Below are 72,089 nucleotides of genomic sequence, written 5' to 3'. Positions count from 1 at the left end.
CTTATATCATCTCTCTTTTGTTAACTCCATCTAGGTGATACCGCAATTATCGTGTCCAGTTGCTTTGTTCACTTACTACAACCCAATTCTTAAGCGTGGCGTGGAGAAGTTCATGATTACCGTGAAAGAAGTTGGAGTACATGGTAACTTATAAGCTACATTTTACTTAATTTTTAATTCTATAATAAATCATATTTAAGAATGTGCGTGCGTGTGTGCGTTATTAGGACTTGTGGTGCCAGATGTCCCTCTGGAGGAAACCGAGCTCTTAAGACAGGAAGCTTCCAAGCATAACATTGAGTTGGTACGTTAACACCTTAACGAAATAATAAAAGATTTATTAATATCATATGCTATTTTTAATTTTTTATACACGACGTTACTAAATCTTGTTATTATTTCGTTAAGGTGCTATTAACAACGCCCACTACTCCAAGAGAACGAATGAAAGCGATTGTTGAAGCTACAGAGGGATTTTTGTACCTTGTAAGTTCCCTTAACTTTATTCAACCGATAGTCGAATTTTAATTATTTAATTTAATTCATGTCTTAAATATCCATTTAAGAGTGACAAAACTTTAAAAATATGTTACAGGTGAGTTCTATTGGAGTGACGGGAGCTCGTGCTTCAGTAAGCGGAAAAGTTCAGTCTCTCTTGCAGGAAATCAAAGCGGTTTGTTCTGTTGAGACTATCAACTGTTTTTTTTTTTTTTTTTTTTTTTTTTTTTTGTATTTAAATAAGATGGAAATTGATTTTTTAGGTGATTGAATAATGTTTTTAATATAATGTTTGCTTTCTCTTGCACAGGAATCGAGTAAACCCGTGGCTGTTGGCTTTGGCATTTCAAAGCCTGAGCATGTGAAACAGGCAAGTCTCTGTTATTGACCCGACATAAAGTTTAAAAAAATATAGTTGACCCGACATGAAGTTAAAAAAATGTGAACGTCTTAAATACCCTTTAATCGAGTAAACCCGATTATGTTGCGGGGTGAAGTACGGGTGGTAAATTCTAACACGGCATGAAAATAATCAGGTGATAGGTTGTCATGTCCGAAACGTTTATATACATTTTTTTTCGGGTTGACTAATTTAATCAACATAGTTGTGTTCAGGTTGACGTGTTTAACCCGTTTAATTAAACAAGTATAGCTATCAACCTGTTTACAACCCGGTTAATCCATTTATTGTAACCCACCAACCCGTTTAACATGTTTACAACTTGATAATGACTCCTTTAGATAAATGGGTTAAAAAAGATAAATGGGTTAAAATCGGAATATATAGGTTACCCGATTTACGTGGGTTTGGGTCCAGTGGTGGCAGAGCTTGAACGAAAACCTAGTGGGGGCCAGACTCTTAAAATCCAAGATTTTACACTAAAAAATTTCCGAAATTTTCGGTAAAATTAACACTACGAACGAAAAATCGGTGGGGGCCGAGCCCCTGTCCGGGTCAGGGTTGATGCTTTGACACTAATAAAGATACGGGTCATGTTCGGGTTGAACCCGACCCAATTAACACCCTAAAATTAGTGTCAAAATTATCATAAATAGCAACCGATTTGAAGTTCATTACTACCAATTCTACAACACGTAAAAAGGATGTCGTGCCACATCAGCAACGACATGGTATGTTTTTTGGTTTGAGCGTTTGGTTATTGCGTATGCAGGTGGCTGGATGGGGAGCGGATGGGGTGATTGTGGGGAGCGCTGTGGTGAAAATATTAGGTGAAGCAAAGTCCCCTGAGGAAGGCCTTCAAGAGCTAGCTGAATTCACCAAATCTTTAAAAGCTGCATTGATTTAATAACATAATTTCATATGTATTTTGTGTTATGTTTTTTTTTTTTTTTTTTTTTAAATCAGATGTGGTCTGATCTTGACTCATCTTTATACAATTTTGTTGGATATTTCTGTTATGGAAGTTGAAAATGGGTGGTTTTATAAATTATTAAAAAAACATATGTTAAGTAACTGGTTTTATAAAAGTTTGTTTGATTCAAATGTTAAATTATTTTTAGAGTTAATTACTGTTTTTGTTCATGTGGTTTATAACAAATCACTATTTCAGTCCATTAGTTTAAATATTGCGATTTCAGTCACTATGGTTTCATTTTCGTAACCATTTCAATCCATTTATTATGTTAGTATAGGGACTGAAATGCTTACGAGGTGGACTGAAATGGTTACGAAAGTGAAACCATAGGGACTGAAATCGCAATTTTTAAACTAATGGACTGAAATAGTGATTTTTTACAAACCACAGGGACGAAAACAGTAATTAACTCTTATTTTTAACATAAAGCATTTAAAAAAGTTTATTTATTCCAGTAATCCGCCGAGATCCACATCATCTTTGATCTGCATCTACCAAAACGTCGTCTCTTTGACGTCCTCGACCAATATTAATATCACTTACGCCGAGACCTCCCACCTTCTTGGATTTCAAAACGTTTTACTAGGCTACCCAGCCGAATTCTCCTTGTGTTAGACGAACCACCCCAAAGAAACCTTCTTTGAATGCCTTCTAAAAGCTTTATAACTCCATCTGGCGCTTTAAATTTAACTTGTGACATAAACAAGTTAAATGAGTGAACTCGCGAACCAGTTAGGTCAACCGGGTCATGACTTTTATAGCCAGCTAACGTGTTGGCGAATCTGACCTCAAATTGATCCGATTTGTTTAGAGTAAATTTATACCCATAAATTATGTGTTAGATTCGTGTATTGTCAAAAATCCTCATCCCTAAGACGCGATGGTCCATCAATTATTCTAGTCAAATATTACATGGAGTTAATTACTGTTTTCGTCCCTATGTTTTGTCAAAAATCACTATTTCAATCCGATAATTTAAAAATTGCGATCTCAGTCCCTGTACTTAACAGAATAATGGATTGAAATGGTTACGAAAGTGAAACCACAAGGACTGAAATGGTTACGGAAGTGAAACTATAGGGACTGAAATCGCAATTTTTAAATTAATGGACTGAAATAGTGATTTTTAACAAACCACAGGGACGAAAACAGTAATTAACTCTGTTACATGACATGGTATAATTTAAAAGTCTGGTATACCAAAAAGAACATTAGTAGTACTACTACATTTTGATATAGATTGAGCAGGCACAACTTCAACAAATATGGGTGCCTCTACAATCATACAAACAATTTGAATTTCTAAACTTACATATATCCATCCATCCTTCAACTCAAAATTCCTACATCTTCTCTCACTTTATATAAAATGTATAATATTATCCAATTCAGATCACAAAATTCACACCTTCTTTCCACATTTTTCAGAGTCGAAACGCTGCCATGCCCTCCCTATTCTGATCTATCCCGAACTTTTGAATTGTTTGCGTACAACGGTAACAAAGAGTGGGACCCGTGTTTCCTTCTTCTGAAACACCGCCAGTAAATTAACAATATTGATGCCATGAATCCGATTTGTATCGCCCATCTGTACCAACAAAACCCCAAATGCTAAAAAAAAAATTATCTAATTTTTTAAAACTTTTAGGAGATGATATAAACTTTTGAGCCAAAAAAAAGTATGTTTGACTACAAAAGTCAAACTTCTACCACATCTAGAACACAAACAAATAAAATAAAGAGTAAAGTACACGGATGGTCCTGTGGTTTACCAAGATTTTGGATTTAGTCCCCAGCTTTTTAAAAGTACACGGATGGTCCCTATAGTTTGCACTTTGTAACGCATTTAGTCCCCAGCTAACAAATCTAAAGGTTTCGGCAGGTCTAAGTTAGGGACTAAAGATGTTACAAAGTGCATACCACAGGGACCACCCATGTACTTTAAGACAAAGTTGGGGACTGGATGCGTTACAAAATGCAAACCATAGGGACCATCTGTGTACTTTTGGAAAGCTAGGGACCAAATCCAAAATTTTGGTAAACCTCAGGGACTATCCGTGTACTTTAAAATAAATCTTGGATGATCAAAGCAGGATCAATAGAGGGTTTCTAAATATTTAAAAATTAAGAAACAATTTTTTTAAAGAAATATCAATTCGGATACTGCGGTTTTAACTCAACATACTAATCATATTCAAAGATGGTCATTATCATAAGTTACTTAAAAAAATGCAGGAATTAGTAAACAATTTAAAATGAAAAAAAAATACTAATTTTGAACGTAAATTCATAAGTTACTTAAAAATGCAGGAATTAGTAAACAATTTAAAATGAAAAAAAAAAACTAATTTTGAACGTAAATGTCAGATCTTAATTTTACCTGTCTAAATCAAGAATCGGGCTGTAAACAAGTGTTTCCCATGTTGCTACAATGCCATGCCAAACGGGGTTGTAATAAAGAGACTCAGGTGACCAAAACATCCGCGTGTACGTCTCCAAAAATATAAAAAGTATCCAAGCTCCGATTTCAAGCAAAATGAACTTTATGACAAAACGGCCCACAATCACCATGACAAGCGAAAAGGCCACCAACCAGTTAAATAATTTGTGATTATATTCCTTTATAAACAAAGACTTTGACTTTTCCATCATCTGCACAAATCCCAAAAAAATATGGTTATCATTCTGCGGTTGCCCTTTCACATTTTGGAAGCCCGAAAGGTAAATAAAACTTGGGCCATTACTTTTTTTTAACTAGAGATGATGGATTTAAAACGTTCACTTATGAATGGGCCGATTTGGGTTGTGTTCATTAACTCCATCCATTTTTCTCCGTTAAGTCAGGGGGATTTTCGCCTTTTTACTTAAATTATTTTTGTTTTTTATTTAGTAAGGGCATTTTAAATGCTTGTACGTAAAGTGAAAAAGACCGAATTGCCCTTTAAGTTAACAAAAAGACGGAAATACCCCTGACTTAACGGAGAAAATGGATGGAGTTAATGAACTGGATGAAAATAGCAAGATTTCAAACCTTCTGGATCCAGATGCGCGGAAAACAGACCTTTGGAGTTTGGACAAAAGTCGCAAAACTAGCCAAACTTCACGGACGAAAATGGCATTTTATTCATAAATAAATAAAAAGGAGACAAAAAGGAGTTTGTGGGTCAACCAGTCCCGACCCATTTTGATCTCTACTATATAGTGCCCCATTTCAACGCAATCCTTTTCGCACTTTACACATCTCAACCCACCCGGCCCCCTCGTCTAACCACATCTACCTTAACATACATGTCTTTACAAACAACATCTAGTATATTAGTGACAATAACAAACTAAAGAAGAAATAAAGAATACGCTAACCTTCACCATTCGTTGCTCATATGTGGTTTTAGAAGGCCCGACGCACACTTTTTCAAAACTTTGGTTGCATTGAAGAAAACCGGCATTGAACTTAGCCATTGACGGTAGTCGGAGTACTTGAAGCTGGTCCATTTTGTCCTCACACAATGTATAAAGTTCCTCACACAATTTCGACGACTGATATTGGTTTGCCATAACAAAATTCTTAAACATCTGCCATAAAAAAAATTAAATATTAATGTACACTTACAAAATAGAGTAAACTTCCGTTTTGCTCCCTGTGGTTTGGTCACTTTAACGGTTTTGCCCCAAACTTTTAAAAAATAGCCATATTCCTCCAATAGTTTGCTATGATTTTTCCATTTTGCTCCCCGCAAATTTTGCTCCCTGCGGGGAGCAAAATGGAAAAACAGACAATTTGGATGGAGTTAGAGGCGGGGAGCAAAATGGAAAAATCATAGCAAACTATTGGAGGAAAATGGCTATTTTTAAAGGTTTGGGGCAAAACCGTTAAAGTGACCAAACCACAGGGAGCAAAACGGAAGTTTACTCTACAAAATATTACAAGTATCTTAATAAAGAGCGTGTGAACGAACTCACAAAATGTAAAAATTCTTACCTTTGCAATATCTTCATCAAGTGCTTCAACCGATTTTTTGGCATGGTGACGACCGAAATGTTGTTCATCGAAAGATTTCAAAGATTCGGTTCTAGAAGCTTCGTGGATGGATTGTAATGATTCTTCGGAAATCGGTAAAGTCACTTTTGTCATACTATCCTCGTATATCTTCAAACATTTCTCCAATATTTTTTTGTTAAATATCTCAACAAGAGACCCTGTCGATGGAATCTCACCCTTGTTTAAAGCTTCCAAAATCTGAACGAAAAAAACGAATACTTTTCCCGCGTTATTTAACAGAAAACACATAAATACGAGGGTTCTAAATGGACATTGTCACATTGAGTAAGAGCTTACATTTAATAAGTTAATTACATAATTACTTATAGAGTTAATTGCCCGGATGGTCCCCCTGTGGTTTTATGTTTTTTCACGTTTAGTCCCCACCTTTTGAAAATAGCAGGTATGCTCCCTATGGTTTGTCATTTTGTTACTCGGATAGTCCCCTGACATTTACTCAGGGGACTATCCAAGTAACAAAATGACAAACCATAGGGAGCATACCTGCTATTTCCAAACTAACTGACATCTAGTCAGGGGACTATCCGAGTAACAAAATAACAAACCATAGGGAGCATACCTGCTATTTTCAAAAGGTGGGGACTAAACGTGAAACCACAGGGACCATCCGGGCAATTAACTCTTACTTATATTATAGAAAGTGCACCTTTTCAAGAAAAGCTACAAACTCCTTCCCGTTAAGTGATTTGCCCTGTACAATCTTTGGACGAATAACAGATTTAACAACTTCTTTCAACTGTTCTCGCTTTCTAACGTAACTCTGATCGAGCTCCTCGTCTTTCAAGTCGCAAAGCTTTGTCCTTTGGAGATGTGGCTGCTCAAAACAAAGAATAAAAGTATTAAAAGATGTGGCAACCATCAAAAGAATACATGTTTTAGATTATGTATGATTGTACGTACTACGTAGAGTCGGTAGAGGTGCCATTTTTGACCCATTAATTATAGAGTAAGTTTAAAACACTACTTACAAGACCTCCTTATCGTGCGACGGTACGCGACCACAAACATAACATGCGTAATTATGCAAATAACGTGCGTAATTAAAGTTTAACCCAACCCATGCGTAATTATGCAAATAACGAGCGTAATTAGGGTTTAACCCAACCCATATGTAATTATGCAAATAACGTGCGTAATTATGTATATAACGTGGTTAATTATGCAAAGTTAATTACTATTGTGCCACCGCGTTCAATTGAAGGCCTAGATTAGATCAGATGTACGGTTGAGATCAGTGGCGAAGCTTGAATTTTTTTTACGGGGGGTCGAAAATGTATATACCCAAAAATTTCTATAGAACCGGGGGGTCGAAAACATATATACTCAAAAATTTCTATACGAAAACTACATATATAACACTACTGGCCGAAAAGTTCGGAGGGTCGAGCGCCCCTCCCGGCCCCTTCAAAGCATCGCCCCTGGTTGAGATGCCCGTGTAAGCATCGCATGATAAGGTGGTCTTGTACGTTAACGGGCCTCTTAATTATGAACGGGTCAACTCGGGTTATCTTTTCCTCTGGTGGGTCTAACCATATTTAATTTGCATAATCATATTTAACACATTAACCATTTATCGTACATAAAAAAGTGGACCGAGTGTTCTGGATCAAACCAGCTGACCACACCAAAAAATGACCCGTTTGACTCATCACCGAACCCACCCTATATTGACTCAATCAGATTAATGTTTGTAAAGACCGTACTTGTGGTAAGCTGAATGCTGTGCTATTGTCACCCATAATAGCTAGTGAGTCTCGAATCTGGTTAACCTATTTTAACAAAAAAAATATATATATAATTTAGGTATTAAATTATATAAGTCAGGCTTTGCATAAAGAAATTTCAATAAAGTTGGCACCTGATCAATATTTTTGTCACCTGAAAAACAAGCCAGTAAAAATTTGTAAAAAAAAAACGATTATTAAAATAAATGTCAATTTACAGAAATATTTGGCTGATAAAAAATACATATATTTTGATATATGAAAAAGAAGAAAACTAACCATTAGCGTTAGGAACATGTCGTAGAGCTTCATCCACCATTTCTTTTACCGACTTCCCCTCTGTAACAAGCCAAAAGTAATGTTAAACCTCAAGTCTATAACGCCAAAAAAAAAAAAAAATTAACTTACGTAAAAAGTCACGTTGTATAAGCCACAGTAGTTTTGCCGGTTCAAACGCCACATCTTGCCCCTATAATTTAAATAACGTTTAATAAGACACGAAGCAAAACGACACCTCACCGCAAGCTTTTTACCCTTGTATTACGGAAAGAAGAATATACACTCGAAGAAGATATCCAAGTTGGTCAAACTTTACCTCGACTCTGTTCATTGACAAGAAGTTATAAAAAAAAAAAAAGTTAGTTTCAGGATATATATACATATTTAAACGATAACGTGATCATCAAAGAGCATAGTGTCCACTTTGAATGAAAAAACTAACCTTCCGTAAAACTCTTCGGCAAGCTCAACGGCAAATGACAATCGCGATATATCAGCTTCGCGTATCTAAAAACATGAAGAAAAAAACACGCTATTTATAGTACAATTTAAAAAGAACTAAGGAATGCATCAATGTAAAAACTAGTGCTACTGATTTAAAAAAAAAAAAAAAGTGTTGTTAAAAATAAAAATAAGAGTAAAATGCCATTTTCGTCCCTGTAGTTTGGCCAGTTTTGCGACATTCGTCTAAAGGTTTGTTCTTTCGCATCTGGATCTAAAAGGTTTGTAATCTTGCCATTTTCATCCGGCTCGTTAACTCCATCCATTTTTCTCCGTTAAGCCAGGGGTATTTCCGTCTATTTTGTTAACTTAACAGGGCAATTTGGTCTTTTTAAGTTAACAAAAAGAGTTAAATGCCATTTTTTGCCCTGTGGTTTGGGCCATTTTCCAGTTTAGTCTAAAGGTTTGAAACGTTGCCATTTTAGTCCAAATAGTTTTAAACGTTGCCATTTTAGTCCACTGGGTTAACTCCATCCCTTTATTTTGTTAACTAGAAGGGCATTTCGGTCATTTTAAATGTAATTCTGTTAATTAGAAGGGCAATTCGACCATATAAAATGATCGAATTACCCTTCTAGCTAACATAAAAAATGGACGGAGTTAACCCAGTGGACTAAAATGGCAACGCTTGAAACTATTTGGACTAAAATGGCAATGATTCAAACCTTTGGACTAAACTAGCAAAATGGCCCAAACCACAGGGATTAAAATGGCATTTAACTCTAACAAAAAAGACAGAAATACCCTTGACTTAACAGAGAAAAATGGATGGAGTTAACGAGCCGGATGAATGTCGCAAATCTGGCCAAACCTAAGGGACGAAAATGATATTTTACTCTAAAACTAATAATTATAATAATAAGACAGAAAACATAACCTAACGACGTAACAAAGAGATAACTATATAACAAAGACAAACTTGGCTCTTTTTTTTTCATTTCAGAAAACAAAAACCTAACGGTGCTTTTCAAGTTTGAAAAAAAAAACTAATAAATAAATAGAAAAGAAAGGAAATTTAACCGTCTCAGGCAAGTTGTAGATAAGGACCGAGCTCAAAACTGTCGCAAGAGCAAATATTCTGGAAAAATAATCCACGGTTATAGATCACCAAAAAAAAGGACAATAACAAAACTTTTATAACACCTGTCATCGTAGACGTTTGATTTCCCTACGCTTTCAAATCCCTCGGTATCGAGATAAAATACAGACGTTTTCACCCCATTAATATCCATTTCAACTGGAGTTCCCCATACCCATATTCCTATAAACAATAAAACAAATTGTAAGCATTATGAAAGCATTTTTAACTAGAAAACTTGCAAAAGATTATCTTTATTTTTAATACCGTCAATGTGACCAAAATTATAAATTGCACTTTTTCAAAGGTACAAATATATTTTAAATAAATTCAATTTTAAGTGAAGACTTCAGAATTTAGATCATACTTTAGGTATTTTAATAATAATAATAATAATAATAATAACAATAATAATAATAATAATAATAATAATAATAATAATAATAATAATTACAGAAAACATACTCGATGTTTGCAAACCCTTGCAAGTTATGTCCTTTAGCCCTAACTCAGTTAACTTTTTGTGGTTAAATCTGACCAAATGGACCCCACATGAGGGTATTTTGGTCATTTTACTCTCATGTGGGGTCCATTTCGTTAGATTTAACCACAAAAATACCCTCATGTGGGGTCCATTTGGTCAGATTTAACCACAAAAAATAACTGAGTTACGGCTAAAGGACAAAACTTGCAAGGGTTTGCAAACATCGAGTACGTTTTCTGTAATTATTGAAGACAAAGTACACAGTTTGCAATAAGTGACATACATAAAGAACGATTTTTGTAATTTACTCATAATAAAATGAGCTCGACAATAGAAGATTCCGGTGAATACCTTTCGTTTTTGTGTCACGCATGTGGCCAACACCAAAACCTGCAAAGTGTCGCACACAAAAAAAAAAATTAAAAAAATCGAACTATGTGCGGTAAAATTGTAAAAATTAAAAAAGGACATACCTTCATAACAAGAAAGTGAGAGAAGTTGGTTAAGCGTAAAGGACTTTCCAGATCGATATGGACCAATCACCTATCAAGACAAACATATAAAAAAATGTACAAAAGTAAATAAAAATTTAAAAAGTTATGAAATATGAAAGTAGATAGATTATAAAGCTTACGGCAACGGCTGCAATAGGATTGGTTATTCTCCTAATAGCCTCCAGTCCTTCACTAGAAAGACGAAGTTTTGTATGACCAGGATCCGGTTCTACGATTGGAAATCTGTAAAAGCGTAAGAATAGTAATTGTACAACAAATTTTTATTCTTACAATGTCGGTTAAAATATGGAATTTGAAGTCAAGGATAATGCGTACATTGACCTAACAAGATGGTGAAGTTTATAATGCACATCCAAGACCCCCCCCCCCCCCAATATTTGTATCACTCTTATAACACCTATGCAGATATCGGTGATATATCGGTTATATCGGTCATATCGGTCCCTTAATAAAATATCGGTGTCAAATATCGGTCAAAATATCGGTACCGATATTATCGGCGATATTGACCGATATTTGACCGATATAACCAATATATCACTGATATTTGACCGATATAACCGATATATCACCGATATTTGACTGATATAACCGATATATCACTGATATATCACTGAATTATTGGTGTTAAATTGCTATATATATAAATTCTGCATTATATTAAAATTACCGATATCCCACCGATATCTCACCGAGATAACCTATATTTCAAATATCGGTCCTTTACCGATATCCGATATTTTACCGCATTAACTGCATAGTATAACACTATAAAAAAATTCCAAATTTTATCCCGAAGGCACTAAAATGGGAAAATCACAAGAATAGCCTTTGACTTTTCCGCATTTCACAAATAGCCATTGGAAGCCTCTCCATGAGCCTTTGACTTTTCCACATTTCACAAGAATAGCCTTTGACTTTTCCACATTTCATAAATAGCCATTGGAGAAGCCTCTCCATGAGCCTCCACACTGAAAACGAGGAGGTTGTAGCCCTTTTCAAAGCCGTTTCGCGAACGCGAATCAGAAGGCGACACGTGTAAAAATGGGTCGAAGCGGCTCTAAGTCGTTTCAGCCTCCTCTAGAGAGGCTTCAGCTTTTTTCATATATTTTCCACCATTCTCTAGATAACTTTAAAAAATTTACACCAAATTAAAGATAATTTTATCATCTTTAATTTGGTGTGTTTTTAAAAAAAAATATATTACCGTATGAAAAAGTTATACCCGTTTAAAAATCATGGTGGAATAAATATAAAAAAATGTTGAAGCCTCTCTAGAGAAGGCTGAAACGGCTTAGAGCCTTTAGAATACATGTGGCACAATGTGGCTGGTTAATGCTGAAAGGATTTTCAAAGCCACTACAGCAGCCTCGATTTCTGTGAGAAGGCTCATGGTGGGGTTTCAGCCGGCTATTTTGGAAAAGTGGACCAGTCATAGGCTAATTTCATTATTTTCCACACAAAAAAATTGTATTAATATTAAAGCGTTCGTGTGCATAACTTTTCGTTTGGTAGATAAACGAACCCCTAAAATGATATTCAAGTTTAAACCCCCCCCCCCCCCCCCCAGACAGCTAGACCTATGAAAAGAATATAGAAAACCTAGTATTTTCATTCTACAATCTTGTAACTAACTAAAGGGCCTTTATCATTATATCATCAATTCAATATTTAAATCCAAAAGCAAATCAACAGTATGCCAAACTGCCAAAATGTCATAACTCATAAGTTAAATACTTAATGCACTAAAAAGCCGATTTCTACATCTCATATAGATAATTAACATCATATACCAATCGAGCCGGGGGTCTCACTGGAAGCAGCTTCTATATTCCTACGGGGTAGAGGTAAGGTTGTCTACATCTTACCCTCCTCAGACCCTACCTTTGCTTTGCTTTGCTATTGGTGGGATTTACTGAGTATGATGATGATGATACAAACTATGCAACTCATATAGCTACTCATTAATTAATCAAAAAACAACTCAAACAAATAAAACAAAAACCTAACTCATTTAACCAAGTAGATATGCATAAGTAACATTTATATTTCAAATCATTCAATTCCAAAGAATAACACATTGCATACCAACAAATGTTCAAAACTATCAAAAACTACACTTTGACTTTGGATGTCAAACCTACAACCATTATGCTAACATAACCCAAAACAATACTCAAATCATTTAATGCCATAAAATCCAATTAAAATCCAAAGCCAAACTAAATCCAAAATACCATCCTGATACGAGTTCAAATTGTTCAGCTCAAGATTGTTATTACAATGGTTGAACTGGCTTAACGTTCAGAAGAACCAAATTATTAGGGTTCTTGAGAGTTGGTTAAGAAAGTTGTTAAGAAGAGTTAAGAGGAGAAAGTGTTATTATTTCAACTGATGCCTTTTACATTCTATAGACTCTGTATTTATACACTCACACTATACAATTGACTATTTGACTTAACTACTTAACAAACTACTAACAACTATTTAACTGCCACTTATTCCGTTAACTACACATCCATTGAGTACATATCAATACCCCCTGGTCAAGATGATCCTTGGCCCCAAGGATCAAATGTAGGAAATTTGTTGCATATCACCGTAGCATCTTCCCAGGTAGCATTTTCTGGTTCCTCATCTTTCCATTTAACCAACCACTGTACGATCATTCGATTGGAACGTTTATACACACGAGTAGTGATTACACTTTCTGGTTCCTTTTCAGATGGCAACAATGTAGAACCCATTGTAGGATTAGGTAAAGGTCCATAATGTTTCTTGAGCATCGAGACATGGACCGTAGGGTGAATAGTAGACCCCGTAGGCAATTGTAATGTATAAGCAACTTCACCAACTTTTGATAGGATCAAGTAAGGTCCAAAGTACTTTACAGCCAACTTCTGATTAGACCTATGAGACACCGAAGTTTGACGGTACGGCTGTAACTTCAAATAAACCCACTCTCCTATTTGAAAACTTCTTTCAGACCGATGACTATCCGCTAACTGTTTCATACGGACTTGAGCTTGCTGTAAATTGGTTTTAAGAATGTTAATGACCTCCTCCCTCATTATAAGGCTTCTATCCACAGCTTCATTATTGCTTTCCCCCGGTAAATACGGCAAATGAACAGGAGGTGGTTGTCCATATATTACTTCAAAAGGGGTGCACTTAATAGCCGACTGATACGTTGTATTATACCAAAATTCAGCCAAAGGCAACCACTTCACCCATTCCGTTGGTCTTTGAAAGCACATACATCGCAAGTAGCTTTCTAAACATCGATTGAGGACTTCCGTCTGCCCATCAGTCTGCGGATGGTATGAGCTAGACATCCGCTGATCAACTCCTTGCAATATTAACAACTCCTTCCAAAAATGGCTAACAAATACTTTGTCTCTATCAGAAGTAATGGTTCTTGGAGACCCATGCAATTTGTAAATTTGATCCAAATACACCTGGGCAATGTCAACTGCTGTAAAAGGATGTCGAAGTGCAATAAAGTGTGCGCCTTTACTAAGTCGATCAACCACTACCAATATAGCATCCTTATTACCAGACTTAGGCAAACCTTCTATAAAATCCATAGCAATATCTTCCCAAACACCCTTAGGTATAGGCAAAGGCTGAAGCAACCCAGGATAAGCTGCTGTATCAGTTTTACATTGTTGACACACTGCACATTGTTTGATATAAGCAGCCACATCCCTTCTTAACTTTGGCCAATAGAAGAGTCTAGCCACTCTGTTAATAGTAGCATGCACTCCTGAATGACCCCCTTGAGCCGAATCATGCATCCACTGTAATATTTGATTTTTAAGAGCTGCCACATTGCCGATGACCAATTTGCCCCTTCTTCGTAATTCACTATTAACCCAACTAAACTGACTATGGGAAGATGGATCAGATTGAATCTCCTGAATGACTTTGACCAATTCTGAATCCTGCTGCCAAGATCTTTTGATATCCTCCCACAAGGTCGTGTGAGAAGTAGAAACAGCTATTTGCAAAAGTTCCCCATGACTAACCCTGGACAATGCATCAGCAACTTTATTATCTACCCCTTTCTTGTACACAATATCAAAGCTGAAACCCATCAATTTGGACAACCACTTTTGCTGAAAAGGAGTAGTGATTTTACTATCCAATAGGTACTTTAAACTGTGCTGATCAGTCTTAATCAAAAAATGCTTATGGGCCAAATAAGGCTGCCACTTCTGAACAGCATGGATGATAGCTAATAGTTCTCTTTCATAGGTGGATAAAGCCATGTGCCTTGGTGATAAAGCCTTACTAATGTAGGCTATAGGATGGCCTTGTTGCATAAGAACAGCACCTATTCCGTATCCCGATGCATCTGTCTCTATTACAAAAGTGTCATTGAAGTTGGGAAGAGCCAAAACAGGAGGACTTATCATAGCTAGCTTCAAGCTTTCAAAAGCTGTATTAGCTTCTGTGGACCACTGAAAAGATTCTTTTTTTAAAAGTTGAGTCAAAGGTCTAGCAATACTTCCATAATTCTTCACAAATCGCCTGTAATACCCTGTAAGCCCTAAAAACCCTCTGAGCTCCTTCACGTTTCTAGGAACAGTCCAGTTTTGAATTGCCTTTACTTTAGAGGGATCAGTAGCCACACCCTGTTCAGAGATGATGTGACCTAAGTATTCCAATTCCTTAGCACCAAAAACACACTTACTCTTCTTGGCCACCAACTGATGTTGTCTAAGTAAAAGTAAAACTTCTTTCAAATGAATCAAATGATCCTGCCATGTAGAACTGTATACGAGGATATCATCAAAAAAAACTAGGACAAACTTCCTCAAAAAATGTTTGAACACATGATTCATTAAACCTTGAAAAGTTGAGGGTGCATTAGTCAACCCAAATGGCATCACTAAAAATTCAAAGTGACCATTGTGCGTTTTAAATGCAGTTTTGTCAACATCCTTAGCATCCATCCGAATTTGATAATATCCTATGTTGTCAAAGACGCAAGGCGCAGGCGAGGCGCATCGGCCTCGCCCGGAGCCTAGGCGCAAGGCGCAAAAAAAGTGTGGGCTTTTTTAAGAAAAGCGCACATAGAGAAAAAAAATATAAAAAATACGTTATGCTTTGAAAATAAATAAGATTCCGCATATAAAATTAAAAGAACTATTATATATGCCATTTAAGATCATGTAGCTAATAGTCGGTTTCATTTTTTCAGTTTTCCTGCTTATCCACTGCGCCTCAGCACCGTTTTTGCGCCTAGGCGCGCGCCTTTTTGCGCCTCAGCAGCGTTTTTTCAAAAAAACCCATTTTTGCGCCTAGGCTACCACCAGGCACTATAGGTGCGTCTCGCTGCGCCCGGGCGCCTAGGCGCGCGCTTTTTGCGCTTTTGACAACATAGATAATATCCCGACTTAAGATCCAACTTAGAAAAAAATTTAGTTCCAAACAATTCATCCATAAGATCTTCTACCAAAGGAATAGGAAATCGATCAGGAATAGTAGCTTGATTAAGTTTTCTATAATCAATGCACATCCTCCAACTGCCATCTTTCTTTTTTACCAACACTACTGGAGAAGCAAAAGAACTGTTGCTTGGTCTTATGATTCCCTGTTCTAACAACTCATTAGTCATTTTCTCAATCACGTCTTTTTGCAATACCGGATATCTGTACGGTCTCAAATTTATACCATCTGTACCATGCTTCAAGGGAATTCTATGGTCAAATTGATCCCTACAAGGTGGCAAAGTCTGCAGATCCATAAAAACATCTTTATAATCTTCCAAGACCTGCTGCAGCTCCCGAGTTTGAGTTGTTGTTTGATCCGCATCCTGCAGTATTATAGAAGTAGGTAGATCATGACCTTCAACAGCATAAACTTGTATCATAGACAGTTCCCCTCTTTGCTGTTTCATCTTCTTTAGACTGCCCTTAGAAAACTGGGCTAACTTCTTCCCTTGTTGACCTCTTAGAACCACTTTCTGTCCATTGAATTTAAAGCCCACTGTTCTATCTCTATAATTCATCTTAATACAACCCAACGTAGTAAACCATTGGACACCCAAAACTATATCACAACCCCCTAATGGCATAACATATACATCAGCCTCAAAGTCAATACCCTGCATTTTCCATTTAAACCCTTTAACCATCTTATCGCATATTTCTTCATGACCATTGGCTACCTTAACTAACATAGCAGGTCCTCTAATCAGCTTACAACCCAACTGTCTAGCCAAAACCACATCCAAAAAATTATGAGAACTACCAGTGTCCATTAACACTTGTAATTCATACTTCCCATAGTATCCAGTCACCCTTATAGACCTATACATGTCATTACCTTCCATAGCATTTACTGATATTTGAGCACACTCCAACTCTATCTGATTATCTTCTTCTTGTTCCAACATCTCATCCATCCATTCTATTTCTATATGATAGAGCTGAGGTCGTTTTCCCTTGCACACATGATCTTGAGAATATCTCTCATCACAATTAAAACACAATCCCTTCGATCTTCTTTCATCCATCTCACTTCTAGTCAATGTTCTCCTATTAATATTCTTTTTAGGTTCGGGAACACTTGGTTTTATATAAGGCACCATTGCTTTGCTAACATTCGGATTTGGAAGAATAGGTGTTTTATACCCAAACCTAGTTTTCTTAGCCTTAACCGTAGCTTCTTGTAATTTTGCTAAGCAAAATGCTTCTTGAATATTCTTTGGATTAAACATTCTAACCTGTAATTGTATTTCCTCTTCTAACCCCGCAAGAAAACAGCTCAATGCATAAGCAACAGGCAATTGTAATCTACTTATAATTGCATCAAAAGCATCATGATATTCTTGCACAGAAGTCGATTGTTTCAAATTCTTTAATTCAGTCATAGGGTCATCAAACAACTTACCAAATCTTGTTTTAAGAGCTTCCACCAATTCCGCCCAACTCAGAACTGTGCCCTCATCTCTTTGACTGTTAAAAGATTGATACCACTGCAACGCCTTATCTTCAAAGTGTATTGCAGCCAACCTCACCTTGGTAGCATCCGGAATTTTATCCAATTGAAAGAACTGCTCTGCTTTGAACAACCAAGAAGATAATTCCTCTCCTCTGAATTTTGGGAATTCAATTTTCGTAAGCCTGGCTGCGTAATTATACCCTTCACCTTCATTCTGTATTTCTTGCCTTTGGTAACCAACATTTCTCTGATTGTTGACTATTTGTGTCAATTGAATCGACAATCCTGTCATCATATTCCTCATTTCCTCCAAGGCTTTAGCATTCTCTTCTATTCTATTATTCATTTGAAGCTGTTGACTACTTTCAACTTCAACTTCATCGTGATTCCCCTGTCTTTTCGGCATTTTTAAGTTGGAATTGATCGAACGATGATCAATTACAGAATCGAAATGAATCGCACAAGAATTGAACGGAATTTGATCGAACGATTGACCAAATTCGAGAGTTTGAATCGAACAGCAATTAGCCCTAAATTGAACGAATTAGGGTATGAAATTGAGAGCGTCCAAGGATAGACAGCTCTGATACCAATGATACGAGTTCAAATTGTTCAGCTCAAGATTGTTATTACAATGGTTGAACTGGCTTAACGTTCAGAAGAACCAAATTATTAGGGTTCTTGAGAGTTGGTTAAGAAAGTTGTTAAGAAGAGTTAAGAGGAGAAAGTGTTATTATTTCAACTGATGCCTTTTACATTCTATAGACTCTGTATTTATACACTCACACTATACAATTGACTATTTGACTTAACTACTTAACAAACTACTAACAACTATTTAACTGCCACTTATTCCGTTAACTACACATCCATTGAGTACATATCACATCCCAATTTCATGCACTATCCCATCCCCAAATTCAAAAAAAAAAAAATAAATAAATAAAATAAAATAAAATAAAAAGATGAAGAAATCACTCACGCTTGTCTGAAATCATCAATAGCAAACACCCCACAAGGGGATGATAAGAAGTATAAGATAACAAAAACAAAACCGATCCACCGTAAATTCTTCGACATTGACCCGACCCGAATGAGCACGTTATCTTGCAAATGCCATAAAGGTAACTCAAGAAAAGGGATCTTGGAAATCTAATTTTGGAAAAAAGATTGCGAAAAGGGTGAAGTAAGATCTGGGTTTTCAATATGAAGATGGGGTTGTAGAAAAGATTGTGTTTTTATGAGAAACTGGGATTTCAGATGACAAAAAGGAGAAGAAGAGTGTGTTGTTGATGTGATGTGAAGAAGCTTGACTAATGTTTTGATTTTGAAGAAGAAATTGTGAACGTTTCAGACAGATTTCGTCTACCGGCATTTGAATCGCAAGATGTGGATCGTATGTTGGATATTACGTGCGGAGATCGATTTCGATCCCTTGAACTTTGAACTAAGCGGGTTTTACCTCATCGTACAGTCATGTCTTTGAGCGAGTGTTCACAGGCTAGGGCCCTAAGTGAGGGTTTTCCCCGGTTCGGATGTGAGTGTATCCCGATGTGGTAAATTTCGCCGGTAACTTTTTTTTTGAACGGCAAATTTGGATCACTAACGGACCACTGGAGCATCATCGTGCCACCAGCGAAACCACCCGATCATATCCATCTCCACTAGGCATAACGCCTATGATGCATGCAGGGTTACCCATGAGATTAAATTGGGGATTATTTTTCTTATCTATTATTTTTATTTCTTATTTTGTTTTTTATTTAGTTTCCTATTTAGCGTATGATTCCTATTCTATATAAAGGAATCTAGGGTTTATAGTTTTATGAGGTTTTGAGTTTGATTATTGTAAAGAAAACCTCTAAGGTTTCTTTGAACCATTCGGTTCCAAGTCTTTGAATGAATCATTGTGTTTGAGTCATTTGATTGCACGCGAAACTGCATCAGGTGGTATCAGAGCTTTGGTTTTCAAATGGCTCGACGTGAAGGTGAATACTTGTTTGCTCGTAGAGTCGCCGACAGAGGCAACGGCATGAGTGCTTTCTATTCACGTGCTCGTGGAGAAGATCGACTTCCTACTCGTAGATTCGCCGACCGAGGCAGCGATGGAGTCTATCCCAACCCACGGGATCTAAAGATCAAACGGCTCCGACAACGAGTCCGAGATCTTGAAGAGATCAGACGGCTTCGTCAACGAGTCCGATATCTTGAGTTACAACGGGAGATGCGCGTTAAGGAAAACGAATCGGGAACCATTGTCTGGAACGATGTGAACGAGGAAGAGGAGCATCCTTTCTGCCATCCCCACCCCCGGTTCTTCGAACCTTTCTATCAATAGAGTTTGACGGATGACGAACCCTATTCGAGTGACGTAATTTGGGACGAAAGTGAAGATGAAGAGGAGCCACTACTATCTTTTGATAAATTTCTTATAGTTGCAAAGGTAGAAAAAGATGGTGTTATGGTGGCTAATGGTGGTGTCATAGCGGTGGGAACTGGTGATCCGGTGGTAGAAGTTCCTATCATAGTGCCGGCAATCTTGGAGGATCTTAATTCAAAATTTCAAAATGGAGAGAAGATTATGGTTGCTAAAATGGTGGGCAAACATGCCAATAATAATGATAATAATTCGAAAATTCCAAATGCAGCCGTTAGTAAAAAGGATAAAAATATTGACTCCTCACGTGGCATGCATGAGGAAGTTTCAAAATTAATTAGTGAAAAAGTTATTGTTGATGATAAGTATGAGGCGGTTGAAAATACAAGTGGACAACAACGTATTAACTCACGTGGTGAGATTGGTTGTAGCATGCCTTTGTTTGCTTTGGATAAACTATCAAATGTCATTGAAGTAAAAAATGGAGGTAGTCGACATGGGTTATCTAACAATGCGACTCGGCCCTTGCCTAAGCCCAATGGGGTCAAGTCGACAGTGAAAAGGATATGGTTCGGTGTTCCATTCGACCCAGGTGGTACAGGTTCAAAGTCTGGCGAGATGGTTTATGAAGTTGGACTGTTAAGGCAGGTCGTGATGATAATAAGGAATCGAGTTGATGTTCCTTTTGATCCAGGTGGCTTTGATTCGAAGACAAAACTCGAGGACGAGTTTTTTTCGAATACGGGGAGTATGATGCAGGGTTACCCATGAGATTAAATTGGGGATTATTTTTATTATCTATTATTTTTATTTCTTATTTTTGTAACACCCCGAAAGTGGGTTTGGTGATCAAACCACATTAGCACTAAGAGACGGGTAAAATACCGTTAGTGGTAAAACTTACCCGGTAAATATTAGGATTTAAATAATTAATCCTAATATTAAATAAGAAGTGAATAAAAGCTTTTAAGGAATAAGATGGATAAAGGCCCGAGTTAACGGGACCTAAAATAAACTTAGTCATAAATATTCCCGAACCCGCTAAGTTAACTAGGAATATTAAACCTAGTTAATAAGTGGGAATATTATTGAAAATAATTAGGTTGTGACCTAATTAATAACTAACCAAAACACGAGGGACCAAAGCCGGGTAACTTGAAAATGGAATTATAAACTTAAAAATAAAACATAACACACACACACAAGAGTGTGCGTGTGTGCGTGAGATGAAGCAGGAGACAAGCTCCATGGGAGCTAACCCTAGAATCAACAAATTCACCAAATTGAAGCTCGAATCAAGATCCAAATCAATGCATGAACGTGTAGAAACGATCACCAAGTCAAGGGGATCGTGAGGTATGTTGAATTTCTAACATTCGTGAAGTTGTAAAAATTTGATAATCATCCTAATCGCGAATTAGGCATGAATTAGAGAAGCTATGGCTAGATTAGTGATGAATACTTGCTTAGGAACGAAACCCTAAGTGAAAATCATACATATGATGCTATGACTTGAATGATTTGGTGATTACCTACATGTGTGTTAAATGGGTTTATTGACAATATGAAGAACACTTGAATTAGAGTGTTAATTTGATGAATATTGATTGTTTTGAAATAAGTTCTTGATATAGTCCATGAACACTAGACATAGAGGTTTGATTTTTGATGTAAATCTTGGTAAAGATAACTAGTTATGGACTAGTTAGTAAATATGTAAAATCATGCACATTAGGTGTTTATTAAAATGCCTAAATGAGAATTAAGTGTTGATAATGTGCCTAATTGAGTCTTGTGAACTTGATAGTGCAATCATAAGTGTTAATTGGTGAATTGACTTTTGAATAGTCAAACCGACCATTAATAAGATCGAATGATAATTGTGATAGAAAATATGTAAGATGGAATAGTCATAATTAATGATGACTAATATAACCGTCTTACGAATTATGATGATAGTTTGACGCTTGACAAGCTAGGTGGAGGCTTGGAAAGGAAGCGGGTCAAACGAAGCAAGAATGGCGGAAAAGCATAATTCGGATGCAAGGTAAGTATGACTTACACTAGTCTTAAATTGTGGAATGATTTCTTATCATATAAATTATGAATGAGGTGTCTAAACAATTGAAATATGATGTTCCGTCGTGTAATCGAACGGAACAAGAAAATCAAGATAAATGGTCAATTCGGCCAAACGGGTCAAAAGGTGTGGATAACACCTTTTGACTGTATAGACTAATGATTCTTTTGTCGAGGCATATGCTTACAGGAATAGATATCCAATGGATATTCGCACCGTTCTTAATTAGCGAATATAAAGCAAGGTATTAAGATCGGGTCTATTTGTTGACCCGAGTCAGGTACGCTTATTTATGATGTAAGTAAAAATACTAATTTGGTCGAATAATTGGTGATAGCCCTTCATTGTAAAAGAAGGACCAAAATCGACCAAAATGCCCTTGTAGGCTAAATTGAACAAACAACCTTTAAAGATTGTTTGGAAACGAGTTTTTGCGATAAGATAAATACTTAGAATAAGTATAGAAGTTGAAGGAGCTATTGTTTTTAGTCAAACGGCACTATTGAGTTTTGCCGTAAAATATTGATTTTAGAGGTAAAATTTGGGTTATATAAGATCACCATAATAAACTCACCTTAATTGTAGTCGAGGTGGGGTATTATAGGGTAAGAAATGTGGTGATGGAATACTAGAAGAAATCGAAAGCGTTTTTAGGCTGGAAAATGCTTAAATACCCTTAACGGGTCAAAATAAACATCCGAGTAAAAATGGGTTTAATTTGAGTAATTAAACCGACGATTAAAATCTAATATGATAGGCAACATTAAGTCGAAGAAATGTATGTGATATAAGGGCCAAATAAACATGTTTAATGGTGAAATCACATACGGGTCAAAATTGGCAAAAAGGGGAAATAAGCCGAAGACTTAGAAGTCTTAAAATTTGTTAAGTCGAATGTCGGATTTTAACCTCATAAGATGGAGGACTAAATTACGGACGCGTGGGAAAAGGAATCGGGTAAAACGGATCAATAACGAAGAAGTTATGGCCGTTTCCGTAAAAATTGGCATAGCTGAACTAAGCTGCAGACCTGCTGATGCAGGGGCCACCGTAAATTACGGTGTCCACCGTAATTTACGGTGGAGATGAAAAATGCTACGGTGGATCCCTCCTGGTTTACGGTAGGGGCCTGTACTACCAGTGGCCACCGTAAATTACGGTGCCACCGTAATTTACGGTGGAGGTCAGGTTGAAAACTTTGTTTTTGTTATCAATTGTTTCTCGAACTCGTTTAGACGCGTTTTATGTCCTGTATGACTAAAGCATTTCATGTTTATGAAATGTAGGTACATTTTGGATGCCGGAAGACGATCAAGCATCATCGAAGAACCGAACACTATAAAGATTCACGCTTCCGCACATTGTAAATCGATATTTTTAAACGACGAATTTTGTCACATTAGGCGGTGTACTTGGAAATTGTGAAAGTATTAATTAACTCGAATTTTTCTAAGGTTACTTAACACTAAATACATGTCTGTTTTCGTAATTTATACGAAAACCTTTAATATAATAACTAGAGTGTTACAAGTTGGTAATCAGAGCTCATGGTTAAAGAGTAAGGTGTGTTCGGTTCGAGGCTTGATCGCAAATCCGGTAAGTGTATGTATGTTAATTGTTAGCGTATTAAAGTGTTGTAAACGACACATAGGGTTATCGTGAAATACACGTTACCCCAAATTAAATGATAGATATGGTTAACAACATTTCGTGCGTTGACACATATAGTACAAAAGCCTTGTAATATGATACGAGCATTTAGTAAAGTTGACATTACTAACTTTGTGAATGTCTTGACTGAAGGACACTTACATTTAAAGATGGCAAAGGTTAAACGAATGCAAGATGTGATAGAGGAACAGTCCGAGGCATGACAAGAGGAACATGCCCATCAAGGACTAAATCGCGTAACGACCGCGAACAAGGCTAAGGGCAAGGGAAGCCCGTTAGGGCAAGCATTATCAGGTGCACGTTTTAAATCATTGCATAAATAGTAATATGCAACAGATATGTAGAGATTGAAAGTTGCATATGTAGATTGAAAACTTGGAAAGACCTGAATAGAAAACCTATCCGGGATATTGTTTCCAAGAAAAACAGATAGAGGAATTACTTACATAGGGCGTGATGTGAAAACTGTAAAAAGGTCATGCGTGTCATGTGTTAATCGCTTACTCTGGCCAAGTAAGTAGCGGCATATGATACCATGAACTTCTTATGGCGGACACGTTTACATCCGATGTAGTAAGGGCAGGGTGAATGGGACTAATTAAAAAGTACCCAAATGAATCAGATAAGCAAAATATTTGATAATAATGTAAACGCACAACCAAGTGACGGGAGCGTAGTACATAAGGATAATGAGCCCGGGTGAAGGGACAAACAAGCATGTAAAATGATCTAGACGAGTATTGGGAGGGAGTGTACTTACACTCGAACCCAGAAAACATCAAGCATGTAAAATGATCTAGACAAGTATTGGGAGGGAGTGTACTTACACTCGAACCCAGAAAACATCAAGCATGTAAAATGATTTAGACGAGTATTGGGAGGAAGTGTACTTACACTCGAACCCATAAAACATCAAGCATGTAAAATGATTTAGACAAGTATTGGGAGGGAGTGTACTTACACTCGAACCCAGAAAACATCAAGCATGTAAAATGATTTAGACGAGTATTGGGAGGGAGTGTACTTACACTCGAACCCAGAAAACATCAAGCATGTAAAATGATTTAGACAAGTATTGGGAGGAAGTGTACTTACACTCGAACCCAGAAAACATCAAGCATGTAAAACGATTTAGACAAATATTGGGAGGGAGTGATACTTACACTCGAACCCGGAGAATGTAAACATGTAAGATGAGTTAGATATGCATTGGGAGGGGGTGTACTTACACTCGAACCCGGAAAATGCAAATATGTTCCTTAACGGGTCATTTTTGTAAAACGTTGAACTTAAAGATAAAGTTAGAATATAAAAACCGAAGCGAGGTTTTAATGCATACCGGGAGGGTTGCAATAATAATAATTTCGGTAAAACACCCGGTGGATGGGTAAGAATTAAACACATGCGTAAACCAAGAGACGTGAACGCGGGCTGAAAGATCAAAGTAACGTGGATTACGAGTTATGACTATAAAATCTCGTATATAGAAATTGTGAGTAAATATGTTCAACTATTCGAAGTCGAATGGGTCGAATAAAGAATAAAGTTGATTGTTTATAAGTGATGGATTTCGCATTAATAGGTCAAACAAGTTGAATACAATATAACGCCGAATGGCACAAATGAGCACTAGCCAGATAAAGGTAGTGTTAAATGCAAGAGAATAATGAGCCCAGCAATGGGACATAATCAAACACGAATGTATGTAAACTGGATAATGGTGAGCATAAGATAAACCGACGCATAAATGACGTGAGAAATCATAAAGTCGGAAAATGTGCCCGAAAAGAAACGAATGTAGCCTTAGACTACGGTCAAGGTCAAAGATAATATCAAAACGATAATAAAGGATGTTAAGCAAAAACATGGTGCCTTAACGCCGTATGCGTATATAAATGTATACACATTCGAAGGAAGACTCGAATAAAAGATGATCTACGGGACCATCATAACCTACGAGGTATTAATTAGAGCAAAAGGTCTACGGGGCCAAAACGACCCACGGGTCATGATTGGAAAGAAGTTATAAGGACTTCGCCTTAAAGAGGTGAATGTCTAATAAAAAATATATATATATATAGCCCATAAGGCTAAGTGATAAACCTACGGGTTAGATGGAATAAAGCAAGGAAATCAGTTAAGAATCCCCGCATAAAAACTAAGACTGTAAAGGATTAAATTACGGACTGTCAATATCCCGGTATGGATGATTGACACAAGATAAAGAAAAGATCCTAAAACTAAAACTTCGGTTTTAGTAAGAAATAATGTTCTTACAAACATAAATTCTGATAGGAATTTAAATAGTAAGCATGAAAGATACAAGTCTTGACACTGATAGACGCAAGATGATATATTCGAAAGGTGATATTCTCAAAAATGGAAGGTTGATATAAATTAAACATGATGTAACACAATCACGGTCATGAAATGTAATGTGAAGTAGAATCACATCATAACCAAGCAAGCGGTAAAAAGTAACTGGACTAATAAGTCTAGTTAGCGAGACCGGTTAAGGTCATTTAAGTAATTTGGTTGCTTGTAAGCGGTAGATTCGGTATAACTGAACCGAATAAATGAATTTTGAAAACAGAAGAAATTGTCGCTAAGAGTGAAAGATTTCACTAAAGACCTTTAAACGGGTCAATGTAACGGATTCACCAAGAGTTCGATAATAGATAAAAGCGATGGAAATCGCTAAGTTAACTAAACTAGTGAAAATAACGGAATTACGTTATTTCAAGCCACATTATGTCGTATGAGGTACGTAGAGGTTCTGATACCATAATTTTTCTGGTAATACTAACACTTGGTTAAAGTATGAGTAATGCTTAAGAGATTACTCAAGTCAAACGCATTGAGTTTAGAACTCAATGAACTATGTAAGTCAGGTTTCGAGGACGAAACCTCTTTAAGGGGGGTAGACTTGTAACACCCCGAAAGTGGGTTTGGTGATCAAACCACATTAGCACTAAGAGACGGGTAAAATACCGTTAGTGGTAAAACTTACCCGGTAAATATTAGGATTTAAATAATTAATCCTAATATTAAATAAGAAGTGAATAAAAGCTTTTAAGGAATAAGATGGATAAAGGCCCGAGTTAACGGGACCTAAAATAAACTTAGTCATAAATATTCCCGAACCCGCTAAGTTAACTAGGAATATTAAACCTAGTTAATAAGTGGGAATATTATTGAAAATAATTAGGTTGTGACCTAATTAATAACTAACCAAAACACGAGGGACCAAAGCCGGGTAACTTGAAAATGGAATTATAAACTTAAAAATAAAACATAACACACACACAAGAGTGTGTGTGTGTGCGTGAGATGAAGCAGGAGACAAGCTCCATGGGAGCTAACCCTAGAATCAACAAATTCACCAAATTGAAGCTCGAATCAAGATCCAAATCAATGCATGAATGTGTAGAAACGATCACCAAGTCAAGGGGATCGTGAGGTATGTTGAATTTCTAACATTCGTGAAGTTGTAAGAATTTGATAATCATCCTAATCGCGAATTAGGCATGAATTAGAGAAGCTATGGCTAGATTAGTGATGAATACTTGCTTAGGAACGAAACCCTAAGTGAAAATCATACATATGATGCTATGACTTGAATGATTTGGCGATTACCTACATGTGTGTTAAATGGGTTTATTGACAATATGAAGAACACTTGAATTAGAGTGTTAATTTGATGAATATTGATTGTTTTGAAATAAGTTCTTGATATAGTCCATGAACACTAGACATAGAGGTTTGATTTTTGATGTAAATCTTGGTAAAGATAACTAGTTATGGACTAGTTAGTAAATATGTAAAATCATGCACATTAGGTGTTTGTTAAAATGCCTAAATGAGAATTAAGTGTTGATAATGTGCCTAATTAAGTCTTGTGAACTTGATAGTGCAATCATAAGTGTTAATTGGTGAATTGACTTTTGAATAGTCAAACCGACCATTAATAAGATCGAATGATAATTGTGATAGAAAATATGTAAGATGGAATAGTCATAATTAATGATGACTAATATAACCGTCTTACGAATTATGATGATAGTTTGACGCTTGACAAGCTAGGTGGAGGCTTGGAAAGGAAGCGGGTCAAACGAAGCAAGAATGGCGGAAAAGCATAATTCGGATGCAAGGTAAGTATGACTTACACTAGTCTTAAATTGTGGAATGATTTCTTATCATATAAATTATGAATGAGGTGTCTAAACAATTGAAATATGATGTTCCGTCGTGTAATCGAACGGAACAAGAAAATCAAGATAAATGGTCAATTCGGCCAAACGGGTCAAAAGGTGTGGATAACACCTTTTGACTGTATAGACTAATGATTCTTTTGTCGAGGCATATGCTTACAGGAATAGATATCCAATGGATATTCGCACCGTTCTTAATTAGCGAATATAAAGCAAGGTATTAAGATCGGGTCTATTTGTTGACCCGAGTCAGGTACGCTTATTTATGATATAAGTAAAAATACTAATTTGGTCGAATAATTGGTGATAGCCCTTCATTGTAAAAGAAGGACCAAAATCGACCAAAATGCCCTTGTAGGCTAAATTGAACAAACAACCTTTAAAGATTGTTTGGAAACGAGTTTTTGCGATAAATACTTAGAATAAGTATAGAAGTTGAAGGAGCTATTGTTTTTAGTCAAACGACACTATTGAGTTTTGCCGTAAAATATTGATTTTAGAGGTAAAATTTGGGTTATATAAGATCACCATAATAAACTCACCTTAATTGTAGTCGAGGTGGGGTATTATAGGGTAAGAAATGTGGTGATGGAATACTAGAAGAAATCGAAAGCGTTTTTAGGCTGGAAAATGCTTAAATACCCTTAACGGGTCAAAATAAACATCCGAGTAAAAATGGGTTTAATTTGAGTAATTAAACCGGCGATTAAAATCTAATATGATAGGCAACATTAAGTCGAAGAAATGTATGTGATATAAGGGCCAAATAAACATGTTTGATGGTGAAATCACATACGGGTCAAAATTGGCAAAAAGGGGAAATAAGCCGAAGACTTAGAAGTCTTAAAATTTGTTAAGTCGAATGTCGGATTTTAACCTCATAAGACGGAGGACTAAATTACGGACGCGTAGGAAAAGGAATCGGGTAAAACGGATCAATAACGAAGAAGTTATGGCCGTTTCCGTAAAAACTGGCATAGCTGAACTAAGCTGCAGACCTGCTGATGCAGGGGCCACCGTAAATTACGGTGTCCACCGTAATTTACGGTGGAAATGAAAAATGCTACGGTGGATCCATCCTGGTTTACGGTAGGGGCCTGTACTACCAGTGGCCACCGTAAATTACGGTGCCACCGTAATTTACGGTGGAGGTCAGGTTGAAAACTTTGTTTTTGTTATCAATTGTTTCTCGAACTCGTTTAGACGCGTTTTATGTCCTGTATGACTAAAGCATTTCATGTTTATGAAATATAGGTACATTTTGGATGCCGGAAGACGATCAAGCATCATCGAAGAACCGAACACTATAAAGATTCACGCTTCCGCACATTGTAAATCGATATTTTTAAACGACGAATTTTGTCACATTAGGCGGTGTACTTGGAAATTGTGAAAGTATTAATTAACTCGAATTTTTCTAAGGTTACTTAACACTAAATACATGTCTGTTTTCGTAATTTATACGAAAACCTTTAATATAATAACTAGAGTGTTACAATTTTGTTTTTTATTTAGTTTCCTATTTAGCGTATGATTCCTATTCTATGTAAAGGGATCTAGGGTTTATAGTTTTATGAGGTTTTGAGTTTGATTATTGTAAAGAAAACCTCTAAGGTTTCTTTGAACCATTCGGTTCCAAGTCTTTGAATGAATCATTGTGTTTGAGTCATTTGATTGCACGCGAAACTGCATCAGCCTATACACTAATTCAGCAGGAAACCCAATAAATATGGAAAAACCCCCTTGTAGGAATCGAACCCAGGACCTATTGATCCCAAAGTCTTATCTCACCCCCAATCTGCCACTAGGCTATAAAGCCATGGACATTTCGCCAGTAACCTATTTGAAGAATTCGTTCGCCGTTCAAAAAAATTAAAGATTATGATTTAATTTTTTTTTACTCACATATGTGAATATCGAGTTTTATTAAGTTCACGAAAGTTTTTTTTTTGAATGACAGCCTTTTTGTGTGTTAGGCCACTATACTCTTTAAATTTGGAGAGATGATGCAAAAAACATAGCCTTAGTATGACAAAAACGTATTGACACGTTGCGGCAGTGTGATGCACTACATGACGGACTTTTGGACGGTATCAGTTTTGTACTTTTGTTCGAAATAGTACTTGTATGTTGTCGGCACTTGGTATAGCAATTGGCATGTGTTTTACATTGATCAAAAACCATAGAAACGAATACCATTAGTGATGTTGTTCGGACGGTATTAGTTCAGTTCGTCACGATACAGGTAGGGGGTTGGCACTTGATAATACTATATTAAGAATCCAACTTCGTTTTGAGTGAAATTAATACCGAAACATCGAGAAAACCATTAAAATGAATGTTGGTAGCGGTACCGATGTTGTGTGGATGATATTGTTTTTGTTCATCATGGTAAAGAAAAAAATCACTTATATTTGACTCGTTCAAACAAAACTTTTATAGAAACGTGGATAAAAATAAACATGTCACAAAGGTATAATCAGAATTTTTTAACACGTTATATTATATTATTAGAATGACGAAAAAGGTAAATGACGTTGCTTTATAAAAAAAAACCCAAACCATGTGACGGTTTTGATGGCATGTACATTGTGCTTCGATTACTTGTACAGTATTATTCACAACTTGGTTTTGAACAAAGTTAATATCAAGATATAGATTAAAAAAATAAGCATGTCATAATACGGGTGAGCAGAAAACCAAAAAGAATCGCACAAAAAACCGAAAAAACCGAACCAAAATTATCAGTTCGGATTCAGCTTTGCATTTTATGAAAACCAAAAAAACCGAACCGCAACGAATAACCAAAAAAACATTTTTTAATGTTTTTATATACTGATTTAAAAAGTATGAGTTTTATTCTTGAATGGTAAGTATTTATAATAAGAACATTGGCATGTTTATTTATCTTTTAAATAATTTACCATGGAGGAAACCCAATATCTATTGCCCATCACAATTTACCATGAATGCGCAATTTTGAACCGTTTGGGACGTATAGAAACTCATGTTATTTTGGAGAAGAAAATGAAGAACGAGAGCTACCACTACGTCATGATGTTAATGAAGATGAGGGTGATGAAGAACACGTCCAAGAAACGCAATTTGATCCTAATTTGAAATAAATACAAGTTGGAAGTGAAGAGCGTGTAGAAGATATTGTGGAAAACACTAAAGGCAAGAAAAAGGGAAAATTCGCTAACCAGACCAACTGAACGGAAAGGAGTCCCGAGGAGCAAGAAATGTTGGCTAAAGCGGTGGACCAGTTAAAAGGAAACCATCAAAGAAGAGACGGGTTGTGGAAAGCGGTCCACAAACACTTCGTCGAGCTTGGGGGTAGTGCCGACCAAATGCACGATCAACTAAACTCAAACTGGGGTCCAATGTTGATAAAAATTAATTGGTTCAACGACCTTTACATTCAAGCGGTAAAAATTATAGTTTATTTTAATTAACTTTATCTTTTTATAGTTTTATAATTGAATTCGTATATTATCATTGTTTTTTAAACATATAGGATCGCATTCTTAAAAGCAGGTGCAATGATTTACAACTTTTGGAAAAGGCACAAGAAGATTTTCTAAAACAACATAGACAAGCGTTTAAGCATGGTCTTGCGTGGAACGTTATTAAAGAGGCGCCCAAATGGTATAAGGCCCAGACCATTAAAGATCAAAGGTTAAGCCCAAAACATGTTTCTTTTCTTTCTATTTTCCAACAACAACAACAACCATACCTAGTATATCCCACAAATAGCAGAGCTATTTATAGGGTCTGGGGAGGGTGGGATGTAGACAGACCTTGCCTCTATCCATAGGGATAGAGAGGCTGCTTCCAGCGAGACCCTCGGCTCGAAAACGAATTTCTTTCTATTTTCCAATACGAGTAATATTACTTTTTGAGGCCCGTCTAATCATTACTCATATTTCTTTTTGAGGCCCGTCTAATCATTACTCGTATTTCTTTCTATTTTCCATGGATTGTTTCATGGGCTTCACGAAAAATATTACTTTTTGAGGCCCGTCTAATCATTACTCGTATTTCTTTCTATTTTCCAATACGAGTAATGATTAGACGTGCCTCAAAAAGTAATATTTTCGTGAAGCCCATGAAACAATCCACTACCAAGCACAGATGTTGTTTTAATTGTAGTTACAAGTCACGATTACAATGATTTCTACAAAATTGGTGTTTGATTGGACTTGCAATTACAATGATTTCACTAAGAATACGATTCTTTTAAATAAATGACTTTTTTTTTAATTTCACAAGAACACTATGTAAAGTTACCACATACGGGGTTGAAAGTTACATAGAGTTTATTTTAATAACGTTGACAATGATGTCAAATTGACATACTTGAATACTTAAACCGATGAAGCCGAATACGACCTCATGTATTTATACGTGTCAAAACATCAACACTAATACGATCACACATAAAACCATGTAACACAAGCATGATATGTGTAACCCGTTTATCTAAACGAGCCAAACATGGTATGTTTTCCAAATGCATAGATGGAACAACCTAAAACCTGATCATATTTAAGTTAAACTTCGTGTTAAAAATTGTCACCCTAATTTTCAATGCTTACAATAAAAGGTAAAAAAAAATAGAAAAAAAGGTGTAAGCAAATACCACCATTTAACTATTAGAGCACGATCCACTTCGAACCGTATTAGAACATGACCCGTTACACAACTTCTAACCCGCTCATATTGTCACCTCGACATTACAAGGTTGTTGAAGCAACTTTACTAATTTTGGGACCACCTAAAAAATAACTAAATATGCACACAATCACACATTAATATATTTAACAAGTACAAGATACAAAGAATTGAGAAACCATCCCCAACTCATGAGTATATCTATCAATTTCACTATACACAAATGAACCCCTATTAAAGAATTATAGGCCCATGACCTAACAACTTACTGGACCGGGCCCAGTTACTTAATATTTTTCTATAAAACACAATGTCAAGAACATATAATATCAGCCCATAGGTGATCACCTTCCCTACATTACCACATAGTTGTAAAACCAAAATCAACATTTGCACATGGAGAATCACAAGATCATTCCATCTATTTGTTTAAAGATTTTAATGATCACACAAAAAATGGTATGAAAATGGAAATCAGTTTGCATAATCTCGTCATACAATCTCAGATGTGTATAACTCACATTGTCATGTCTATGATAAGCAAGTAAACCACAATAAATAGATACGAGAAAGACCATATGTATTCATACCCCTTTTTCTATTTGCCATAATTAACCACACACAAATTAAGGTTATGCGATATGGGGACCGGCCTAGGGCCGGCGGGCTCCGGCGCCGGGCCAGCACACCGCCCCCTAGAGCTGGCCTCGTCGTCTCCGTCATGCCTCCGACGCCCAAGGGGGGCCTGCTCTCTCTCTCTCTTTTTTCTTTATACACACACACACATATATATATATATAGGGAGAAGATCATGCGAGAACCATCTCTTATTGCGAGAACCAATGTGAACACAACAAAAAATGCCTAAAAATAGCTAAAAATCACACAATTTTTTTTATATTTTTTATATAAAAATCGCTACTTTTCGAAGCAAAAAAAAATTAAATTTTTTTTGGGCCACTAAAAGTAGCGATTTGAGCATAAAAAATATTAAAAAAAAATTTAGATTTTTTTTTTATTTTTTAGGTTTTTTTGGGGTTTAGTTTTTAGCATTTTAGCTTTGGGTTGGGGGGGGGGGTTAGGTTTTTTTTTTTTAGGGGGGGGGGGGGAGGGTTAGGTTTTTTAGCTATTTTAGGTTGTGTTCACATTGGTTCTCGCAATAAATGGAGTTCTCGCATGAGCCCCTCCCTATATATATATATATATATATATGTATATATGGAGGCCCATCCTCCACACCGTAGGTCCATCCCCTTTAGGCTCATCCTCACACCCGTTTATGTGGACGCCTACGTAGTGGAGCATCCTTTAAGGACTACCCTCCTCTACATCCCATAGTCTAAGTGACACGCCACTCACAGACCTACAAACAAGGATCCGATGTCACGTGAGACCGATTTTTTTGTGTGTGTTATATAGTATCCGAACCTCTTTTTATGTGTAGTATCATTTCTGACCCTCGAGTGACACCGATTCATCATACATGTTCGAATAATGATACTCGAAAAAATCATAGGTCCACCACTAGAATGACCTATCTTCACAATATAGTAGTGTATTAGGAAAATTAACTAAATAGTCACGTTGACCAAACTTTTTTACATTATAGACATGTAAACTTTTTTACGTTGACCAAAAGGCACGTGCTAAGACTAGTCGCCAACAAAATGTGAGAGCTAAGCTTCCAAAAGCGCAAACTTAGTTGGCGCTTTCGGCAAAAGCGCATGCTTAGCCATCTCAACCACCTCACAAAAAGTTGTAGGCTAAATCATAGCCATCTTAGTCGGCAAAGCTAATGTGTCAACATTCTAAGTGGTGAAAATGAGGCTGACTAGTTTGGTGAAAATGGGCGGATCCAATGGTGTTTTGGGGGTTCTTGAGAACCCTCTCGGTTTGGAGAAAATGGAAAACTTTAGTGAAAACCTTGTATGATTTGGAAAATATGAGTAAAAATTAGTGAAATAAGGAATCCGATGGAACAAATTTATGAATCCGCCACTGTTGATGAATGCTAAATTTCCATGTCTATATCGGAAAACAAAATATGGTCAACATGACTAACTATTTTATAATTTTGTACCTAAAAGAAATTGGTGTTTCTTCAAGCGCCACATTGATCACAATTATGCATGCATGCATGATGACAAATGATACTAGCAACCTTCCCTAGCTAAGATGTATAATATTTTTCTTACATATGTGACAAATAAATGGGTTACACAGTTTGGGTAACAAAATAAGAAAACTTTAGTTACATGTTTAGATTTACACGAAACACTTTTTGTTAATTTTTTTAAAACTTTTTTCTATATATAACTAGTACATTGATGTCAAATGTGTACTGTATGACATGTTCCATTTCTTTAAGGTGTATGCAATAATGAAAGAGAATGACATAGAGATGTAACATTGTATATGCATCACTATCACAGTGAAAATAAATAACATTGCTACACACACTACTCATTATAAGAACCATGATCCCGATATCATCGTTTCATTAGTAAACGCATTGCGGTTTAAATCATTTCTTGGTCACCCTAAGTTTCAAACATCATGCCCATCATCAACTTCACTTTGAACAATTCCATCTTCGATTTCGAAGCAAAACTTATGTTATCAACCTTACTGATCATATGTCTTCTTCTATCAGGTATCTACATCATCAAAACAACTTCAACTAGAGTTTACTTGGTAGACTTTGCATGTTACAAGCCGCCGGATACTCAAAAGCGCACACGAGAGTGGATGATCAACAAGGCCCAACACAGTGGATATTTCTCAGAAAATATAATGGAGTTTATGAAGAAGGTGTTTGGAAAGTCAGGAATAGGCGACTCGACGTATTTATCTGAGGTTTATCTGAAACAAATTGCTAACCCATGCATTGATGAATCAAGAAGGGAGATGGAGATGTCGGTTTTTGGGTCCATCGACATGTTGCTAGCGAAAACAGGTGTAAGATGTGAGGACATTGGGATATTGATTGTGAATTGTTGTATTTATAACACTATGCCATCTCTTTCTAGCATGATTGTGAACAAATATAAGCTTAAAGATTGTATCCTCAGCTACAATCTTGTTGGGATGGGTTGTAGTGCTGGACTCATGGCTATTGGCCTTGCACAACAGCTCCTACAGGTATTTAGTGAGTGTTCTTTGCACTACTAGAAAAGTGGTTGGGTTTCCATAGATGTGCAAACGAGTTGAGCCCAACCCAAGCTCGACTGGGCTCGAGTTTTTATTAACTTATGAGAGCTCGAGCTCTTTTAATTAACTTATGAGAGCTCAATCTTGGCACGGTTAGAGCTTTGTTTATAATCTCGAGCTCGGCTTGTAGGTAGTTTTTCAAGCTTGAACATGGATCGTTTATTATTTATTAATTAGTTTATATTAAATATAATAACTATTTTTATAACTTTTATATAATACATAAAATTTAGTTATTTTATCATAATTTTGTATATAATAATTACTATAAACAAATACATATTTAATATACGAAATAAAAACTATATAAAGAATAGGCTCGTTAAGACTCACAACCTGGCTGGAGCTTGGTAAGTGAAACTCAGGCTCATTTACAAAAGAAACTTATTTTTAGGCTTGGGCTCGAGCTCGTTTAAGCTCGACTCATTTCGAGCTTGAGCTCGGCGTGTTTGCACCCCTAGTAATTAAATGCAAAATTTGTCGAAAATGTGTAAGAAAAACTTTTAATGACGCTTTTCCAACAAAACTGATTTCGCTGGGAAAACTGTCCTACGAATGGTAATATTAATAAAAGTTCACTACTAGAAAACTATAGTGTTTCCAACCTTAAATTTGGTCGGAAACATCTAATTTTAACGAATTTCCGACCAAAATTATTTCATCTAGAAAAAACTAGTGGGAAAATATTTCCGACAAATTAAATAATGATAAAAACACTAAAAATATATAAAGTTAATGACTAAAAATATATAAAGTTAATAACTAAAAAAAATATTTTGTCGGAAATGGAGTTGAAACTTTTGACACATTTCTAGTGAATGTTAAAAAAAGTTATGTATTACTTACTATGTTTGGAAAAGGGTCGGACACATTACCTAGGGCTTTTAGTTTTGTTCTTAGGGTGCTCGGTGTGGGTGTCGGGGAGGGCTCGGTGAAGCCCAACCCCGTCCAGAAACACCGGCTACCCGGAGAACGGGGACCGCTCACCGATTGTCGGGGAACTTGGGAGCTTTTTTTTTCTTTTCTTTTGTGTGTGTATTTTAGAGGTATGCCGTATGTGCGTGTATTTTGTTAGGGTTTAATTGCATGTGACAAGAGGAAGAAGGAGCGCCCTTTTTCTTTTGTTTGAATTTGCAAAAAAGTTCTTCATGTTTGTTTTAATGTTAAATGATACACCTCAAAATTTGGCTTTAATTTTAATAAACCTTAGTTTGGTTTAATTTTAAAAGGGACCTAATATTTAAGTTGGTTTAATAAACCTTTATGTTTACAAAATATAGAGAAAAATGCAATTTACGTTCCTGTGGTATGTGAGTGTGAAACATCAACTTGAGCCCCTAAATTCATTTTTTTGGTTTTTTGAGCCCCTGAGCTTATAAATTCATAACAGTTTGAGTCCCTCCATCACACTTCCGTCTGTTTGAGCCAGGGGTAAGACCGTCTTTTGGCATATATTCATAACACTTTGCGTCTCTGTGGTATGAGTGAAACATCAACTTGAGCCCCTAAATTCTTTTTTTTTTTTGCTTTTTTGACATTATTTATATATTTAACATTATTTAAGGATCCTTCTATCATTTATTATATGTATTTTTATGATTACATATATGAAAAACCAAATTGTTTATGTATAATAACTAATTTACATATGTGTAAAGTAAATAATTTACATTTACATATCTAAACTATATAATAAAAGAAACTAATAAGTGGACACATGTCATTCGTTGGAGCTATCTATTTTTTAGTTTTCTCATCCCTATCTCCTACTTAATTATAATTAATATTAATAAAAAGATAATTATAAAATAAAATTTAATATAAATTTAAACAATTCCTATAGGAGATAATATAGTCTTTCGAAATATTTATTAGATTTCAAAATTATTTATCTTGAAATTAACAACAGACATACAATAAATATAAATTTATATAATATAAAGAGTTAAATGTCATTTTAATCCCTGTGGTTTAAGCCATTTTGTTGATTTAGTTCAAAGGTTTTATAATACACAGGGTTTATAAAGATATAACAAGATATAGCTTTTTATTGATTGGTATATAAAATTACATGTGCTCAACCCATACAATATATGAGGTTCTTAAAAATGCAATTTTTTTCATTATTTAATATATAAAATTAAATTTACTCAACTCATACAATACACGAGGTTCTTAAAGATATAACTTTTTTATTATTTAATATATAAAATTACATTTATTCAACCAAATAATATACCAAATCTGGTTTATTACATGGGAAGTGGTATTTCTGCTGTTGTTTGATTTAATCTGCAATGCCCCCTCCACCCAACTTATATTGTGAGAAATGTAACTAGATTAAGTGTATGTGTACGTGCATGGAAATTAAGATTTTTTTCATATCAAAATTCAAAAATAAATTAAATGCATCTTTTGACTACTAAATATGTGTTTCTTGTCCCATGAAATGATATTATTAGTCTTACAATATATTGGATAAAATAAAAAGAACGTAAAACATTTGTAAGTCTTGTATCAAGTATCAAATGAAATAAACATACTTTGAGACATAGTTATTAGACATACATATGACTACTTTTTTTAACATGTTTTTTTATAAATTCAAAATTAGTTGGTGTAAAAGAATTGCATTACTAATGTAGCATATATAAAATGGAATATTTCCATATTATAAATTAACAACATGTATGTGCTTTATGTTGTTGTACCCTAGGTTTAGGGGGTATTTCAAAAAAGTTTTTAATATTTTTCACTTCTAACCCAAAACATCTTATCTTTGCAATTTAACCCCTTTGTTTTTTTTTACTTTTTAACACAAAGCTTTTCATTTTTTGCAATTTAACCCTAATACTTTTTTACTTTTAACTTTGGCCACATAGTTTTCATCTTTCGAAAGTTTTTTGTTTTACGTTTCGTTCAAAATTTTGCGAGTTAACACGCTACAACGTGCGTGTGGGGTTCAAAGTTTTTCATCTATTTTTTCCCATTTGAGAAGTTCGTCGTAACGTACGGGTCCTAGATCGACTTGGGTATTTTTCTATGTTTTATGTTTCAACCTAAATTTTTCGCATTAACACGTCGCAATGGGTGTGCGTGGTTCAACGATTTTACATCTGCTCTTCCTTCATTTGGTTTTATTTTCTCCTTTTCTATTTATTTTGTTTTTATGAGTTTTTCGGCGTTGATCGTTGGTAGTAGTGTGACATTGGTGCTACTTTGCATGGTTTTATGTCCCCTGCCGCAACGCGGGGGCCTTAATACTAGTTTGTTATATATTCCATTTATATGATACAAAATGAAACCATTTAATTATTAGATTGCATTAATTTAAAGAGTAGTTAATTGAATTGTTAAATTAATGATTTCTTAACAAGTATATAAGTTTATATTAATTATACAATTGAACTGTTTGAAAAATGAATGCAATTAATACAAATGTTGAAATAAAATTATTTATAAAATTGAATAATGTTTTATATATTCCATTTATGTGATACAAAATGAAACCATTTAATTATTAGATTGTATTTATTTAAAAAGAGTTAATTTGAATTATTAAATCAATGATTTCTTAACAAAAAAGCAAGAAAAGAATTTAAGGGCTCAGGTTGATGTTTCACTCATACCACAGGGACGCAAAGTGTTATGAATATATGCCAAAAGACGGTCTTACCCCTCGCTCAAACAGACGGAAGTGTGACGGAGGGACTCAAAGTATTATAAATTCATAAGCTCAGGGGCTCAAAAAACCAAAAAATGAATTTAGGGGCTCATGTTGATGTTTCACACAAACCACATGGACGCAAATTGCATTTTTCTCTAAAATATATTTCTTTTAATTATGTAACTTTTATTTTAGTTAAAATCTTGTATTTGAAAAGTTAAAATTAAAAATATTTAAGTTTTGGGGAAATCTGGGACGACAACACGCAATCTGAGAAAACTTAGAAAAAGCTGATGTGACGCTAATATGTCACATGGGGAATTCTAGAGAAAACAGGACGACACCACATAGTTTTGTGGATATAGTATCGCTAAATTAGGGTTTTTTTTTGTCACAGGTGCACAACGATTCATACGCGTTGGTAGTGAGTGCAGAAAGCATCACCGAGAACTGCTACCTAGGAGATGATCGATCCAAATTCCTCACCAACTGTCTCTTCCGCGTAGGCGGAGCAGCGATCCTCCTCTCAAATCGTCCTTCCGACCGTCGTGCCTGCAAATACGAACTCCTCCACACTGTACACACAAATGAAGCACACTCCGACCTTTCGTACAACTGCATCATCCAGGAAGAAGACACCGCCGGAATAGTCGGCATCACCGTCACCAGAAACCTCTTCAAAGCTGCATCCAGCGTCGTAACGTCAAATGTTAGCGCCCTTAGTAACCTAATCCTTCCGATACCGGAAAAACTCAAATATTTAGCAAATAACATCGGCCTGAAACTCCGACCGACGGCGAACATGCTGCCATACGTACCAAACTACAACATCGCCGTCGACCACTTCCTGCCGCATGTCGGAGGGAAGCCGGTGCTAGATGAATTGCAGAAGACGTTAGGGTTTGATGAATCGGCAATGGAATCTTCTAGAATGACGTTATATAGGTTTGGTAATACGTCTAGTAGCTCCGTTTGGTATGAGCTGGCGTATGCGGAGGCTAAGGGTCGGGTTAAGAAAGGGAACCGGGTTTGGCAGATGGCGTTCGGGTCGGGTTTTAAGTGTAGTAGTGTGGTGTGGCGTGCGTTGAGGGACGTTGGATATGACGAGGTGAATCCTTGGACGGCTGAGATTGATGATTTCCCGGTTCATGTGGATTATGATGATGGGCCATTGCCTTTTTTCGAAAGTTCTAAATAAATTAAAGAGATGTGATATGATATGATATGATGATTGTTAATTTGTTACATATACTATTATGATTTCGTGTTATATTAAAAAGTTGTATTGGTATTGTTGAGGCTATGTTATAAAATTGAATAAATAAAGGTTAAATAGTTATTGTCTATCGGTATAACAACTTCTTGCTAAAGTATATAGTGTTCCACCAACTTATCATATGTTTTGTATTTCTTATTGTTTATATACACATATTCATATATTGTAAACATGCAATACATAAATAACTAGGTTAGAACCTCGTATGGTACAACTAACAAAAAATTATGACATTAATTATACGTATTACACATTTGAAAATAATAATTGGACACAATCTTGCCAAACATACAAAATCAGAAGTGAAATTGGAACACACTGTCAACTTCAAATAGGCTACTAAGTAAAAGAACATACTTAATTCTTTAAATTACAAACCCAAAGCTAAAAGTGAGCAAAAGGTGCTAAAAATGCTTAAAAATTGATTTAAAGGGCTATTTGGGTAAAAATAGGAAATCTGAGTTTTTGATCAGTTTATAACGTTCAAAATATTATATTTATCATATAAAATCATTAGCAAAAAGTTTGGCATTAAAATGTTATGTAAAACTCATTTTATGTATGAAAAGGGTAAAACCGACAATAACCGAAAGTAGGCTATAATCCTATGTTATGCTCAGCCTATAAGTAAATAAAAATCTTCAAAAATCCCAAAATATTATTTATCATCAGTAAGTAAAATGTTTGGTATCAAAAATCGGGTTTAGATAGGTCTTATGCTAATTACGCCTTTTAATTACTAAAAAGTTTCTTAATTACGCTATTGAGCATAACTCCTATTCTAGACCTCAAACTGATGTCAAATTAAGTTGGACCATCTTACCAATTGGAATAATGGTAGACTTCAACTTTTTGCAAAATACTTGTAACCTATAGGGCAATATTTGCTAATGTTCAAGATTTCCCGAATTTGATATTGTGTGCTTTAATCAATCCCATTTGTTGCTAACTCCTCTTTTGTTACTTGTTACAAACCAACATCAAAATCATATATATATATACTACTCTCTCTCTCTCTATATATATATAGAGTAGGGTTCCTGCGGAAAGTGTGTTTTTCCTAGAAAGTCTAGGAAGCAATAAGAGCGCGACATGTGGCATTGAAGGATTTTAACTAAAAGGGCAATTGTGTAATTTGAATATTATTTTAATTATGGATTATTTTATTAGGATAACTAACTAACTAACTAACTAGAAAATTATGGAAACGAAATATTCCATTTAAATCAAATTGACAGTTTCAATTTAAATCATACAAGACGCTGTGTTTCTTGACAATGTGTTTTAACAGCAAGCAGATTTCTTGACGCTGTGTTTTAACAGCAAGCAGATTTCTTGACGCTGTGTTTTAACAGCAAGTAGATTGCTGGAGGATTCTTGACACTATATTTTAACAGCAAGCAGATTGCTGGAGGATTCTTGACACTGTGTTTTAACAGCAAGCTGATTTCTTGACATTGTGTTTTAACAGCAAGCAGATTTCCTTGACACTGTGTTTTAACAGCAAGCAGATTTCTTGACGCTGTGTTTTAACAGCAAGCAGATTGCTGGAGGATTCTTGACACTGTGTTTTAACAGCAAGCATATTTCTTGACATTGTGTTTTAACAGCAAGCAGATTGCTGGACACACTGTCAGTATCTTCGTCTTCAACACAACCCAGTGTCTTCGTCTTCAACACACTGTCATCATCAACATTAAAATGGTAAAACACATATTTCTTGTGTTTTAACAGCAAGCAGATTTCCTTGACACTGTGTTTTAACAGCAAGCAGATTTCTTGACGCTGTGTTTTAACAGCAAGCAGATTGCTGGACATTGTGTTTTAACAGCAAGCAGATTTCCTTGACACTGTGTTTTAACAGCAAGCATATTTCTTGACGCTGTGTTTTAACAGCAAGCAGATTGCTGGAGGATTCTTGAAACTGTGTTTTAACAGCAAGCAGATTGCTGGAGGATTCTTGACACTGTGTTTTAACAGCAAGCATATTTCTTGACATTGTGTTTTAACAGCAAGCAGATTGCTGGACACACTGTCAGTGTCTTCGTCTTCAACACACTGTCATCATCAACATTAAAATGGTAAAACACATAAACCTTAAAACACACTGCCATCATCAACATATTCAGATGTCATTTTAAAACACAATTACATCTATAGGTACTGCCATCAAGACATCTGTAGGTAACCCCAATTACATCTAGAGCCCACTCTAAAATGTCAAGCATTGAGGTCCATTGACTAAAAATAAGAACCCGATTCAATGATAGATAAAAAAATTGAAACAAGTATGAAAAACAACAACCGATAGGGAAACATCACTGGCCGACCAACGATTCCGACTACTGTTTGATCGGCTTATACCTCGAAGGAACCGATATATGACCAATCGGAGAAGAATATTTGCAGGAAATATGGCTGGTTCTTCTTTGGTTGCGGTTAGGGAGAGAGAGAGAGAGAGAGAGAGAGAGAGAGAAAGAGGGGAAATCCCATGATTTTAGGGATTGGTTATTGTTATGGCAGTTTCTTGATTGATTTAAAATACTTCCAATTACCAAAATACCCTCACTATATTAAAAGTCTCTAATTATATAACTCAGATGTTACGAAAATGCCATCCATTTGATCTAAGCCATTAAAAACACCAATCGGAGGGCCCAGATCGCTTCCTAGACTTTCTAGGAAAAACACACTTTCCGCAGAACTCCTACTTTATATATATATATATATATATATATATATATATATATATATATATAGGCCGGTTAACGTACAATACCTCTTATCCTACATTATGTACGCGATGCCCTCAGCCGTACGATCTTCAATCGATCAAACGCGAGCGAAACTAATTTAAATGATTAAGTTAATCATTTTAATATATCTAAATCATACCAGGAAGGTTAAACGTCATTGCGAGGTCATAAATCTCTGTAATTGACCGATGATAGTTCAAATCAAACCCTAAATCAAATTCAAAAACCTGAAAATCTTCTTCCCCAACCTCCCTTCGTTCCTTTTAGTGCGATATCGATAATAAGAACTACTAATTTGGGAGTTGTAAGGGTCAAACGGAAGAAGACTGACAATGATCGACCAACAATCGAAGAAGATGAACAGTAACACACACACAGATTTTTCACATGCGATATTCAATTTTCCACATGCGATTCTACACACCCCATGCCATTTTTCACATTACCCCATGCTAGCCATTTTTTCACATGCGATATTCAATTTTCCACATGCGATTCTACACACCCCATGCCATTTTTCACATTACCCCATGCCATTTTTTCACATGCGATATTCAATTTTCCACATGCGATTCTACACACCCCATGCCATTTTTCACATTACCCCATGCCATTTTTTCACATGCGATATTCAATTTTCCACATGCGATTCTACACACCCCATGCTATTTTTCACATTACCTCATGCTAGCCATTTTTTCACATGCGATATTCAATCTTCCATATGCGATTCTACACACCCCATGCCATTTTTCACATTACCCCATGCCATTTTTTCACATGCGATATTCAAATCTTCCACATGCGATTTTGTCCATCTACACACCTCATGCCATTTTTCACACTTCCCCATGCTACCATTTTTTCACATGCGATATGTATTGAATTCGCACCAGATCTGCACCTGATCGAACGGCTGGGATGATCGCGTACGTATCGTACGATAAGCGCATTTGTATTTTACTCTTTACCTATATATATATATATTGAAAAATATGGTTAGGATCAATTTGGGTTTTGTTTTCTCTTAAGGTCAAATGGGTTGCAAATCAATAATTTTAGCTAAAAGAGGAACATGTTGAAGAAATCATGTCTTCCAAAGTCTATTTTTAATGCAAACCTACCTTCTAAATCATTTTTATCTAAAGATAAAATTATTATCGAAATACCATGTTCTTATAATGGGCAAAATGCAAGAAAATGCAATGTGATATTCATTGTTTACCAATATGTGCAAGGAACTTTCTTACAAAGTTACCACATACTACATTTTCGTATTTTACCCTTAATTAACTAATCACTAAATCTTGCAACTTTACCAAGTTAACTGGCACCTTAAATGTATTAAGGGTGAATCAACATTCATAACATAACATATCTTAATTTTTTAACAACATTGGGTTCCAACTTCAAGTTACATTACTTTAGGTCCTTATATTTGACCATTAGAAAAAATGCACCAAATTAGTAAAATAAAAAAAGATAATCACCTCATTCACTTGAACATTATATATGTGAATTCCAAAATTCTCCATGCCAATAGCTATAATCTTGTTATCTTGGGGATGAAGTGTTAGGAAAGTTGAAATAGTTGCAAGTGGCATGAATTTATGCAGACGCTAAATATAAGCATCAAATTAGCTAAACTTTGAATTCATATTTAAAAAAATGATACAAGGTTCACATAAGAATCATTCTTTGTGAGTCTTATGCATGGAAGTGCCTCCTCAAGGTTGAGACCTATCATATCATTAGTTATAAGAAGACCAATGTTTGGTAGCCATTGTTAATATATAAATAATGATAAAAACACTAAAAATAATAAAGTTAATAACTTAAAAAAATGTTTTGTCAGAAAATTTTTTTGAACGATCCTTTTTTGTCAGAAATTAGTTGGAACTTTTGACACATTTCCAGTGAAGGGTCAGATTTTTTAATTTGTTATAATAAAACGTTAAAAGATCATTTTGCCATTCATTAAAACGGAGGAAAAAGACAAAAACTGGATAATAACTGAAAAATCTGACCAGATTTTGATTTTGGATGAAAAATAGCAACAAAATTCAAAACCACATGGACCTATATTCAAAAGATTTGAGTTTTAGACTAAAATGAAAAAAATAACCAAACCTTAGGCACCATTTTGACAGTTTACTCATTTGAAAATTTTGAAAGCAAAATTATTTCCCACCTCTAGATTTTACCGCCAAAATCCACTCGAAACTCATAAATCTTGAAAGAAAGTCAATCACCATTTCACGCACATCTTTCTTCCGTCATCAATCTCCTCAGGTCTGTGTTTCAACAATTTTACTTTAAGTTGGACCCGTCTTGTCAACAATTTTAATGTTTCAGAAGACGATAAAAGCCACATTACGATAACTGAAAAGAACTTTACTTTATGATCATAAAAGTTATATCGATCTATGATAATCTCTACTTTTAAATAAAACAGTACATGCCCTAAAAGACATTTTGGGGGACAAACCAACCCAATCGACCTGTTCTTAAATTAATGAATCAAAATTGGCTGCCTACAAAATATCGAAGGGACACAAAAAAATGAACCATGATGCAAGTAAGAACTCGAAAAAAACATCATTTACTTAAAAAGACATTACTTACTCTTGGTTGAGATGTGTTTATTCTCATCAGCACATCATCGTCGTCGATATCTAATTTCCTTCCCTTGTTAGCAACAATGTTCCCCACCTCTTCCCCTTGTGGTTCCTTTTTTCCTAACCTTATATTGTTGCATGCTCTGGTTATTATCCTTCAACAAATCAAAGGTTTAAAATTTACACTTACAAAAACAAATACAAAAACCATAAACAAAAAAAATATTAAAATAATGATGTAGTTTACCTTGAAAGAAGGTCCACCAGCTAAGAAACCATCAATATCTTGTTGCCCTCCAAATTCCGTGGAGTTGGAACCATTTCATAGATCGAGCAAACATATATATTATAATTTAAATATAAATATAAACTTTCAAGATAGAAAATTTATGAATAAATTGACAAACCTCCAAAGATAATTTAGGTTGAAGTTGCCACATCAACCTTGGAGAAAGCATGTATGCAGCTTAGTCTCCTACAAACTATAAACTATTTCACTAACAAATGGATATGAAACTTTCATATATTAAACATAGTGCTTCATTAAATCTCCGTGTCACCGTAAATTAACTTTGATATGTGGGACCCGTTTACTAATATTATAATTTTGAATCATTCACTAAAAAGTCATGAGTTTAACCTATTTATTAGAGTAGCTCACAGTTCTAGTTCTCTTCATAACATGAAAACTTTGTCATGGAGTTAACATTCAATGTTATCTCCAGATAATAGATTTTTGTAAATTATATTACATAACATAACTTATCTTGAAGCTTGTTTGTTGGGTCCTGAAGTTACTCAATTCATTGAACCCCTTATCTCAACCTGGTTGAGGTAAGCTAAAAGATACCATAGAAAAATGTATCATGATAAAAAGATGTCAGGGAATGCAAAACAACATATAAAGTTATGACAACAAAAAAAAAACATACCTCTTGTTCAAGTACTTTTGCTCAAGATGCTCAGTTATCATCCCGATAAAAGCAGCAAGCTGGTCCACAAACCAACTGTTAAAGCTAATTAATGTAATTCCAATTAAAGGATTTTGCTATAAATGACTCAAAAAAATGAATCAAGAAAACAACTAAATCCATAAAAATGTTAACTGAATTACCAATTTACCATTATGTGCTTTACAATGTAGATGTTCTTTACACCATATTCCAAATTTGTTGAAGGTTGTTTCTATGAAAAGCCACCCAAACTTCTCCAAATCCTCCTTGATCAAGTCTTTTTTTAGTATGTATCTGTAAAAAGTTAAATAAAAAATTATCAACCACATAATGTTAAAACGATTAGATTGTTAATAAAAATAAACCTTGTATTAGGATTAGTGCCCTCAAAAGAATCTAGCCTCTCTTTGACTTTAGGAATAATGCACTGGTTTCTATCCCCACCACGGTGCTTAGTTACCGGTCCACCTAAATTTATAGAATAAATTATAATTATAAAGTGAGTATAGAATCCATACTTATCGTTTAAGTTGCATGATGCACATTTGCAGCCATTAACTGACATGCGTAATCATAGTTATGGTTAGTTGGATTACTCAACATTATTCAAGTTATTTCTAGTTCTTTAACTGTGTTTGCACCGTAGTTGGTATCATTGCATACATGGTTACAAAAGTTTTTACAATAGTAATATAATCTTTGAATTTAGAATCAAAGGAGATTGTTGTAAGCATCAAATCTGGACTCTGGGTGACTCCCAACGTGTTCCTCTTTGAGCTATTTATAAGTAAACCATAGCCCTTATCAGTAGCGAAGCTTAACACGAATGATGGGGGGGGGGTCGAAAACGTATATACCAAAAAATTTCAATAGAACCGGGGGGTCAAAAACGTATATACCCAAAAATTTCTACACGAAAACTACATATATAACACTACTGAGCGAAAAGTTCGGGGGGTCGGGCGCCCCTCCCCGTCCCATCTATACTTCGCCACTGGCCCTTATTGACCCATTTATAAGTAAATGAGTAAGGTCTGCGCAAAGCGGGAACTAAGTCAAGCAACGGCCCCTTATGAAAGTAAATGGGTCAATCGTTGAAGCTTTGAACTAATGAAAATACTATAAAGGCTAATAGAAAAAACGACCTGAAAAAGCAAGAAACTTATAAACAAATAGCTAAAAATGATCCCAGTTCATTATTTCTCATGCTTAGTTTATATCTTTATTGAATTTGGTTTGACACAAAATGAATATTAACCACAGCAACCCATCCTTTAATCAAACTGACGGTTATTTATTTGGCTCATAGATTCATGGGTTGGTTATATTTAAATGCACATAGATATTTAATGATTTATTCTATTAATCCTTACTTCAAGTTGCTAAATTGTATATGTGTGCATATAAGAACAATGTCTAAATGTTTACATCATCAAAATCCTTTATAATTATATATATGTTAGAACTTTAAACTAAAAATGCTATTAAACTTTAGTGTTTGATGAATAGCTTGGTTAAGAGCATAGTATAATTAATTGATAAATTAGAGCATATACTACACGTAGCAGTTAGTAAGTTATGTTGGAGAAGCAATAGGTGCAAATTTTGATTCCTAAAACCTAAAATTAACGAATACTACGTACATGTATGAGATTTGTATCATAAATGTTATCCAGACCATTCTATGGTGTTAAATACTTGTACTATTAATGAATTTTCTAATTTGAATGGATCAACAAAAATAGGTAATACTAACCTTAAGAGCAGAAGACTCCCAACACAAAGTAGTGATACGTCCGTGAGTGCAGTTCCTGAAGGCAGTCTTTTATCCAAAAAAACAACCCAAATCAAAAGTACATCTAAAATCAATCACATAAAACTGAGATGAATCTGAACAAACAGGAAATTCATGGTTATGTACTGGTCAAATGTTGATTTTTTTTTTAAATGCATGATTCCTAAAACATACGGGTATTCCATCAGCCATTTTAAAACATCTACATATTAAGCCATTTAGAACACACAAAGATCCATCACGTGGTTCATACATATTGCTCAATTATCGACCACAATATCTGCGTCAACCAGCAAACTAATTAAGAAAAAAAAAGTCACAAATATTTAAAGAAGTGTAACGCCCTAACACGTTTTAACCTAAGGTTTGCAGCGGAAACTACATATAAAAAAAATTCCTTCAAGATATTCTTTCTTTCATTTAAATACATTAATCTCTTTTTATAAATTAATCCAAAAACTAACATACATGTCTCAATTATGTGACTACATACACACCCACATACAATCCGTGTCTTGACTCGATCTCCAACCGCGTACACTTCTAGATGAAACATCCAAACATGTATAGCCTGCAGTCACCACATTCAAACACATTATTAGCAACCGGTGACATAATACAAAAATCTTAACACAAGCATAATAGCGCGTCAACATATCATGCTTTTTCTTATACTAGCCCCTTTATCCATCCATCCATTCGGTTACTCGCATCGGATTGTGGAGTCAACCTTCACTTCCTCTGTTAACATGCCTACACTTCATATTAATTCTCAATAGAAAAACGATTAGTACATTAGCTTCCATTTATATGAATATGTCCTAAAATACACATAACTCATCTTATTCATTCAAACATAAATTTCATTATGTAAGTCCCCTTTCTTACCCAAACTTAATCGAATCTCTTTCTTAACCACTTCCAACCCATTCCATTAATACTTAACTTAGTAATAGCATCGATCCATATCTTCTTACATTGCACTCAACAATTAACATATATCATAAATACATTACCAAACTAAAGGGTAAGTTCGGAGTTCACTTACCTTGCGCGTCCGTATTCTCGTTCGCTTACTTGATTGAGTCCTCTTAGCCCGTTAGCCTTCAAAGCTCCCATCCATCTTGACATGATTCCTATATACTCATGTCATTACATTCACATTCTTATTAGCATATATGCTCATACGTATGAACAACCATATCAAATTCACATCTAACATACGACCCACTTGAAGCATACTCCACATCATTAATTCATTTAAACAAGCATAAGGTATACTCGACATCATCCCTAGATAATCTTCACATGAATTATATATATTTACCCATTACTTGCATACAATTTCACTTGTTATTGTCTTTTAGACATTTCATCAAACACTTGGTGTGCGTACTACTTCCTAAGCATAATGTACAAGCATTTCATGTTTTTCTTCCTAGTTATCACTTCCATTCATCAATACAAGTAAACATCATATAAATTATATACCATACTCAAACTATATACATGTACACATCACATACTACACATTTTCACAATCAATTTCATACCCTTTCATGAATTAGACATAAACCCACTTAGCTAGGTGTAGTAAATCATCAAAATACTCAATTTATAGCAATTTACTCAAAATCTTCACTTAGGGTTCGTTCCTAAGCAAGCATACATTGTCAATTTGGCCATAACCTAAACAATTCATACATAAATCACTACTTGTGATGTTCATCAAGATTTCTCAACTTCATTAAACATCAAAATTCAACATACCTTATGATCCCCTAGCTTGGGTGATCGTTAATTCATGTTCCTTCTTGAATTTGAGCCTCGATTCATGCTTCAATTGGTTGATATATGATGAACTAGGGTTTGGCTCTCTAGAGCCTTCCCTGATCACGTACAGAACACACACGAAAATGTGTGTGTGTGTGTGTTATTTTCATTTAACATAACAACTTTCAAGTTATCCCACTTTGGTCCCTCATGTTTCGTTTAAATCAAATAAGGCTACAACTCTTCGCTTACTACTAACGAGACCAATAATCAACTAGGTTAATTATTCCTAGTTAATCCTCATTTTTCAGGTTAACTTTTCTCATTAACGGTACCTTACCCATTTCTTAATAGTAACCGGGTCTAAATTACCAAACCCGTTTTTTGGGTGTTACAAGAAGTAGAAAGAAAGAAATTATACCCCAAGCCCAAAGAGCAAGAGGTTCACTTTTTTTATTTCCAAACGCTTAATGTAGAACCCTAGCTGCCGCAGAACCAACTATCTCCACTCAGCGACGTTGTCGGGTTCACAGTGGAACCCTAGCCGCTGGGGAAACCAATTCCAGTCTCACCCAATCAACAATTTATAGACATAATACTACCTTCAGATAACCTCCCATGTGATTCTATCATCTTTATCAAAATTTAACAATTTATATGATAACCCTAAGATTAGGAATGCAGCTGAATCAAAAGAGATTATTGAAAAACCCTAAAATCTTATCATAACCCTTTAACTTATGATAAACACAATCTTAGGAAAACTATAAAATCAATATGATATATGGACCGAAGTGAAACAATCGAAAACATTGATGTTAAAGTAAACAGATCGGGATGCTACCTCTATGAAAGAAATCCGCGGAACTTTTTGTAATCTGCGACATAGGAAGAGACGAAGATTGACATTGGAATGATAAAATCAGTATGTTTAATCCAAGATGCAAAACCCTAGACATGAACGAATACAAATACAAAAACAATCAAAATCAAACTTGAATGGTTTTCGAATAATAGAGAAATAAACATGATTAACAGAAAGAAATCGTAATCTAACCTTATTGTTGAAGATTTCTAGGCGACGATTAGAGATTTGGAATCTTACCTAGAAGATTTGGGGAGAAAGTAGACTGTTGTGAGTTGGAAGCGTGTAGAAGAAGATGAAACCCTAATCGGAGTTGCCGTATTGGAGAAGATGAAAATGAGGAAACAAAAGGACGGGTTTTTTGTTTATATATGGAATGACCCGAATGAGTTGTTCGGACCCCGCGTGGGTTTCACATCAGGGAAATGAAAGGAAAAAATGGCGGGAAAATGTGATTTAGAGGCCCTAGATGAGGGACATGTGTCCCCTAGGTATGACTTTTATTAGATTGTAAAGATATGTGAGTGTGTGTGTTGTTGATGATGATAAACATGTGATCCATGAACGATAAATCATCACTTACATGTATATCTATATCTTATTTAGTTTGTCCGTATTCATTTATGATAGACCAAAACAAAGGTTTTGCATACATTCAATACGTCTCAAGTTGTAGCATATAAAATTATTTTAGTTTTGTAAATAAATGATTATTTAGTACTAACCCTACAAGAATTCGAAGCATTAGCGGTGATAATCACTACTACAGAAATAGGCATTTGCTACGGCCAAATCCGTAGCAAACACCCTTTTTGCTACGAATTTGCTACGGATTTGGTTCGTAGCTACAAGTCCCGTCGCGAATTTATTTGCTACGGACTTTAGCTACGGAAATTATGTTTGCGACGAATTTAGCTACAAAAAGTGACCCGGGTATTTTAGCCACGAATTTGCTATGAAGAAGGTTGCTACGAAATTTCGCTATGGGTTTTTAGCTACAGAAACTTTTAGCGACGATTGTTTTTAGCTACGGATACTTGTAGCTACGGAAAATTTTAGCTACGTATGTTTTAGCTACGAATACTTTTAGCTATGGTTATTTTTAGCTACGGAGTAGTTTTGCTACGAACGGGTTGGCTATGATAATTCGCAATGTTTTTGCTACAAAATTTAACTACGAACTTGCTATCGTTTAGCTACGAGAATTTGCTACCTTTTACATTTTTTTGCTACGAAACTTACTACGTTTTTTGCTATCGGGTTTGATACATACTTTAACTACAAATTCGCTATGATTTGGCTACAAAAATTTGCAGTCTTTTGCTATGATTCTGCAACGGAATTTAGTTACGAATTTCGCTTGACTTTGCTACGGATATAGCTATCAATTTTAGAAGGTCTTTGCAACAAATTTAGCTACGCAATGCTTGGAATTTTTCAAATAATATTTTTTATATTGTTTTCTATTTTTCCTTTATAAATATTATATTCAAATTTCATAAATATAAAAAATTGGAATTAAAAATAAAAACTCAAACCATATAACATAATAATTCAAACATAACTATAAATATTAAAAACTCATACTAAAGATTCAAATCATCCGAACATAACCGAATGCAACACGATAAAAATCCTAATAATTCAAACATTACGAAACCTAACACGATAGAAATCCAAATCATCTAAAAGCAATATAATAAAATTCAATGCATTTTAAGTTGGTGGCGGGTTTTGTGATAACATTTGAATTTTCTCATTCATTTCGGCATACAACCTCGCACCTTGTTCAATTTTCTCCATCATAGCATGTTTCTCTATCTTATCTTGTTCCAACTCCGCTACTTTTTCCTTCAACCGTTCCACCTATAACATCAAAGGCAAAAATAACCCATTAATTTCCATTATGATACCTAATAAGTTATGACACATTATAACATATTATAACCAAATATAGCCTAATAAAAGCTATTACACCCATAGTTATAGAACATTACAAATAAACTAACTCGGTATAAACTAATTCATTTAAACTACCCATTAATAATCTTTATCACATGAAAATAGACTTTTTCTACTAAAAGAGTTAATACATACCTCATCATTGTCACCTCTCTCTTGTGCACCCATCATCACGACACACGAATCAACGATAGTGCCAACCCATATAATTTTAAAAGCAACCCAAACTAACCCACTTTAAGGGGCTAACCCACATCGACCCATTTCTTTAAAGTTGTCGACCTGCTTTGACCCGAAAATAACAAGGTGAAATTTTAATTGACCCGTTGTGAGCCGTTTAGTTAAAATATCTTACCCAAACTAACCCATATAATTTTAAAAGCAACCCAAACTAACCCACTTGAAAGCCTTTAGGTCAAGATTGCCACCTCTAATTGTAACACCCTAATTACTATTTAACGGTTTTACATATAATTACCAACAATTAGTTGTGTAGATAAGACTACACATACTATAAAAATATGGGTTTATTAAAACTTTTACAAATCATAAGTTATTCGACATAACGTAATTGAATTCGTCGTTTAAATTTACGACGGGACACTGTGCGGAAGCATGTATCTTTATCGTGTTCGGTTCTCCAATGAGCTTGATCGTCTTCCGGCATCCAAAATGTACCTACATTTCATAAACAAGAAATGCTTTAGTCTTACGGGGGTTATAAACGTGTCTAACGAGTTCTGGGAAACGAAACTGATTAAAATAAATTTTGTTACAGGGTCTACCGTAAATTACGGTGGCTACCGTAATTTACGGTAGCCCCTGAATGTTGATTCTTCCACCGTAACTCAGTGGGTTTAAGGCATAAAGATTTTTTTAAGGCTACCGTAAGTTACGGTAGCTACCGTAACTTACGGTGGCCTCTGCAAGATTTTCCAAGTTTGCCGATTTCTAAAACGGAAACCTTCGTAACTTTTAATCCGCTTGTCCGTTTGACCTACCGTTTCTTCCTACATGACTGTAAATTGAACCTCCATCAAATGGAGTAGGGGTGCTAAACGGGTCGTGTTCGCGGGTTGGCAGGTTCAACCCGACCCGAACCCGAAAATTTTACACAAACCCAAACCCGACCCGAACCCGAAAATCGTATCATACATAAGAACCCGAACACGACCCGAAGTTTCGTGGGTTGACCCGAACACGACCCGTTCAACCCGAATTTTTTTATTTTTCTTCTGAAATTATATTAAAATTAAAATTTACTTAAAAACACAAATGTATATAATAAAATATCATATTTAAATTATAAAATCTATGTTAATTTCTCTTTTTAAGTTATAATCATTGCATAAAATACATACCCCATTTAATTTATGACATAAAATGTATTGTAAAAAATATAATATAGTATAAATGTGTTAAACGGGTCAACCCGCCAACCCGACCAGGTTGACCCGAACCCGACCCGTTAACCTAACCGGGTTCACGGGTTCAACCTGAAACTGACCCGAACCCGTTTAGACTAAACCTAAACCCGCGAATTTCGTGTTAGGTTCGTGTCGGGTTTTCGGGTCGTGTCAGAAATTCACGCCCCTAAAATGGAGTCAAGACCCAACATCTGGATTAACAAAATTTAAGACTTTTAAGTCTTCGGCTTATTACCCCTTTTTACCAACTTTGACCCGTTCGTGATTTTATCAAACAAACCTGTTGTTTGATTCTAATTTCTCATTTTTTAACCAAATCTTGTTTTCAAAACATTCTGTCTATAATTTAAATCCTTCGGTTTACCTATTAAGGTATCCGAATGCCCTTTTTTTTTATTTTGCCTAACTTTCATAGAACTTCAAGTTCTACATGATGAGTTAATCTATTATACATACCTGGCTCGGATCAACTTACTAACCCGATTTAATACCTTGCTTTATAATTGCTAATTAAGAGTGATGCGAGTATCCATTGGATATCTACTCCTGTAAACATATAACTCGACACCAGAATCATTAGTCGATATTGTCAAAAGGTGATGTCTACACCTTTTGACCCGTTTGGCCGAATTGACCGTTTATCTTTGCGAGATAATATTTATTATCATCTCATCTACATGACTCACTCCTTTTAACACCGTATGCTCATTTTATTTATAAACTGTTTATTACCACTTTCGGCTCTTTATGTCTTACGCGGGAAAGCGTCTTTTAAAACTGACGATTATTGTCAACGTGTGACTAAATTACCATTGTCTTATTCGTAGTCAATACGAAAAAAGAACATTCTAAAATATATGACTAGTGTAAGTTATACTTACCTTGCATCCTTGCGAGCTTCATACTTGAACTTGTATACATTTGACCCGTTCATTTCCAAGCTCCTACCTAGCTTGTCAGAGTCAAACTACCATATCATATCCACAAGATGATTAGATTAGTCAACCATTAACATGACCATCACACCTTATGGATTCACACACTTATTCACCAAAGTATGCTATTTATTCAACAACTAGTTTCATACCATAATTATTTTCATTCACTAACCGTTTGACCCGTCAGTGAAATTACTTATATAACAAGTTAGTAAGTGATTTTAAACACTTTAAGCACGTCACATAAAGTGCTATTTGTTCCTAACAATAAATACTTCATGACTAAACAAGTATACGCAATCATATGCCTTTTCCGGATTAATAATAACATTATTAATGTGCAGCGATTTTCTATTCAGCTGTTGTAATCGACCATTATGACCCATTTAAAGTCCGAATAAGATTAACATGTTCAAAAATGGATCGTAGAAAACTTTAATACCTTCGCAAGCATATAAGGTACACCTTCTAACGAATTTTCTATGATTTTATATGATTTTTATAAAATCAGCACAGCAACTATATTTTCATTTTTCAATCAGCTTTTAAGTTTTCTAAACAGCAATTTTAATCACATTTTTGTCCTCTTTAACAACCACATTTGTTTCTTATGATTGAAAACAGTAAAAATTTACTTCATAAGCTTTCCGAAAAGGTATAGAACACCCAAATCGGATAAACGGTTGATTTTATATGATTTTTTTAAGATTAGTCAAAATCCATATAAAAAGCTACGGAAATCATGTTTAGGTTCCTTTCAAATTCGACCCAAACCATCAAATGCAACCTATTTCCATGGCTATAACCCTTATTAAACTCTTGGTAATGGTTAGAAACCTATAACACAGTGATTCTAGGCTAAGAGGTGTCAAAAATATCATCTATTTCAGCACTTTAGTTTTCATTTAGGCATTTTAACAAACACCTAGTGTGCAAGATTCGTATACTTCTTTTGTCAAGTTCTTGATTAACTTCCAACCAAGCTTCAAGCATCAATTTCAAGCCCTTATGTCTAGTGTTTATAAGTTACAACTAGAACTTGCATTACTTACCTAATGTTCATCTATTTTAACACTATAATTCTAGTGTTCATCCCATATTCATAAAACCCACTTAGCACCTACATAACTAGTTAACCAAAACACTAATTTATGGTGCTAACTTAGCGAGTTTACATCTAGGGTTTGTTTTCAAGAAATCATACAACACTAATTCAGCCATAGCCTCTCTAATCCATACATAATTCGCGATTATGAAGATTACTCAAATTTTACAACTTCACAAATCATCAAATTTTTACATACCTTATGATCCCCACGACTAGGCGATCACGAATTTGTAATCACGCAGACGATTCGGGCTTGATTTGAGCTTCGATTTGGAGGATTTGTTGAACTAGGGTTTGAGCTCTCCTGGCTCCTTCTTCTGATCGCATACGTACACACATGTATGTGTTTTATTTTTTTTTTATTTAAGTGTTTTAATAAAACACTTCTCTAGTTGCCCATGTTTAGCCCCTCAAGTTTAGAGATTCATAAATGAAACTATAACCCATAGTTTATTATTTAGTTACTCATTACTAACTAGGTTAATTTTACCTAGTTAACTTAGTGGGTTCCGGGAGTTAAAACCCGTTTTATTTCAAGTCCCGTTAAATCGGGCCTTTTATCCATTCTATTTTCCTGGAAGCTCTTCTTCACTTTTAATTAATATTAGGATTATTCATTTGATTCCTAATATTTTCCGGTTTACTTTTACCGCTAACGGTACTTTCCCCGTCTTTAGTATTAACGGGGTTTAATTTCCAAACCTGTTTTCGGGGTGTTACACTAATTAAACATGATTAAGTGTTAATTGCATATAACTAAATAGATATTATATATGTAAATGAACTAGTTTTACGCCCCGCCCGTATTACGGGGCGCTAGACCGAATATTTCTCTACCAATTAAAACAAAACACTATCAAAGTTTTGCTAGAAAAAAAAAACGAAACCGATGAAAAGACTGTAATTCTGAACCGGGGATAAATCGTAAGTTCAACTGGGGTATAATGGCTATAATCATAATTTGTCAAAAGCTACAACGGTGGCAACATTGTAATTTTGAACTGAGGGCAAAATTGTAAATTTGACTGGGGTAAAATCGTAATTTGTCGAAATCTTCAACGATGGTAAGACTGGAATTTTGAACTGGGGGGCAAATCGTAATTCTAAGCTGGGGTAAAATCGTAATTTGTTCGGGCCAACGGGAAAGTGTCAGGCTGCCTGACTACTCCCCTCCATGGATTTTGTATATTAACCGGGGTCCAAATCGTGTAATTCTAAGCTGGGTAAAATCATAATTTGTTCGGGTCAATGGAGAAGTGTCAGGCAGCTGCCTGGCACTATTCCCCTCCATGGATTTTTGTATATTTATAAAATGAGTGCAAATCATATGAAAACGTTATAGAAATCATGTTAGGATCGGAGGCTATCATGATTATGCTTGTTTGTTAGAATTTGACAAATCAATGGATATAAAACAATGTAAAGTGCAGCGGAAATGAATACAAACTCTATAAACATAATCAAAGAAGAGAATAGTTTGATAAACACATGCTTTCTCATTAATTGAAAGGTTACAAAGCAAATCAAAAAGTTACAAGCATGCTTAATACTAAGCTCCCCCTCAGCCTGATGCCCCAAGGTTGGTTGTACAAGATGAAGGATTGAATTGAGGAGAAAGACTCACTCAAAACGATCAAGTGTAACAGTACAGAGTATTGTTACATTTATAGACAATCCAATCCTCTGAAGCATCTCAGCTGACGTCACCATGAAAGTGACATCTAACAACCTAGTAAACTCTATCTACTGATCTATACAACTACTGCTTTGCTAACTACTGATATTGCATTACATTACATAGAACAAACATAAAACTGCTGCTGCATCATTCTACTGCTGTGAACCTAGCAGTACTTGTCATGATCAGCAGTGCTTGACTCAAGGCAGCAGATTGAACAACAAGGCTTTTAGTCTTCATTAGTCATTGTGTTGATCAGCAGTTGTAGGTCAGCAGATGTTGATATAGGCAGTACTTTGGAGCATATCAGATGTTTGAGCCACATTCAAGGGGAAAGCAAAGTGTAGGCTGCTGCTTATTGTTAGTCCACTGATGTGATCCGGTTTTGGCTTTACATTATCTGTTCCTCTGGTAGGGTTCAATCCCAACAATCTCCCCCTGGAACAGATAATGCCAAAACCCTTCATTATTCAGGACCTTTATTTCTCACCAAAAGTTCCTTAGCTTGTCTTTTAAATTCAGCTTCAAATTCCTTGGAACTTAGATCATCTTCATCCCTACACAGTGTAAGTTCAAGGAGATCCTGCAAATCTTCAACACTAAGGCCTAATGCTTCTTTCCTTGATATGTACTTCACTTCACCATTGGTTCTGACCAGAGTCAATACGTGGGTCTTTTGATCAGATATCCACTTTAGTATTTTTAAACCAAATGGGTTTCTTGGGAGAGATTTATTCTTTGATGAGTTTGGAGATGATGGCCTTGTGAACACTTGCAGACTTTCAGACATTCTTTTGAAGGCCATCTCAATGACATTGTTAGCTGCAGCTATGTCTTCTGCAATCTCTTTTTCGATCAGCTCTTGCCTTTCAATGTCTGTCATGCCTGTTGTAGTGTTTGGTGATGCAGGCTTGGTTAATACCTTCTTAAAAAGGTTCTGAAGCTTTGTTGAGTTCTCTTCTCTTAATCCCATTTTCATGATGGCATCATTGAAGTAATCAGCTTCCTTTTCCTTGACCTCTTCTTCAGACAGTTGTTTTCCTTTTTCTTGGTTTGACACAAGAGTAGGATTATCTGCTGATTTGAACAGTGTTTTGAGGTTTTCAATCTGCTGTTCAAGCTTCATCATTTGTTCACGTTTCTTTGAAGCACCTGAAACAGTTATCTTTCTTTTCTTTAGCCTTTCATAAGCTTCATCAGTCTGCTGTTTTGACCATTTTGATATGGCTTCAGCAGTATCCATTTTTGCATCCACTAGCTCCTGTTTCTTTCTTTTGTACCCAGCAGTGAGATCAGCAATGAGCTTTCTGTATTTGCTCCAGTTTGGAGCATTCTTCTTCTTTGTAGGATCATTCTTGATTCTGTCAATCCTATCAGCCTCATGCTTTAGAGCGATTATTGGCCATTCTTCAAACTGTTTTTCTTCAGCAGGATAGAATTTTTCTTTCATGATGTAGGCTAGATATTGTTTTCTTAACTTTCTTCGTTGTTCAGCCTTTTCTTTGTTCAGTTCTTGTGCAAACTCTTCTATCTGCTTTACTTTAGTGAGGAAGAAATCCAGTCTTTTAGCAATGCATTCTTCGTTTAGACCTTCACTTTCACTCTCAACTTTAGCTCTTAGTTTAGCTTGCCTTGCCTTGATCTTGAGGTAATCATCCATATCCTCTGGTGGATGTAGCCTATGAGTGAGGAGAATCTTCTTTTTGAAGGATCCTCTTCTGTATAGAATTGTCTCATCTCATTTTTGATAGCTTCAAGTTCCAGTGGATATTTTGTAGCATTAGGATCATGTATACCTTCATCGGCAGAGATTGGCTTTCTTTTTCTGCTGAAGAGCTTTGGTTGTGATGTAGGAAAGGTGAGAGCAGTGGTGGATGGTTGACTAACAGCTGTTGAAACAACGGGTGCCTCAACCGCTGTTGTCATTACAACTACTGATGTATCAGCAGATGTATACTGCTTTTGAGCAGGGGTTGTGGTGGCAGTTGTTTGAGTGGTGATAAGTGGTTGACTAACAGCAGTTGAAACAAATGGTGTTTCAACCACTGTTGCCATTACAACAAATGTTATAACATCTATCGTCTTCTGCTTTTTGGCAGGAGGTGATGATGGGTTGGCTGTTTTTGATGGTGATGGTGGTTTTGGTGTTGTAGACACAGATGGTGGTGGAACAGTAGTTGTGGTGGTGTGTGGTGATGTGGTGTGTGTTGATACTGCAGTTTTGGTTTGGCTACTTTCTGGCTCAACATATGTACCATCATCAATTCCCTTTTTCTTCCACTTGATCTTCTCCCCCTTTTTGGCATTATCTGAGAAGGGTTCATTCATGAAGAGAACAGTGGAGGGAACTTTTCCAGAGGCACTTTGAATGTGAGCTTTGATAGCTTTAATATATGCCTGAGTATCTTTGAATCTTGATTCCACCATATTTGTCAGCTTTTGAACATGTATGGCATGCTGCTGATCTGCCATCTGCTTTTGTCTATCCAGCAGTGGTTGGAATAGGTTCCATAACTCATTTGCAGCAGGTGCTTGTTGAGCAGATGCTTGAGCAGGAAGAGCAGTTGATTTGGCTTTCTGAGCTTTTAACAGCTGCTGCACCATATCTTTTATTTCAGTAACTGAGGTTTCAAGGTTTTCGACCTTACCCGTCAATTCCTGATATCTTGAATCATCACCTGAGTTAACAGGATCATCTGAATCCCTACCAGCAGTGGTTTTACCAATGAAAGACTTAGGAACAGAGTCCCAAAAATCAGCCATTGATGCCCCTTGTTCTTGGTACTGGGGACTTCTTTCTTCAGCACTTGATAACCTTTTGATGTTGCCAGTAGTTAAAACAAACTCACTGGTGGTTCTTACTGGTGCTATTGAAGAAATTGCCTTCAAGGGAGTCTTATGAATGTAACCACTGTCCAAATGTAAACCAGTGGGTTCAACATTTGTAGTGGCTGCTCCACTTGAACTACTGACAGGAATTACTTGTAATTCCTGCAGTGTAACCTCCTCAGTTGTTGATGGGATAGCAGAAATGTCAACATCAGACCCAGTCACCTGTTGAAGTATACTCTCAGTGATAGGTGGTTGAGAGGAACTGGTTTGTGTCCGAGTAACATCAGCTGCATGCAATAAAGGTATGGTGGATGGTGGTATTATGTGGGGTGAGGGTAAAGGAGTTGAAAGAGACATGTCCTTGGGATCAGGACTGTGGAAGATGGATCCGAGTGGGTCCAGAGCTTCATATTGTGGGGTCCCTGTGCTTACAGCCTGATCCTTTTGTGAGGATGCAGGAGGAGTTTGAGGCAAAGGTTGAGATCTTTCTTCCATCTGTTGTGAGGAAGTAGCAGCAGTGGTTATTGGTGACTTTTGTGCTGTCACTGGCATTGACTCTGGGATCTCATCTTTCAGAGTTGCCTTTGGTTTGGATTTGGTGGGCTTTCTGGATGTTTTTCTTTTTGTCTTTTTAGTGGTGGCAGGTGTGGGTTTCAAAACAGTGGGTGTGCTGCTTTGATCACCTGGAGCAGTGGGCTCAGCAGCAGATACCTGAGGAGCAGTTTCATCTGCTAAATTCTGCTCAGGCACCTCTGCTTTTGTTTTTATTGGTGCCAACATTCTAGAGAATGTTTCAGGTGTTAACAGTTTATTTTAAAAGAGGCACCTTGTTTGGGCAAAGCTGCATCTTTCTCTACAAATTTTTGTTCAAAATAGTAGCTTAAAAATCTTGGAAAGAGCAGAAATGCCTTATTATCAACGTTTTTTTTACCAAATCATCAAATATTTCCTGGGAGTAATTAAAGTTTTTACTGTTTAAAATTGCATACCCCAGGCATTGAATTTTTGTTGGTATTTCATTAAAACACGTTGTTTTATTAGAAACACACATTAGCAATGTGTGAAATAAAAATCTGGGTGCAGAAGGAAAATAACCTTTTTGTAAGGTATCCCTTTTCGGTTGCTCTGCATAGCCCCTGTTTATGAAATCCTTTTTCAACTCGTCTTTAGAAAATGAGGTTTTTCCTTTCAAATCATCGAGTTTAAAGATTTCAGAAATAGATTGTGGAGAGATTTGAACCTTCTTACCCTGTATCGAGGAGTTGATGGCTGTGATGATGTCTCCTTGTTTTTCAAGGGTGGCATTTTTCCAGAACTCTTTCTGGGTTTGAAGATAAATGGGAGCGTCTGCTGTTGTCAAATTTTTGTACTTTGATGCAGATAAGATGTCAATGATGGAGTCGAAGGTGTTGTCAGTTGTGGGTTTTGTGAGTATACCCACATAGTTGTGTGGAGATTTGTAGCGAATCTCTGTGGTTTCAGCGGCCATTTGAGTAGCGTCTGTTGTGGTGGAGGAAGAAGATGGTTTTGATTTTGACTTCGATTTTGGTTTCGTCATTTTTGATGAAGAAGATCGAAGAAGGTTTTGTGAGGAAGAGTGGGAAACTGCTTTGTGAAGAGAATGTTTGGAATTCAATTCGACAGTGTGAGCCTCTGTTTGGGTTTAATCAGGGTTTTATTTTAGGGGGAAAAATGAATGTTGATGTGGCAGCGGTTACAACGATCTGACGGCTAAAAACTGAACACGTGCCAACCCCTGATGAAATGGTAAATAATGGAGGACAGTTGTTTTGACAGCCACTGATGGATCAACCATCAGTAGTTACAACGGTAACAAAATGAGGCAGTGGATGATTTTTACTATCAGTGGATAGTATATTAGTGGATAGAACAATGATTTTGAACATCAGTGTTTTTGAAAGAGCAGGGGTTGACTATCAGAAGTGGACAGACTTTAGAGAGCAGACGTTGAGGCACAACAGCATTTAAGGTACAACAGTGGTTGAAGACTATAATGAGGATCATTAGTATAACAACTGTTTGTGCAGCAGTGTTTTGACTTTTGACAAATAATTTTAGCATCTGCTTGTTCAGATGTAGGAATTTGATTTTGTCTTGTGAAAGCACAATATCTTAACTAACATCTGTTGAGCACCAGAAATGCTATTCTTAACAAAATACATTTTAGATGTATATTATCAAGATTAAATTGCCAGCAGTTATCTACAGAAATTTTTGTTCAAGGTTTTGCCACATGTTCATTACTCCTAACAGTGGTTTAGCATCCCAGATGACGAAGACTTTTCTACTAAAACTACTCATTTTGTGTCTAATTACTTGAACTAGAACATGAGTATCTCAGTAGTTCAAAATCAATTAGCAATCAATTTTTGATCCGTGACAACCAAACTTGAGCTTAATATGACCTTGATATGTGTGCCATTTCCTCTTGATCAGATTTAAGGATAGTAATTTCACACAAAAATTAAGAAATTACATCCTGACCGGTGAGAAACTTTTACTATATAAAAAATGAGTAAAAGTACAAAATATATTATCCAGGAAAAATGAGATAATATATCCGGTTTTATTTGAGAAAAACACCTTAAAAAAATTAAAGGATGTTATGAAAATCATCAAAAGGATATGACAGCTTTTCAAGTAAGTTCATGATCATATCATTCTCAAGTTATTTTGACCATTGTTTGGGGTCATTTTGTAAACAATTGATTGTAAATTCTTCTTTTAAGGACAATCACTGGAGATGCTATTGTTACCTGAACGATTCCTGTATTTGATGAAAGCACACAGTTGCATGATGACCACTGTATACCCAACTGACCTCATAAGTGTTTTATGCTTATACTCTTTTTCTTTTGGATTCAAAAGTTTTAAGATAACAACACTTTGAGATTTGTCCATTTCCCTTTTCCCTCTTTACCCTTTCCATTCACATGTTCAGAAATACTCACTGGGAGATTTTATTCTGAAGAGCTTAATCCAGAATCATTTTGAAGTAATGTTTTGAGAGACCTGGCCACATTTGTACATGTTTTATTACCAGATCTCACATTACGTATGATTTGGACTGTTTTGACATCTTATTTTCTTAATGTGTTTTGACAGAGTTGATTTGGTCCTTTTGAGGATTCTCAACCACCCTTTGAGCACATAAGAAATTTTGACTAAAGCTTTATTTCCCTCTTTCTATGTTAGCAGAATACCAGTGTTTAGATGAACATAGGTTTTGCTAATTCTGAGGTGCATACTTTAGTGTAAAATATGAAAACATCACAAATTCCATAACAACAGTTGAAATCAGTTTTGAATGAAGATAAACATACCATAGTTACCAGATAAATTTCCAGATTTGGAAACTACGAGTGATTTGTGCATGACACCATCAATTGTATGAGATTTGTGAATCTTATGACATCTTGGTTGTTTTACAAAGCTTTTGAGTCATCATTTTGAACATAATTTCTCGTTACTCTGTTTTTCAACTAAATACAATCAACCTCAGTATCAATGAATTTTGAGCTGAACTGTTATGTCAAATTGATTGTTAGATCGAATTTGACTGTCCAAGCTCTGATACCAATTGTTAGGATCGGAGGCTATCATGATTATGCTTGTTTGTAAGAATTTGACAAATCAATGGATATAAAACAATGTAAAGTGCAACGGAAATGAATACAAACTCTATAAACATAATCAAAGAAGAGAATAGGTTGATAAACACATGCTTTCTCATTAATTGAAAGGTTACAAAGCAAATCAAAAAGTTACAAGCATGCTTACAATACTAAGCTCCCCCTCAGCCTGATGCCCCAAGGTTGGTTGTACAAGATGAAGGATTGAATTGAGGAGAAAGACTCACTCAAAACGGTCAAGTGTAACAGTACAGAGTACTGTTACATTTATAGACAATCCAATCCTCTGAAGCATCTCAGCTGACGTCACCATGAAAGTGACATCTAACAACCTAACAAACTCTATCTACTGATCTATACAACTACTGCTTTGCTAACTACAGATATTGCATTACATTACGTAGAACAAACATAAAACTGCTGCTTCATCATTCTACTGCTGTGAACCTAGCAGTACTTGTCATGATCAGCAGTGCTTGACTCAAGGTGTCACGACCCCCGAACCCATCCTGGCCGGAATCGGGAGCCGCGAGCAGTCCAGTGGTACCGGTGATTATTTTGAAAAACGTTGCAGCGGAAATTTCATCAGGACCGTGAGTTAGGAAAAATATCAGAGTTTAGAAACACCGGATTTTATTTAAATAGATGGAATAAATTCCATGTATTACGAAGGTAGCTTTTAATAAAAACAATATTTCTTAATTTGATTTAATTAATAAAATAAGCCACTTCTTGATGCCTTCGGTGCCGGATCCAATTCTTATTCCAATGTACTGTAATTACCTGAAACGCGTTTTAAAAAGGTTTTGTCAGCGGGAAATACTGAGTGAATCATTCAGTTTACTAAAACGACTCGTTTGTTATAATTTACAGTATTAAGAGTTTTTACATATGTTTATTATCTACCAACTACCCACAGTATTTGTCACTCGACCGGATCTGTGACTGTGGTCATATCACCATTGGCTGCCCCAATGAATGACGTATATCACTTAATTTTAGGTTCGCCCACCTAATGTGATTAAAACTGTAGTAATGTGCACAATACCCCACATACTGGCTGTAATTTGGTGATTACATAAACTTAATCACTGTAATTATAACTTTGAAAATAATTTGGAGTATTGTAAAATAGTTGATAAAAAGAGAATGACTCACATTATAATCATGCAGATTCATACGGCCAAAGTTTAGTCTACAGATAAGCCTTGATATATTGCAGATTTATACAAGTAGAGCTTAGTCTATTGATTTAGCCTTGTAACCTAGTGCATACGAACTAGGTAGGTAACTTAATACAACAATTACGATAACTCACGAGATCAAATTCTCACAACGAACGACAAAGTGCGATACTTAAACATCCATCGAATTAACGACGAACGACAAAGTACGATACTTAAACATCCATCGAATTAACGATGAATGACAAAGTATAACCCTAATGTGGGCGGCACTTAAACATCCATTGGATATATTGATCGGTCGGAAAATGAATCGTAATAGCGATCGAGTTAATACCCGGTATCGTAGTAGCACCCTGCTATACTAATTAGTGATTCGCGTGTGTGTTTTTAGAGTATTTGGACGATAACTCGGTGTATAATCGGAATTTAATCGTCGAATGAACAGCAGACTGCAAGTGTCGATGCCTGCTATTTATACACGAAATTTGACAGGCTTACGGACCGTAAGCCTTATCCCTTACGGTCCGTAAGGGGTATGAATCGACTATTGGGTAGCCACGTTTGGGACTAGGCCTGCTGACTTTATAGTTTTGTCCAATCAGATTTAGACAACGAGTTTCTATTGATAATCATCAACTAGGGTTTACCCCCCTGAGTTTTAGGGGCCCTGATCCTGATTCTGTTTGTTATGAAAATTTTAGAGATTGTGTAGAATTACTTGGGTGTCTCAACTAGGGTTTCCTATTGAGTAAATAAAATAGTAGATATGACTTTTGGTGAGAATAGAATAATAAATAATAGTTTTGGGTAAATTACAAAAAGAGAATAAAATGGTGAGAAAAAGGAATGGACCCACTGTGTAACTTTAGGGTTCAACTAGAAGGACTCCTGGTATAAATTTCGGGTATAACTTTTAAGCTATTTAAAAAATATAATGTACTCGTGTTAAGTATAGTACCCTTAATTCAACCTTGTCCCGAAGTCCCGAGATAGAATCCAAACGAACTTATTCGGGCAGAGCCTTGACATGCGTTATGGGACTCAGATCAATCGGAAAGGGTAGCGGTAATTGGGAGTTACAATACTTCAAACGAGGCAGAACCTTATTATTATTTATAGGGTAAATAATAATAAAAGTATATATATATATATATATATGTATATATATGAAGAGGGTAGGTGACATATCTAAGAAAGAAAGAAAAGAAAGTATGAGCATCTGAATTGAAAGGCTACTACCCCTTTTATAGTTGCCTAACAACTTTGATGATCACCCTATTAACTTCAACGTAGCATGTGAATGATGTATGAATATGAGCCACATATCTCTATTTTTAATGTGAGTTGATTGGTTTCTTTTAAACTGTCCACGTACACATGAATGAATTTAAGTTTGACACCTATTTATTCTTATCTATATTATCATAGATGTAGAGATTAACTTTATTATTTATGTATTGATTTTATTATTTATTATTATTATATTTAGAACAGGCCATGATAGAAGACACAACACTTCTTTCAATTACCTATGTAACCATTATTATTATTATTATATTATTTTTGTTATTATTATTAAATATTAAATGTAAACGTAAACTTACTTGTAATTTATTTAATTTATATTTTATTATATATATATATTATATTATAATTAATTTAACTGGTTCACTTATTTGGCGCTTGTAACTTGTAAAATATGATGTTTTTAGAAAATAATACATATGTCATTGGAACCAGAATATTTTTGTCTACATTTGGGTCTAAGTTTTATTAAAAATAGAGTAGGTTCAAAATACAATGTATTTTTATAATTTAATTATTATATGGTTCCTAGGCCTGTCTAGGAACTTCATATTTCTAATAGTCAACTTACCCGTAGATTACCCGTCTAATGATATAAGTTTTTATATACTTTTATTTTATTAGAAAGGTCACCTATATACAGGTCAATTAATTAATATAATATTTCAACCAACTTTATAAAATAGTGTTTAAAACTATTTGGGTTGAATATTTATATTAAAAATAAACTAGTTATTAGTTACTAGTGGTTAATAAATTTAACCATACTTATAATTTACATGATAAAAATAGGAATGTTACATCCTCCCCACCTTGTTTTAAATCTCGTCCTCGAGATTTGGGCTACGATATTTCTTTTAGAGTTATGTTACTTTTTGATCAAAAAGAATAATATGATATCAAATCAAAATATCAAATTTTGTGACTATGAGTTGTACAATAGATAGGACTCAATGGTTCAACTGAATTAGTGTAAGAATTCAATGACAAACGAATGAGATGAAATGGTATAATTTCCAAGGTGACTAGGTTCAGGCCAAAAGATATATGATAAATAGATTTTAAATTGAATGTGAAGGACTTTTGGAATCAATAAAATTCTTCATCAAAAGAAATCTTACTTGATTGATAACTGAGGAAGACTTAGAATTGACGGGTTCAAAATGAAATAAAAGCATAAAAAATGATTTGTCAAATAGTAAATTATGATATGAGAAATTCTATGTGTTGAGATGAGTGAATTGCAAAGATACACCAAAGGACAATAGAGTTAGTGTATTAGAGTTCCAAGTTGTTTTAAATGGTGAAATAATGTGATAGTACACTATTAGTGACTATATTTTTCATACTATGTCCTAGAGATGAAAATATAAAAATAAGTTGTTTTGACATGACCAACCATTATATTATATTTGTAAAGCAAATGTAATATATATTATTTGTTTCGCATTTTTACTATATGTAAATGGTTACCACTTTCAAATAAATATTATTTTTAGTATTTTATTATACTATGTAAAATAACTTATATTTATTATGTAATATAGATTACAAAATACTATAGTGAAGTTATTACATTTACAAAATATTTTAGTGTTATGATTTTGTAAAAGAATCACTATTATTTATAACGTTTAAATGAAAGTTGTGAATAAAAGGGGTAAAAGTATTTGTAAAATATTTTATATAACACTGGGTCAATTCTATGTGATTACTTATTTTTATTTTGAAACCATATAGCGTTGTAAAATGTAGTTACAAATGTTGTGGTGACTATTCTTTATGTATTACAATGTTCTTCTAACCCAATGTAGTCGCTGACTACTATATTATTCTTATATGGTTATTTTCTTGCTAGAGTGTTATAGTACATAGTTACCACAAAATATGTGATACATAATTATTTATATAATTTTATTCGTCCCTCTAAAAAATATGTCTTCTCTTTTTAGTACAAAGTAAAATATTTATATATATAATTAAAATTTACTAAATAGGTATGATGATTTATATACATTAACTAGTTATTATCAGGGTTGGATATTGGTTAGTGCTGCCTTGTTTAAGCATAGGTGGCCAGTCCATGCCTAACTAAGGCTAGGCTATTCAATATATGCCCCTAATAATAACTCTAGTATCTAAAAATAATACTAGCACTTCTGTTTATTTATTACTAATAATAAAAATAAATAACTTAAATATAAACTTAAATAAGAGTATATCTCAATATAAGTTTTATATATAAAATATAAATTCTTTACCTCAATGGGTTAAAAAAATTCATTAACTTGAAATCAAAGAGTCACTGTTTTATAATAATGCGATTTATAGTGTAAAAAGTGAAATGATATTTAAGTTTTGATAAATTGGAATGAAGCCCTCCAGTGGTCTTCATAAAGCAAATGAATCATACTCGCAACAAACAGAGCATGCGTAACGTGTGGATTTACCAAGAATTTGAAATAGATCAATATTTGCTGCTATGAAAGAAATCCTCATGATATGATGACTATTAGAGGAAGTAGAAATGCGAAAGTCAACTTATTATATGTAGAAGTCAGAATTTTAACGAAAAGAAATATAAAAACTTTATCTAGAATTTCGTGTGATAACTGTTGTTAAGTGACATTACCAGGGAATGTTGAATAAAATAAAATAGGGAATTTGCAAAGGTATATGACTCCTTTTGCAGTGATGATAATTATGACTCTGATTAGACTTGTACATCGATAATTGTGAAATCTTATTACAACGTACCTCAGCGAGATTTATGTTGGTTGTAGGATCATATGGCAAAGTGCTTCTTTTTTATTAGTACTTTTTCTACTAACGGAATTAGCATTGGTGTCATCGTGCCTAATTTATATTTTTCAAAGGTCTTGCCTTGGAAAATCGTGTGGGATATACTTCAACGTCTGTGGACGTATATTTTAAGTTTTATGTGTTTTCACAACTTTATATACTTCTTACTTGTGTTAATAGTTTATAGTAACGCATTGAAAATTCTTATACTTTTGATGATGTCCCAACTTAATGGGTTTTCATTTAATTATATTGTTGCACGAGTTATGAGACAGATGATCAAACGAAATAATGTTTGATCTCAAAATTAAAGATATATGCGAGAGATTTCTGATAAAGAAATCTGGAATTATTATTGACACATGTGATTGTGTTTTATTCTTAATTATCAATCGTTATGGTTTTTGGAATTTCTTATAGATATACATATCTATATATTTATATATATTTCACATGCTGTAATATACATACCTTTCATAAGGTTAATGTATTTAACATATTCTTATTTCCAAAAACAAGTCAGATATCATGTTATGATACTATTTAGGGAAACTTGTCACTTGTTTGACATACTATGTATCCCGTTTTATCCGGTTCGCGCCGGAGCGGTAATCTCAGTATATCCGGACAAGCTGGAGAGTCTGCTACTCTATACCCAGTTTTGCCGGAGAAATTTTTTCTATTTCCCATAAATAATATCTTTTCAAGATTTTAACAGTGCCTTTTTAGGGCTTTTATCCAGAATCAAGGAAATTTGTATTTCCATAACATATCTTTATTCTAGATCAAGTAATATCAATAAACAAGAATAAATAGCAATTAAATGCTATTGCCTGCTAATCGTCATTTTTATGGAATACCAATATCCATTACATTGTACTTATATAAGTAATTTACCTTAAAGTTTATTTAAGGCAAAATTCTTAAGTTCAAGTCTAAATATCATCCGGAGTGCTATCAGATAATATTAAGCTTCTAATTTTCCGTTTAAACTTAGGTATTATTATAACACCTAATTGCGTAAACAAGTGGCTTAGCTTATACTAAGGCATCTTTTCTTATGTTCAAGTCTTAACTGTTATCAGCTGTGCTACCATTTAATAGTAATCTCCTAACTCTTTTTATTTAAGCTTAAGTGTTATTATCACAACACTTACAGGCTTAAAGCAGTGGCTTAGCTCTGATACCACTTTCTGTCACGACCCCCGAACCCATCCTGGCCGGAATCGGGAGCCGCGAGCAGTCCAGTGGTACCGGTGATTATTTTGAAAAACGTTGCAGCGGAAATTTCATCAGGACCGTGAGTTAGGAAAAATATCAGAGTTTAGAAACACCGGATTTTATTTAAATAGATGGAATAAATTCCATGTTTTACAAAGGTAGCTTTTAATAAAAACAATATTTTTTTAATTTGATTTAATTAATAAAATAAGCCACTTCTTGATGCCTTCGGTGCCGGATCCAATTCTTATTCCAATGTACTGTAATTACCTGAAACGCGTTTTAAAAAGGTTTTGTCAGCGGAAAATACTGAGTGAATCATTCAGTTTACTAAAACGACTTGTTTGTTATAATTTACAGTATTAAGAGTTTTTACATATGTTTATTATCTACCAACTACCCACAGTATTTGTCACTCGACCGGATCTGTGACTGTGGTCATATCACCATTGGCTGCCCCAATGAATGACGTATATCACTTAATTTTAGGTTCGCCCACCTAATGTGATTAAAACTGTAGTAATGTGCACAATACCCCACATACTGGCTGTAATTTGGTGATTACATAAACTTAATCACTGTAA

The 72,089-nt window shown here is 35.1% G+C and overlaps 3 protein-coding genes and 4 long non-coding RNA genes across 7 annotated transcripts in view; 2 read left to right on the top strand and 5 right to left on the bottom strand.

Annotated features, from left to right (window-relative positions):
- LOC110865338 (tryptophan synthase alpha chain) overlaps positions 1-1,972 on the top strand; it is a 4,822-nt gene extending 2,850 nt beyond the window's left edge. Inside the window, exons 4-9 of the mRNA XM_022114583.2 lie at positions 35-143; positions 228-304; positions 409-486; positions 596-673; positions 809-868; positions 1,671-1,972. Coding sequence (XP_021970275.1) covers positions 35-143; positions 228-304; positions 409-486; positions 596-673; positions 809-868; positions 1,671-1,805 — 537 coding nt within the window. The 3' untranslated portion in view covers positions 1,806-1,972. The remainder of the gene's footprint in view (positions 1-34; positions 144-227; positions 305-408; positions 487-595; positions 674-808; positions 869-1,670) is intronic.
- A 1,099-nt stretch (positions 1,973-3,071) lies between these two features.
- LOC110865349 (guanylate-binding protein 2) lies at positions 3,072-18,888 on the bottom strand. The gene is made up of 17 exons (XM_022114592.2): positions 18,449-18,888; positions 10,635-10,737; positions 10,474-10,543; positions 10,352-10,390; positions 9,582-9,699; positions 9,459-9,516; positions 8,380-8,444; positions 8,254-8,260; positions 8,067-8,127; positions 7,938-7,997; positions 7,793-7,812; positions 7,638-7,703; positions 6,581-6,748; positions 5,854-6,111; positions 5,235-5,447; positions 4,255-4,526; positions 3,072-3,462 (listed from the first exon to the last, which is right to left on the bottom strand). The coding sequence occupies exons 1-17, from the start codon at positions 18,544-18,546 to the stop codon at positions 3,327-3,329; spliced, it is 1,812 nt and encodes a 603-aa protein (XP_021970284.1). The 5' UTR covers positions 18,547-18,888; the 3' UTR covers positions 3,072-3,326.
- A 12,159-nt stretch (positions 18,889-31,047) lies between these two features.
- On the top strand, positions 31,048-40,554 carry LOC110880890 (3-ketoacyl-CoA synthase 11-like). The gene is made up of 4 exons (XM_035981867.1): positions 31,048-31,233; positions 31,323-31,416; positions 35,133-35,620; positions 39,754-40,554. Exons 1-4 carry the CDS (start codon positions 31,048-31,050, stop codon positions 40,552-40,554), a joined length of 1,569 nt encoding a protein of 522 aa, XP_035837760.1.
- Positions 40,555-45,267: 4,713 nt separating this feature from the next.
- On the bottom strand, positions 45,268-46,739 carry LOC118482663. Its single transcript, XR_004868753.1, has 3 exons — positions 46,254-46,739; positions 46,014-46,161; positions 45,268-45,682 (listed from the first exon to the last, which is right to left on the bottom strand). It is a non-coding gene; the product is annotated as an uncharacterized LOC118482663 (long non-coding RNA).
- Positions 46,740-47,127: 388 nt separating this feature from the next.
- On the bottom strand, positions 47,128-48,782 carry LOC118482662. Its single transcript, XR_004868752.1, has 3 exons — positions 48,716-48,782; positions 47,325-47,427; positions 47,128-47,253 (listed from the first exon to the last, which is right to left on the bottom strand). It is a non-coding gene; the product is annotated as an uncharacterized LOC118482662 (long non-coding RNA).
- Positions 48,783-49,139: 357 nt separating this feature from the next.
- Positions 49,140-50,674, bottom strand: LOC110936033. The gene is made up of 3 exons (XR_002589659.2): positions 50,525-50,674; positions 49,803-49,890; positions 49,140-49,325 (listed from the first exon to the last, which is right to left on the bottom strand). It is a non-coding gene; the product is annotated as an uncharacterized LOC110936033 (long non-coding RNA).
- Positions 50,675-53,028: 2,354 nt separating this feature from the next.
- LOC118482661 lies at positions 53,029-58,195 on the bottom strand. Its single transcript, XR_004868751.1, has 4 exons — positions 57,024-58,195; positions 55,273-55,748; positions 53,490-54,032; positions 53,029-53,258 (listed from the first exon to the last, which is right to left on the bottom strand). It is a non-coding gene; the product is annotated as an uncharacterized LOC118482661 (long non-coding RNA).
- Positions 58,196-72,089: the final 13,894 nt, after the last annotated feature.

This window comes from Helianthus annuus, chromosome 1 (genome assembly GCF_002127325.2).
Source record: "Helianthus annuus cultivar XRQ/B chromosome 1, HanXRQr2.0-SUNRISE, whole genome shotgun sequence".
NCBI lineage: Eukaryota > Viridiplantae > Streptophyta > Magnoliopsida > Asterales > Asteraceae > Helianthus > Helianthus annuus.
The sequence above is the reverse complement of the archived record's forward strand: the minus strand, read 5'-3'. Positions and strand labels throughout refer to the sequence as shown.

Coding starts and splice junctions, on each gene's coding strand:
- LOC110865349 (XM_022114592.2), bottom strand. CDS start 18,546: ATGTCGAAGAATTTACGGTGGATCGGTTTTGTTTTTGTTATCTTATAC. Junction 9,700..10,351: donor GCGTGACACAAAAACGAAAG/GTATTCACCGGA, acceptor TATTGTTTATAG/GAATATGGGTATGGGGAACT. Junction 4,527..5,234: donor ATGAGCAACGAATGGTGAAG/GTTAGCGTATTC, acceptor GGATTTGTGCAG/ATGATGGAAAAGTCAAAGTC.
- LOC110880890 (XM_035981867.1), top strand. CDS start 31,048: ATGTTGGCTAAAGCGGTGGACCAGTTAAAAGGAAACCATCAAAGAAGA. Junction 31,234..31,322: donor ACGACCTTTACATTCAAGCG/GTAAAAATTATA, acceptor TTAAACATATAG/GATCGCATTCTTAAAAGCAG. Junction 31,417..35,132: donor TAGACAAGCGTTTAAGCATG/GTCTTGCGTGGA, acceptor TTCTTCTATCAG/GTATCTACATCATCAAAACA.